The sequence below is a fragment of the Zingiber officinale genome, chromosome 1B (assembly GCF_018446385.1).
Source record: "Zingiber officinale cultivar Zhangliang chromosome 1B, Zo_v1.1, whole genome shotgun sequence".
Taxonomy (NCBI): Eukaryota; Viridiplantae; Streptophyta; class Magnoliopsida; order Zingiberales; family Zingiberaceae; genus Zingiber; species Zingiber officinale.
The window spans coordinates 122,046,012-122,117,289 of record NC_055986.1 but is presented as its reverse complement, the minus strand read 5'-3'; the positions used below and the strand labels follow the sequence as shown (position 1 = coordinate 122,117,289).

Here is a 71,278-nt window from a genome sequence, read left to right as displayed (position 1 = left end):
GCATATCATAGAGAAAGCATAACATGATGGCATAAGTGCACATAACATATAACATGGTGACATAAAATCCATATCACATCATAAAGAGTCATTATCATGCATGGTTGGAGTTTTGAACTTCCTACAATCCCTAAATCATAACTTGGCCGAAACATATAAGCATGAATCATAGATTTTCAAGCAACATAAAAACATGGGATCAATAACCTAAGTTCTCATAATACTTAACATAACATGTGAGACCTTTAGAAACCCTAGCACTACAAGATAATTGGGATTTTACAACACTTAAACGACAACGTTTTTTTAAAAAGCATTGTCTTTTTCTTTTTAACAACGCTTTTAGTGAAAAGCGTTGTCTATTTCTTTATTTCCTTACTAATAGACAACGCTTTTTTAAAAACCGTTGTCTATTAGTGATTTTTATGGGTCAAACACAACACTTTTTGAAAAGCGTTGTCTATTAGCATTTTTTTAGTGTCTACGACAACGATTTTTAAAAAGCATTGTGTATTGTTAAATCCTCATCTAAATCTGGGATAATACAAATCGTTGGATCAAGTACCCTTAGGTTTCAGTCTCACAACTCCTCATCTCATGCTTATCTTCCCGAACCCCTCTCACAACTCCTCATCTCATGCCTATCTTCTCGAACCCCTCTCACGCCCTCTCCTTCCAACTCCTCCTCTCACGTCCTCTCCATCCAACTCCTCTCCAGCAAACACTTCTCCGGCGAACTCCTCTCTGCAAACCTCCTCTCCTCTGAATTCCTTCACCTCTTCGTCAAATAGCAAATGCCCTAATCACTCCGCTCTTGGATTGCCTCCCTCCGCACTTGGCCTCCTCTTTGGAAGATCGATATTTGTAGCTCAGTCTTTATCTTGCTCTAGTTTGTCGAAGCAAATTGTTATTGACGGCCTAGGGGGATTTGTTTAAGCCGATTCATCCTCGTTTCATCTTTTTTTTTGTTAGGGTTTGCGAAGGCAGAAAGTGGTACGGAGGATGGAGAATCGCAGAGCGTATGAAAGGAACAGGGAAACGGGTCGTCTCTTTGCTTCCTCGTCGCTCGCTCTGCCACCACGCGAGGCGAGCAAGGCCGATCTATTCGTGCTTTCTTCCCCGAGTTAGATCTCATCCTTGATCGAGCTGAGAGCCCTTTGGGTGCGATTCGAGGCAACACAATTATGGATGATATCACATCCATTACCATTTTTGACTGAAGCAGCTTGTTGTTTGATGATCTGCCAGAACTTGAGATTTTGAGTGCTCAGTTAAAATAATTTTTGAAACTCGGTACTAATGTCCTGTGAAATTTGTAGGAGCGATATGTGGCAATGGCAGCAAGAAGAAGAATGTTGCCTGCCAACATATTCCCAATTTGGTTTGTTTTCTACAACTAATTCTTCTTCTTCTTTTTTCCAAGGGAATTTACGTTTTAGTACCTATTTCTCAAATTCACAGCTTTACCTCTATGGGATGATACGATGGGATATCAAACTCCACTTCGAGGATTTGGTGATTTCAACTTAAACGAATTGGATTTTGGAGGTGTGTTTGTCAACTTTGCCTTCTCTTCTGACTGTTTCAAGTCCTTCTAAATCTCAAGTGAGATAAATGGTAGCAGATGAGGTCGAGAAGGGCATGGAGGAAGCAAACGAGGCATCAAGAGTGAAAAGGCGTTTTACGTCATAACTAGAAGAAGAGGCTACTTCTTCCATCACCACACTTTAGATCCACAAGCGAAAAGGATGTAAGCTTCCCCTCACCTGTGGTACAAGGCGTTTTACGTACTTTTCGGATGTTATGAGGATTAGAAAACCTAGAATAGAATTTAAGAAAAATTCGGCCAAAGAAGAGTTTTCAAATCTAGGAAGGTTTAAACAAGTCCTCATTTCATGATATTTTTATATGCTATGTAGGAAGGTTTTCCTTCATGTTTTTATACCTATATGATGCTTGGTCAGAGGAGTATCTAACCCTAGAATTTTGGCCAAAAATATTTTAAAGAGGTTAGGGAAATCATTGTTTAACCAAACTAGTACAAGATTCCCTCCATGATTTACTAAGGATCTTTTATTGGTTTTTCTTGCTTGAAAGTTACTTGGAACCAAAAGAAATCCACTCATATGTTTTGGCCAAGAAAAGAGCTTAGGGTTAGGAAGACCTTTAAATTTAGGTAACCATGTTTATATGATAGAATATAGAGTTCTCTTAAAGAATTGCATGTCGAATATTGCTAGAAATTCATGAACTCTTCATTAAGATTTTCGGTTATGATAAGATGAATAGCTTAGAAAAGCTTAAACAAAATTTTAACATGCTCAAGACCTCTGTGATATTAAGATATGAAAGTTGTTTAATGCTCTCATGCTTAATTAGGGTATAGAGAATTTAGTTACATGATATATGACATGTAAGATCACAAGGGTCCTAGCTTGTTTATGAACCAAATTTGTATATGATGTTCTTAGTAATTTTTTCCATGAAACTTACTTAGGTTTTCCATGCTTTAGGCCACTTAAAACCTAGTTTAGAGATTGGTAGGTTTCGGCCATGAGGAAAAATAAAAGAAAAATGAAAGAAACCTAGGAAGCCTAAGACACAATTCACATGTATGTTTATTATGCTTGTCTTTATACATGCTATGAAACTTGTATGACTTACTATGCTTTTAGGCTATTTGAAGCAAATTTAAACACTGATGAGTCTCGGCCAAGTAGGGTTTAAATGACCTAGAGGCCTTAGAATTGAAACCAAATGTGTTAAAAATGCTTCTTATGGAAATATGATAATATGTTGATTGTGTCACATGCTTGTATAATTTTTCCATGACCTAAATGAACCATTGTATGTTTCGGCCATGAAGGGATAGATGCCCTAGAAACCCTAGAATAAAAATTAAATATGCTCATGTCACTCTACATGAAATATGATAAGTAGAAAGTCAAAGTTCTCATGCTATATGTTGTTTAATGACCTAAAATGAGGCTAGGGTAAGTTTCGGCCATACCCATTGTATGATGCCTTATTATGAATTTATACATGATGTTAGTTCAAGTTCACATGCTTGTATGCTTGCTTTTAGCCCTAATGAATACTTGTTAAATTTCGGCCATGGCATATGTTAAGGGCTTGAAGAACTTAGGAACTAGCTCAAATATGCTTACTATGTTACTTGGAAAAAATGCTATAAATATGGTTTAAGGTTTCCATGCTTTCATGACATTTGGGACCTTGTTTCACACCTGATAGGGTTCGGCCACATGAAGTTTAGGGACTTGGAGAACTTAGAAACCAAGTTAATCATGCTTATAATGCTTCCTATGAAATTGATGTGATGATAATTTAGGTTCCACATGCTTGGAGGTTGTTTTTACCTAAATTGAGATCTAAAGGGGGTTCGGCCATGATAAGAACCCAAGGGATTAGGAAGCTTAGAACCCAAGCTAACTATGTTACCATGTTTCTTATGATAGTATAATCACATGATACACCCTTATGCTTAAACATGTATGCTTGTGATTTATACTTTCCATGATATGATATGTGCTTTAAAAAAATGCATGCTTTCATGATATGCTATGTGGATAGAAATATGCATGCTTTGATGATATGCTATGTGCTTAAAAAAAATGCATGCTTTCATGATATGCTATGTGGATAGAAATATGCATGCTTTGATGATATGCTATGTGCTTAAAAAAAATGCATGCTTTCATGATATGCTATGTGGATAGAAATATGCATGCTTTGATGATATGCTATGTGCTTAAAATATGCATGCTTTCATGATATGCTATGTGGATAGAAATATGCATGCTTTGATGATATGCTATGTGCTTAAAATATGCATGCTTTTATGATATGCTATGTGGATAGAAATATGCATGCTTTGATGATATGCTATGTGCCTAAAATATGCATGCTCTCATGATATGCTATGTGGTGAAAATATGCATGCTTTTATGACATGATGTATGCCTAAGTGATGCATACTTTTTATGACATGATGTATGCCTAAGTGATGCATACTATTTATGATATGATGTATGCCTAAGTGATGCATACTTTTATGACATAATGTATGCCTAAGTGATGCATACTTCTATGATATGCTATGTGACTAAATGATGCATTTTTATACATGCTACTTTACTTTGTAAGGCTTGTACCAAGGGTGGGCTCCTAATCAGCCCCTAGGCCTTTGGCTGTGTGATCCAGGCTAGTAAAAACAAAGGGATGGGCGCCTTAGTACGCCCCTAGGTCTATGGCTGTGTGATCCGGACCTAGTTCCTAGTATGATTCAAGACTTGCTACCTTGGATATACTTAGGAAGCGCGCATATCTACGTGATTTATCTATGTGTGGTACAAGCCGGGGCCCTGATTATGTTGATATTATGTTCAAGTATATATGTAAGAAGAAATGGTTTTAAAGATCATGAGCCATACACATATTTTTCGGATACATGTTTTCAAAATCATATTGCATATATCTTATGATCATGTTGTGATGATGCTATGATTTATGATATGCCATGATTAGATATGATTATGTTATGTTTCATTCTATGCTTTAAGAGCTTGATATGCCATGCCACCTTATGATGATACTATGATATGCCATGATTAGATATGATTATGTTATGTTTCATGCTATGCTTTAAGAGATGATATGCCATGTTATCATTGGTCCATGCACCAGTCGACTGATGCCAGCCCAACAGCTATCTCAACGGCTCTCTGCTACAGTGCATCAGTCGACTGGTCCATACACCAGTCGACTGCTACAGTGCGCTACAGTAACTGCTACAGTGCCGCTACAGTAAAACCCTAAAATTAGGATTTTACTCCGAGTACAATCTCTCATGCACTCGTACCCTCACGACTCATTTGACTCTTCTTTGCAACCTTGACCTCTTGCCTTCAAGCCTACTTCCTTTGGCTCTCGTCCCTCGGATGCATCCAAGCCCGCGGCTTGTCTCCAATGCCATCCTTCGCGTATGCCTCGAAGTCGCTTCCCTCGGCCATTGTCCTTGCTGCCTTGTCCACGGTCCCTCGGATGCTCCATCCTTCACCGGACCCGAAGCCGTCAACCTGAGTCACATGTGTCACCTGCAGTCCTGCACAACTCAAGTACACATATCAAATAACAAGGGTAAACCTAACTTAAACCCTTTGCCCGAACACCAAAACACATGGTCCCACGAACCATTGGGATTGCTCCAACAGGGACCCCCTTTCCGGGGAGTCAACGCCACGTGGAAGTCTAAGGACCAGGTGGTCGATCGGATAAGAATGGACCGACCTAACAACTGAGAAAAGGTGGGATGGATCGGCCGACCGGAGAAGAGGCCTGACCACCCGGTCGGCCGACCGGTGTCTAACTGATGGCAAAAGGTGCCCCGGCGGGAGTCGGGGTTCCGACGCTCATTGAACAGGATCGAAGGGCCGAGCGGATGGCACGCTCGACCGAAGACATAAGGTAGCATACTGCTAACAGTCTCCACAGAGCACCTTACCGAGAATCTCTCAAGTAGACCACTATATATGACCGGCCGGACGTAAGGCGCGTGCTGGCCGACCGGACACCCGGCCGGAAATAAGGAGAAAAGGACAAGGGACATCTTCTGACAGTAGGCATGCTCTATAATCCGGCCATACTCCAAATCTTACGACAAGGGGTTCCGCTGTCCCATCAAAGGCGTGCTTGGACTGTAGCAGTATGGTGTCAGGTAAGCTTGCTGACAAGCCCTTACTAAGGTATGGGCTGGGGACACGTATTCACCTCGGTATATGTGCATGGGCTCCTTCCCAGCTCTATATAAGGAGCCTCGCACTTCACCGGAGGTACGCATTCTTGGATACTTGGGGCCACTTCTTCGTTGTTCGCTTACCTGACTTGAGCGTCGAAGGGTCGTCGCCGGGAACCCCTTCCCAGCCCGACTTCTGTGCAGGTTCGCCGGAGGTCCGTACGGACAGTCAGGAGATCTGCATCAGCCTCTTGGAGAGCGCCACGTGCCCAGTGTCCGTTGATTCAGCTTTCGGACAGGATCAATTTGGCGCCGTCTGTGGAAAACTTCAACTCCTTCCAAGTCCCTGGGCCCGAAACTGATTTCGGGTCCGCTTGCCCGTTCCTGGCTGCAGCCGACCGCATGGATCTGGAGCTGCCGGACGCTCACCTTCCTTGCTCGGTTAGAGTCGCCTCCGGTCGGACCTCCAACAATAATGTTGATCTCGTCTCGGGAAGTGTAATGATTGATAAGATTCGGCCATGATAAGATTTATAAGCTTAGGAAACCTAGAACCTAACCTAAAGCATGCTCATGATGTTTCCTTATGGTATATGATATGATATTGGTTTAGGGTTCACATGCTTGTATGTTGATTTCTAACCTAAGTCACATCTATATGTTTCGGCCATTACATGACATTAGGGTTAGAAATCTAAATATGATTTCCCATGTATCTCACATGAAATGTTTATAATGTGGTAAGAGCTTGTTATGCTTTTATGTTTAATTATGTACACTTATGATCTATGTATGATGGTAACCCTTATGCTATGCTGTGTGTTATGAGGATGAGCTGTGTGCCCAGATTATGCATGTTATTTATGATGAGCTGTGTGCCCAAATTATTCATGTAATTATGATGTGCTGTGTGCCCAAATTTTACATACCATTATGATGAGCTGTGTGCCCAAATTCTGTATGGTATGATATGATAAGAAATATGATGTGCATGAAATATTAAGAACCATGATATGTATGACATGATACTTTACTTTATATGGCTTGTACCAAGGGTGGGCTCCATAAGCGCCCCGGGGTCGATGGACTAAGAAACGGGCCTCGTTAGGGATGGGCTCCTAAGTGCCCCTAGGTCGATGGACTAAGAAACGGGCCTAGTATGTATGCCTTGTAGGGTTCAAGACTTGCTATCTTGGACCTACATAGGACGCGCGCATTTATGTATGCGGTACAAGCCGGGGCCCTAATGTATGTATGTAATAAGTTTTCAAAGGACATGTTGCATATATTATGGCATGAATCATGTTTTTTTTTTGAAAGTCATCTCGCATAACACTTTATGATTATGTTACGATATACCATGATGCTTATGATTATGACATGTTATGTTAAGATGAACTTTATGATTATGTTATGATATGCTATGATCTTGATTATGATATGCTAGAATGCCCTTATGATTTTATCATGATATGCTATAATGCTTATGATTATGTTATGTTATGTTAGGATGAACTTTATGATTTGGTTATGATATGCTATGATCATGATTATGATATGCTAGGATGCCCTTTATGATTTTATCATGATATGCTATAATGCTTATGATTATGTTCTGTTATGTTAGGATGAACTTTATGATTATGTTATGATATGCTATGATCATGATTATGATATGCTAGAATGCCCTTTATGATTTTATCATGATATGCTATAATGCTTATGATTATGTTATGTTATGATAGGATGAACTTTATGACTAGTTATGATTTTGTTATGTTGCATGATATGCTTAAAGAGTATGATATGTTATGTCATGACTAGTTGAGATCATGTTATGTTGAGACATTCTTTGATCATGTGATGATTTTCGGTTTTAGTGAGTAGGAAAGGAACTTACTGAGCCATGAGTGCTCATAGCTTACTTTCCTTGTACCACAGATAAAGGAAAAAGATGGATGAGCTAAAGGAGCAGCAGGAGAGGCCAGGAGATGTGTGTGGCAGTGGCTAGGCAACCAAATAAGAACCTGCTTTAAAAACTTTTAAAGAACTATGCTTTGGTATCATGAATTGTAGTACCGTATGTGTGACTTGATGTTATGTTTCTACTAATTTTGATATCATGTTATTGATGCCGTGATAGTGTAGTTCGGATTTGATGAAAAGAAAAACAAAAGAAAAGTTTTTATTAAACTAAGAAAATTATTTTAAGTCTTCCGCTGTTTTAAAAAGAAAAATCTGTACATGGAGTATCGTAGCCCCGTCCCTTAGGGTTAGCAGGGAGGGCGGGCGTTACAGCTACTCTAGTAACGTAAGTGAGATCATCTACCCTTACTAAGTTATTATAGAACTCAGCACATAAATCTATGTTTACTAAATTGGTACAGTAAACAAGGTTCCGTAAGTTATAGTGGCTAATCACTTCTATAACTGGAACACAAGAACCTAGGAAGAAAGCGTTATCTAGACACTTAGTCCTAATGGCTACATAACTGGTTGACTTAAACTTAATCCTAAGTTCGTCGATGGGAAACCTAGGATCTATGCTAGCAGCCGAGGGCCCAGCACCAGATCTAGAATGTTTTCTACATTATATAAAAAAATATTTTTAAGTAACCAGTAAACTAGCATGCAACAAATTAAATATTTAAACAAGGGGAAAGAATTTTACCGAGGAGCCATCGCAAAATATTATTTAGAAATGACGACCTCGGTTGATTCGCAACAGCATGTTAATCGAATGAAAATTTTGAATTTAATCGCTCTCGCAGTGAAGTTTGGTTAGAACTTGGCGAGAGTGAAGGAGATGAGGTGCAAAGGTAGGGGCGCCCGCTGCCCCTCTTATATAGAGTGGTCCGGGCGCCTGGGTACCTCCCGGGCGCCCGGAGTCAAGTGGAGCGGGGCGCCCGGAGTCCCTTCCGGGCGCCCCGGGTCAGTATACCAGGGGCGCCCGCCCTTGGTTTTTGACTAGGCCTTTTTTTTTTAAGGAATTTTTGAAAAAGAATTTTAAGTAAACAAAAAAGGATTTTTGAAAGAGTTTTTTTTTTTGAGTAACCAATAAATTTTTTAAAATGATTAAGTTTAATTATAAAATGAATTTTTAAGTTAAAAAAAATTAGTTTAATTTTAAAATGAATTTTTAAGTTTAAAAAAAATTAACTTTAATTTTAAAATAAACTTTTAAGAGAAAACTAAGTTTAGAAATAAATTTTTAAGTTTAAAAATAATTTTAGTTAAAATAAATTTTTAAGTTAAAAATTTAAGTTAATTTTTTAAAATAACTTTTTTTTTGTTAAAACAAAATTTAAGTTTAATTTAAAATGAATTTTTGAAAAAAAAAAATTAAGTTTAAAATGAATTTTTTTTAAAAAAAGTTAAGTTTAATTTTAAAATGAAATTTAAAAAGTTAAGTTTAATTTTAAAATGAATTTTAAAAAAAAATAAGTTTAATTTTAAAATGAAAAAAAATAAGTTTAATTTTAAAATTAATTTTTAAGTTAAAAAAAAATTAAGTTTAGTTTTAAAATAAATTTTTAAGTTAAAGAAAATTAAGTTTAATTTTAAAATAAATTTTTAAGTTAAAAAAATTTGAAATAAATTTAAATATATTTTTTTAATTATTAGTTTAATTTTAAATTGTTAATTTTAATTTAATTAATTTCATTTCATTTCATTTAATTTTAATTTTAATTTTAATTTTAATTTTAATTCAATTTTAATTTAATTTCAATTTTAATTTAATTTCAATTTAATTTTAATTTAATTTTAATTTAATTTCATTTAAGTCCTTAGTCATCTCACCTGATCTATGTTTTCAATCAGGGAATCCTATAATTTTGTGAGATGAATTAGGTTCAATTTTAGGGTTTATTTTTAACTTGTGTTAGATTCAGGTTTAGCTTTAGGTTCAACAAATGAGTGTTCTCTGGATAAACTTCTGGGCTATGGTGAGTCACTTGGACATCATTAGAGTATAATCATGCCTTCGAGGTTTTCCAAATAGTCCTATCCACTGGACTTAGTACAAAAGCTTGGTCTAACTGGTTAGGATCTGTAGAGGGTAGCTTCGGTCAGTTCCATTTAGCCAAATGCACCAGGTCGAAGTCATATCTTTCTAGATGTAACGCCCGCCCTCCCTGCTAACCCTAAGGGACGGGGTTACGATACTCTACGTACATATTACAGCGGAAGACTTAAAATTATTTTTCTTAACTTAATTAAAACCGAACTACACTAACATGGTTTCATAACATGATAACAAAATAAATAAAAACTTAACATCAAGTCACCCATATTGTATTACATTTCACAAAACCAAAGCATAGTTCTTAAAGGTTTTAAAGCAGGTTCTTAATTAGTTGCCTAGCCACCGCCACACACATCTTCGTTGCCCCTCCTGCTGCTCCTTTAACTCATCCAGCTTTTTCCTTTATCTGTGGTACAAGGAAAGTAAGCTATGAGCACTCATGGCTCAGTAAGTTCCTTTCCTACTCACTAAAACCAACAATCAGCACATAATCAAATAATGTCTCAACTTAACATGATTTCAACTAGTCATGGCATAACATATCATACTCTTTAAGCATATCATGCAACATAACAAACATTATAACTAGTCATGGCATATCATCTCTTAAAGCATAGCATGAAACATAACATAATCATATCATGGCATATCATCTCTTAAAACATAGCATGAAACATAACATAATCATATCATGGCATATCTTAAATCATAGCCTCAACACAACATAATCATAGATTATATGCATCATGATTTTAAAAACATGTATCCGAAAAACATGTGTATGTCTCATGATCTTTTAAAACCATTTTCTTCTTACATATATATACTTGAACATAATATCAACATATTTAGAGCCCCGGCTTGTACCATACATACATAACATAGATGCGCGTGTCCTAAGTATATCCAAGGTAGCAAGTCTTGAATCATACTAGGAACTAGGTCAAGATCACAAAGCATGGCCTAGGGGCGTTCTTGAAGAGTCCATCCCTTATTAGCCTAGATCACAAAGCAAGGCTTAGCCTAGATCACAAAGCAAGGCCTAGGGGTGTACTAAGGAGCCCATCCCTTATTAGCCTAGATCACAAAGCAAGGCTTAGCCCAGATCACAAAGCAAGGCTTAGCCCAGATCACAAAGCAAGGCCTAGGGACTGATTAGGAGTCCACCCTTGGTACAAGCCTTACAAAGTAAAATAGCATGTATAAAAATGCATCATTTAGTCACATAGCATAGCATAAAAGTATGCATCACTTAGGCATACATTATGTCATAAAAGTATGCATCACTTAGGCATACATCATATCATAAAAAAGTATGCATCACTTAGGCATACATCATATCATAAAAAGTATGCATCACTTAGGCATACATCATGTCATAAAAGCAGGCATATTTTAAACACATAGCATATCATAAAAACATGCATATTCTAAGCACATAGCATATCATTAAAGCATGCATATTTCTACTCACATAGCATATCATAAGAGCATGCATATTCTAAGCACATAGCATATCATTAAAGCTTGCATATTTCTAGCACATAACATATCATTAAAACATGCATATCTCTATCCACATATCATATCATAAAAAGGTTTAAATCACAAGCATACATGGTTAAGCATAAGGGTATATCATGTGATTATACTATCATAAGAAACATGGTAACATAGTTAACTTGGGTTCTAAGCTTCCTAAACCCTTGGGTTCCTATCATGGCCGAACCCCCTTAGGTCTCAATTTAGGTAAAAACAACCTCCAAGCATGTGAAACCTAAATCATCATCACATAAATTTCATAGGAAGCATTATAAGCATGATTAACTTGGTTTCTAAGTTCTCCAAGTCCTTAAAATCATGTGGTCGAACCCTATCAGTATATAAACAAGGTCCCAAATGTCATGAAAGCATGGAAACCTTAAACCATATTTATAGCATTTTTTTCAAGTAACATAGTAAGCATATTGAGCTAGTTCCTAAGTCCTTCAAGCCCTTAACATATGTCATGGTCAAACTTTTAACAAGTGTTCATTAGGGCTAAAAACAAACATACAAGCATGTGAACTTGAACTAACATCATGTATAAATTCATAACAAGACATTATATAATATGTATGGCCGAAACTTACCCTAGCCTCAATTAGGTCATTAAACAACATATAGCATGGGAACTTTGTCTTTCTACTTATCATATTCCATGTAAAGTGACATAAGCATATTTAATTCTTGTTCTAGGGTTTCTAGGGCATCTATTCCTTCATGGCCGAAACATACAATAGTTCATTTAGGTCATGGAAAAATTATACAAGCATGTGACACAATCAACACATTATCCTATTTTCATAAGAAGCACTTTTAACACATTTGGTTTCATTTCTAAGGCCTCTAGGTCTTTTAAACCCTACTTGGCCGAAACTCACAGAATATAAACTTGCTTCAAATAGCCTAAAAGCATGAGAAATTATACAAGTTTCATAGCATGTATAAAGACAAGCATAATAAACATACATGTGAATTGTGTCTTAGGCTTCCTAGGTTTCTTTCCCTTTTTCTTTTATTTTTCCTCATGGCCGAAACCTACCAATCTCTAAACTAGGTTTTAAGTGGCCTAAAGCATGGAAAACCTAAGTAATTTTCATGGAAAAAATTACTAAGAACATTATATACAAAGTTGGTTCATAAACAAGCTAGGACCCTTGTGATCTTACATGTCATATATCATGTAACTAATTTTCTATACTCAATTTAAACATAAGAGCATTAAACAACTTTCATATCATAATATCACAGAGGTCTTGAGCATATTAGAATTTTGTTCAAGCTTTTCTAAACTATCCATCTTATCATAGCCGAAAATCTAAAATAAGAGTTCATGAATTTCTAGCAATGTACAACATGCAATTCTTTAAGAGAACTCTATATTCTATCATACAAACATGGTTATTTAAATTTAAAGGTCTTCCTAACCCTAAGCCCTTTTCTTGGCCGAAACATATAAATGGATTTCTTTGGTTCCAAGTAACTTTCAAGCAAGAAAACCAATAAAAAAAAAACCCTTAGTAGTTCATGGGAGAAATTTTGTACTAGTTTAGTTAAACAATATTTTTCCCTAACCTCCTTAACATATTTTTGGCCAAAATTCTAGGGTTAGGTATTCCTCTGACCAAGCATCATTTAAGTATAAAAACATGAAGAAAATCCTTCCTACATAGCATAGAAAGAATATCATGAAATAAGGACTTGTTTAAACCATCCTAGATTTGAAAACCCTTTCTTTAGCCGAATTTTCTTAAATTCTTTTCTAGGTTTTCTAATCCTTATAGAATCCGAAAATCACATAAAAGCCTTGTACCACAGGTGAGGGGAAGCTTACATCCTTTTCGCTTGTGGATCTAAGGTATGGTGATGGAAGAGGTAGCCTCTTTTTCTAGTTCCTTTCCCTTGATCCCCTTACTTTGTCCTCCTTGTATCTTAGGCTTTCTTAGGAGAAAACCTTGGATTTGGGGCCGAAGATGGAGGAGAGGGGACTGATGGTTTCGGTGAGGGAGAGGGAGAATGAGAGAAAATGAGAGAAAAATAAACTTCTCTTTTCTTGCTCCCTTTTATGTTAAGGGGGAAGAGGTAGCAAACTTAGTTTTTGCTTTCCTTCTCCCTTAGCCTTTTTTTTCTATTTTATTTTTATTTATTTATTTATCCTCATCATTCATGGTGAAATAAGGGGGAATGAATCCCCTTAATTCCTCTTTAAATTTTCGGCAAAACCAAAGAGGAAGAAGGAGAGAAAGGGAGGAAGGCAAGTTGCCTTTCTCTTGCTCCTTTCTTGTTTTCTTTTGGCTAGCTTTTACTCTTACCTTTATCATGAGTTTCCCTCCTTTGCTATCAATATCTTCTCTCTATCCCAATTGGTTTCTACTAATTAATTCTATGAATTATAATATAAGAGGTTCAAGGTTCAATCCTTGACCTTCACTTCTTTTTATTTCATTTTATTTCTTTTTGCTTCAACTCACTTCCTATTATTTTTCTAAGGCAAAATCCCACATTTATATATTTATCTTACAAGCTTAGTGGGTATTACACTAGACATGCATAGACTAAGCTTCCCTAACGTACTATCATCCAAAACTTCACCAGTACCATTTTTCAAGTTAAACTTGAACCCTTTTTAACTAATCCTAATTACCCTGTCGGGTAGGTTGGTTAGGGTTACCCTGTCGGGTATGTTAGTTTTGGAGGTGTCAACTATTCTGAAGCCTCCCCCTGAATTATTAGCAGCTAATTTAATTTTTAGTTCTAGGTTTATGTCTATTTCTTTTATAGTTAAAATTTACTTAGTGATAGTCTAAGTTTTGGTGAGTTTTAATATATTTAGATTTTAAATTTTTTGGTTTAGGTTTGTATTGATTTAGTTTATTTGATTTTATATAATATATTTTTTTCTTTAGGTATATAGTATTGGTTAAGTCCTACTTGCGTGATCAAACACGCTTTCGGAACCTAGGCTTTACTCGTTGGTTTGTGTTGTGTTATTAATGATTTAAAAGTTTTGTTTGAGTTTGACTTATATCCAAGTCCGATTTTGTTATAACATGTCTTTTGATTATTTAAAATTAGATCTAAGTTTTTTAATCTTGTTGTAAATTTTTCTAACATTTCTTTTAAATTATTAATTTCTGATTTTAGTGATAAATTTTTCTCCTCAAGTGTTAGATCTTGAGTTGGATTATTATTTACAATTTGTTCCTTGAGGTTTTGATTCTCCTCAAGGAGTGATTTGTTTTCACTTTCTAATTTATCTAATTTACTATTTAAGCAAGAAATAATTTTAAAAAACTTTCGATTTAAGGTTAGGAATACCTCTTCGGAACCTTCGGAAACGAGTACAGACTCGTGGCTCGATTCAGGTTCGGACCTGTCTTCCGATTCGTCTTCCGACTCTGCTTCGCGGGCCATCAGTGCGAGGTGGCTCTGGTGCTTCTGATCTTCGACCTCCGATTCATCCGAGGAGGAGTCGTCCCACGTCGCTTTGAGGGTCTTCTTTTTTGTCGGCTTCGTTTTGTCGATCTTCAGTCTTAGGCACTCGTTCTTGTAGTGCCTCTTTTTGTTACATCCGAAGCATGTTACGTTCTTCGAATCGGCTGGAGAACTGATCTTTTGTAGATCCTTCTTGCTGAAGCTTCTCTTCCTCCAAGTGAACATCTTCCTTACCAGGTTCACCAGGTGCTCTTCATCTTCAGAGTTCTGGTCAGAGTCTTCTTCAGGTTCAGGCTTGTTCTTCTTTTCTTTGGAGGAACCTGCAAATAAAGCAACACCTTTCTCGACTCCAGCGTTAGTCTGCTCATGTAACTCCAATTCACAAAAAAATTCATCTAATTTAAGTTTAGATAAATTCATAGAAATTTTGTAGGCATCCACGATGGATGCCCACAAACTATTGCGTGGGAATGTGTTTAACGCGTACCTGATTAGGTCTCTGTTGTCCATCTGGTGGCCTATCGCATGGAGCCCATTGAGGATGTCTTTGATCCTCGCGTGCAGCTGACTCGCCGTTTCTCCTTCCTGCATTTTTATATTAAAGATTTTATTTAACAACAAATCCCTTTTTGTTACCTTAGCGTCGCTAGTTCCTTCGTGCAGCTCGATCAATTTATCTCATAGCTCTTTAGCGTTCTGATGTGGTCCTACCCGGTTCAGCTCTTCCCTTGTTAGTCCACATTGCAATGTGTTGATCGCCTTGTTCTCCGTTGACGTCTTCTTCTTTATGTCTGCCGTCCATTGTTCTGGATTAAGCAGATTTCCGGAGTTGTCAACTGGCGGTTTGTAGGCTTTTGTGACGTTAAGCCACTGGTCGAAATCCATCTTGAGATACACCTCCATCCGCTTCTTCCAGTATGGAAAATCATCCCCGTTGAATAGGGGAGGTCGCACTGTGTTGAAGCCCTCAAGCTGCGACATTTTAATCTGTACACAGGAGAACAAACAAGAGTGGTTCCAAGACTTGGTCTTGGATTAGTAGTGCGGGAAGAAATAAAAAAAATAACTAAATTGGTGTTGCACCAATTTAGATTTAATTACAACGGAAAGAAATTTCCAAAAAGGTAATAAAATCAGTTTGGAATTATACGAAAAATTGAAATCCGAAAAGAAAAAAAACATATCACCCCCTTATCTGATTGGTGGTTGCACCAAATCAGAGCGGTACCTGCTCTGATACCACTTGTTGGATAGTGAAAGTCGATAGAGGGGGGGTGAATATTGAAAAACGTTCGAAAAGAATAAATGCAGCAGAAAAGTAAAGTAGAGAAGAGCAAGGCTAACACAGGTTCTTTTTACTTGGTTCGGAACCTGTGTCGACTCCTACTCCAAGGCCCGCACTCGTCGAGTGCACTCGTCGAGTGCTTTCGTTGGGAAATCCACTAGCAATTCGAATAATTGATTACAAGAATTAAGTACAGAAAAGCTAGAAATAAAATATCGACAAATATAAAACAATAGAAAAGGAGCAGAGCTTTGTCGGAGTAGCGTCGCAATGTCGCAGGAGCGCAGGAGAGCATATCGTCAATTCTGAGTTTTTGTTGGAGCTCCGCCTTTGACCCTCCTTATATAGGAGGCTCGGGACGCCTGGAACCTTCAGGGTGCCTCAACCATGACGTAGACGACCCAACCAGGAGGCTCCATGTGTCGACGTTGCGTCAGGGGATAAAACTTGCCTCCGGGCGCCCGGACCTCCGAGTGCCCGGATCCCCTCCGGTTCCCCGGACCACCTTTCTCTAGAAAACATCTTCTCCTGCAAGACAAGGTTAGTCCGAGTCAAATAAATAATGTATATCCTGCAAAACAAAGTATTAGCACAGTTTATAATTAGACAGAAGGAGTATGACTTAGATTCCGTCTCTCCAAGATCGGAATCCAGTCAAGATCTCGACTTAGAGTTCCGAAATGGTTCTAAGTCGGATCGGCGCCTAAGTTCTCTTCCCGGGAACACGTCCTCACAGTCACTCCCTTCCAGTGACTTACCTTTACTCACCTGCCAGACATCCGGTCAGCCCTTCGACCCGTCTGGACTTCTCGCCAGCTATCCGGTCAGCCCGTCGAACTAGCTGGACTTCGTGCTAGATATCCGGTCAGCCCGTCGACCTGTCTGGACTTCGCCTGCACACTCGATCAGAGTGTTAGACAACGACAAACCTAACTTAACCTAATTTGTCATTCATCAAAACCTGAGCTAGGCCGTTAGTGCTAACCTCACCAACACAAGATTCACTCGGCCAACACCAGGAAGCTTCGGGCCATCGAAGACTTGGAGATCAAAAATAAAGAGTTTCAAGTGTTGGTTCAGAACCTGAAGGAGGAGGAGGTCACATTAAATGCCGAGCAAGAAGCAGGTCGACCAACCAGTCTATAGCGAAAGCCCACCTCGATGCCAAGGATGAGGAGTTGGTCAAGTTGAAGGCGGAGTTGGAGGCATCCCGAGCGGCCCTCGAGACTTATCAGGGTGGTGAGTCCGAGCGGTTTAAGATTATGAAGTGGGCCTACCTCCGCTTAGACACCTTTAATGACAAGGTCACCAATCGAGTGCTCCGTCTTTTCAACTTTACGATCAATGGGACGCTCAACCAACTAAAGGACGGCAGCTACATTCCAACCGCTCTGACAAACAAGGTCATCAACTAGAACAAGATGACCAAATCGCTGCCCGACGATGTTTTGGATTATCTTGAGTGAGTCTGCTCCTACGTATCTTGTCTCTTTCTTGTACTGCCCTTTTGGACTTATAAAAATTATGCTAGTGATAATGAATGGTCGCCCCGTTCGAGGAACCTTTTTATTGGATGACAATCCTTCTTGCTGCGCCGTTCGACTCTTCCTTTTTATATTTTTTTGATTTATTTATCCTTGCGTTGTCGCTCATGATCGAGTAGGACTATGAACATCTTACCATAATGTGAAAACCTTCCAAGTGTGGCTCCGTGACCCACCGGTCGCGCGTCATATTACTCGCTTGGATAAGCTATTTTTCATCGGCCTTGGGTTTATAGTCGTCGCTCGGCCGTTGAAGACGTAGACTTAGATTCACTGTCATTGCACGATCGTTAACATGCGTAGATGAGGATTTAAGGTCGTCATTCAACCGTTGACGAAGACCAGAGTTTAAGGTTGTTGCTCAACCGTTGACGAAGACTAGGGTTTAAGGTTGTCGCTCAACCGCTGATGAGGACCAGGGTTTAAGGTCGCCGCTCGACCGTTGATGAAGACAAGGATTTAAGGTCGCCACTAGACCGTTGATGACGACAAAGATTTAAGGTCGCCACTCGACCGTTGATAACGACAAGGCTTTAAGGTCGCCGCTCGATTATTGATGATGACAAGGGTTTAAGGTCGTCGCTCGACCACCGTTAATGGCGACAAGGGTTTAAGGTCGTCGCTCAACTACTGTTAATGATGACAAGGTTTTAAGGTTGTCGCTTGACCACCGTTAATGACGACAAGGGTTTAAGGTCATCGCTCGACTACTATTAATGACGACAAGGGTTTAAGGTCGCCACTCGACCGCTAATGACAACAAGGGTTTAAGGTTATAGCTCGACTGCTGATGATGACAAAAGTTTAAGGTCGTCGCTCGATTGCTGATGTCGACAAGAATTTAATGTCGCCGCTTGATCGCTGCAATGCGTAAACAAGGGTTTATAGTCGCCAATCAACTTTTAACTTGGTCAATCGACTCAAGAGTTTGGAAAACTTTGTGTTTTATTCATGTTTGTCCTGCATCCAAAAGGCACACATACACATACAGGTACATCAGATATTCACTTGCGCACCTCTCACCTAGCCCTGTAGGGTTAGAGATGGTTCGCGTTCCATGGTCGCTCAAGCTATCTTTCCTCTCCGTCCTCCAAGTAGTAGGCTCCCGAGCGAAGTTTCTGTACGACCTTGTAAGGTCCCACCCATGACACCTCGAGCTTGGTGATGTCGCCGATCGACTTTATTCTTTTCCACACCAGATCGCTAACTTAAAAGGACCTTGGGATCACCCTTTGGTTGTAGTTCTATTTCATCCATTGCCGATACGACATCAACTGCACGGTAGCCTTTTCCCGCGCCTCATCGACCAAATAGAGTTTCATGAGTCTCCGCTCGACGTTCCCCTCATCGTAGGGTTGCACTTGGTCGACTTCGACTCTAACCTCCACAGGGATCACCGCTTCACCGTCGTACACTAGATGAAATAGTATTATGTCGGTTGCCTCCTTTGGAGTTGTACGGAGGGTCCGTAGAGCACTGGGAGCTCATCAACCCAACTGCCTCCTGCGTGGTCAAGTCGGGCTTGTAGGCCTTTGAGGATCTCCCGGTTGGTGACCTCCGCTTGATCGTTGCTTTGGGGATAGGCCACAAAGGTGAAAGTCTGCTTGATGTCATAGCCTTCGCACCACTCCCTAAGCCTCCGCCTAGCGAATTGCCTCCCATTGTCCAAGACAAGCCGATAGGGGATGCCGAATCGACACAGGATGTCCTGCCAAATGAATTGGATAACCATCTGTTCACTTATTTTAGCCAGCGGTTCAACCTCCACCCACTTTGAGAAGTAGTCCACCGCGACGAGCAGGAATCTTCGCTGAGCGGTCACCATGGGGAATGCCCCAACGATGTTCATGCCTCATTGATTGAACGGGCAAGACACCGTGGATGCCTTTATCCTCGGTCAGCCGGTGTGGGATATTGTGATACTTTTGGTAAGACAGGCAAGTGACTACTGTCCGAGCGGCGTCCTCTTGGAGAGTGGGCCAAAAATATTCAGTCAGGAGAATCTTTCGAGCCAACAAACGACCGCTCGAATAACTTTTGCAAGAACTTTGGTGCACTTCTTGGAGGATGTACTCTACGTCTTCCGACCTAACGCACTTAAGCAATGGCCTCGAGAAAGCTTGCTTATAAAGTTGATCCCCTATCAACGTAAATCATCCATCTCTCTTTTTCAATAGACGAGTCGGTTCCTGATCGGACGATGTGCTTCTTGATCGGAGGAATTCGACCAACGACGTTCTCCAATCATTTGGGAAAGAAACTCCTCCATCCGGTCGATATGCGCCACTAATGAGACCTATTCGATCGGCTGGCTAATCACGACCTGGGATAATGAACTAGGTAATTTAGCCAGTTCGTCTGCAGCTTGGTTGTCTGATCGGGAATCTTATATATAATAACTTCTTAGAAATTTGCTCTCAGCTTCTCGAAAGCTTCTGCGTACAGCATGAGCCGAGTGTTGTTTATCTCGAACGTCCCTGATAGCTGCTGAGCGGCTAACTGGGAGTCCAAATGAATGAAGACTTTTGTGACTCTGACATACTACGCTGTCTATAAAGCTGATTATCATATTCAACTTCATTATTGGTGGCCTGATAATCCAGCCGAATAGAAATTTGCATCTGATCCTCCCGCGATGAAATTAATAATATGTCGATCCCGCTGTCTTGTCGAGTGGACGAGCCGTCAACGTATATTTTCTAAGTTAGATCTGGCTTGATATTCTGGACCTTCATGATGACGAAATTATCCAAGGCTTTAAGTGGCATGGACGCTGTGATAGAACTCGGCGATTCGTTCCATGGTGAGAACGGCTCATTTCCCCACCTGGAGAAGCTCACTCTTTCTCAAATGCCAAACTTGAGGAAATGGAGAGTGCAGAGGAAGAACAACGTGTTCCCCCAACTCACTGACGTGAAGTTTATCAACTGCCCGAAACTTAAGCCTCCGAGTAATCCACTCCCTACTGTTTCTTCGGTGACGATGTGGATGAACAACGAGATGCTCTACGGCGACCCAAAAGAAGACCGCCGTCTTCTAAAATGCATGACCCCGCGAGTGCTCTTTGTTTCGCTGTGTCAAGATCTGACGGCTGATTCCACCGCGTGCAGGGGAATATGGAGCCTGGTCTCGATCAAGGAGCTGCAGATCTCTGCGTGCCAAAATCTTACGAGTCTGCCGGAGGGCATTCCACAGCTCACTTCTCTTCAAAGCCTGAGCATCGTCCGGTGCAGAAACCTGAGAAGTATACCGGATTGGTTCAGCGACCTCGCCTCTCACTTCGTTGTCCATCTCTGCCTGCACTAAGCTGCGGTCGAGGCCCAAAGTTCGCCTCAGACGTCCCGGTCTCGCCATAAATGTCGAAGGCTGTCCAGATACTAGTGATAGGCAGCAAAGCTGCAAGCGTCCACCGAAGGCAATTTATTCCAAATTAGGGTTGGTCGCCTCTTTATCCTGGACCAAGAAAAGTGCAGATTTGTCTAGGCACAAAGGCATGGTCCGATCTGTGAGTTGTCGGGGGAGGGAGATTTTGAAAAATCATATGTTGTCGGTTGTTTATTTTTAACCTCTCTTTTGTTTTCCCCCTTTTTCTAGTTCTCGACCGGAGTTAAATAGCGACGTCCAAGTCATCCGAAAGATGTCGAAGGCTGTTACATCAACGGCCAACCATTCTTCATAATTTCAGGTACCATTTTACAAAAGGCACCGCTTGGCCTCCTCGACCCTGGCCTTGCTGATCAATAACCCTAGCAATTCGAACTTGCTTTCTTCTTTTCTTTTTTTCCTTCTGTTTTTTCGTCTGTCCCTTTCCTATCTTCCTCGATTTATTTTCGCCAATTTCAGTCTAATTTCCCTTGCTATATTAATCTCCGTCCCTGGATCAGCGATCGGGACCTTTGCTTGCCGCGAGCAATGCCGCCGTACGCGGATTTGGACCGCCAGATCGAGCACCTGAGAGAATGCAAGTTTCTACCTGAGGCGGAGGTGAAAGCCCTGTGCGAGCAGGCGCGGGCAGTCCTGGTCGAGGAGTGGAACGTCCAGCCGGTGAAGTGCCCGGTAACGGTGTGCGGGGACATTCATGGGCAATTCCACGATCTGATCGAGCTGTTTCGGATCGGCGGCGAGGCACCCGATACCAATTACCTCTTCATGGGGGATTACGTAGGTTAGTGTTTCTAGCACCCAAGAGGATATTTTTCTGAGATAAGTCATCTTTGCTTATTTGCAGTTGCCAATTTCCTTTGGTCCCTAGATTGGATGTTAGTTTTGTGTTCAAAGATCGTAACTTCTTACACCTACTGATATGTGAGCAAATATATCATGTAGTGATCATGAAATTGGTACTAATTCGTCTCGTGATTTTCCTTTTCACTCCCTGTTTACTTAATGAGAAGGTCGTTGAGAAAGAGAAATGTTTCTTGGCACAATTCAGTCAATAAGTCTGGTGATATACTAACCAAGTATGGAAATCGGTTGAGAACGTCTGAAGTAGATAGACAATTTTGTCATCATTTCAAATTTCAGGTGGCATTTACTATCTGGAATTGAGTACTAAGGAAGGCTATTAACTTGGTTGATATGTTTGTTCAAGGCAATGAATGATGACAAAAGCATTCCATTCCCAAATTCCTTGCATGACTACACTTAACTCCTACGGAGAAGGTCTCCACAAAGATATTTTTTTTTGGATTGATTTCAGTAAATAGTATATCAGTTCCTTGTTCTCAAATCTCATGACCGCAACTTCTTGAGGTTAGCTTTCCATTCAATAGGAACTATATTGAATTCAACAACACAGAGATCAGCGAATCTAAAATCTATTTGATACCCTGCCTCTGAGGATGAATTGTTATATAGGAGTAAGTAGAAAAGATATCTGAGCAATAAATATAACAATCAGCTAGATAAGGCTTCATGTTTGTTAGAAAATGAAATTAAGTGATTTATCTGAGCTGTGCATGTAACAAACAGATAAGGAAGGTCTTCATGTTTGTCGGTAAATGAAATTAAGTGATTTATATGGCACTTAAATTAAAATAATACACCTAATACAAAAATGAGAGATACACTACAAATTATATCCAATTAAAATTGTAAATTATTTAAATTCTATAAGATGGCATGTGTTTGGCATTTTCATCATGGATTAGCTTTTCCAATTGTTATGCTTAACCTTTATAAACAGTAGCAATTCCATTCATTCCAATTTTTAAGAACAATTACAAGATCTTATCTGTCATTTGCTTATAGTAACACTTGGCATTTACATCTTTAGTTATGTTAAAAGTAGAACTTTTCTTTCGCCTCACTTCACTATTTACATTGTCCTCTCCTGTTATCCCTAAACAACAGTCAATGGTCACATTTCTTTTACATTAACCCTTTTTATACATTATTTTGGAACAAAATCAAATGTGCACCCCTAATTTTCGAAATCAACAAAGTGGTGCTCCTTTTTATATCAGAAGTGCACCCTTAATCTGGGTTTTTCCCAAATTACCCTTATTTATATATTTTAATTCAATACTTTATAAATGAATTTAAATTGTGAATATATACTTTTATTAAAATAATTTTTTCCCACCACCAAGATTCTTTACTTAGTAGTGCATGTCCCTTTGACTCACCGAGTACACTCTTAGATATTATTTTCAATTTTGATACCATCTTATCCCATGTTGTATTAGAGTCACCGTATATTTCACCTAATGCTTGTACTTCTACCTTCTCCTTAAATATATTTTGCTTCCTATCCTTTAACTTCCACCACTTAATTTTAGGAATTATATATTTGTAAGAACGAGGAAAACTTAAAAAAAATACACAATAGCCAAGAAAGAAGCTAAGAAAGTAGTGAGTGAAGCAAAAAATGAAACTTTTGAACGATTATATCAAAAATTGAATACAAAAGAAGGGGAAAGTAACATTTATAGAATAGCTAAAGTGAGAGAAAGGAAAACAAGAGATCTTAGCCAAATAAAATGTATTAAAGATGAATGTAATAGGGTATTAGTAAACGATGGAGAAATAAAAGAGTGGTGGAAGAGGTATTTTCATCAACTTTTTAATAAAGGTTTAGGTGACCAACTTAACTTAGGTAATTTAAGTAGATCAAATAAGCATAGAAATTTTAATTTTTATTGTAGAATTCAAACTTCAGAAGTAAAACAAACTTTAAATGAGAGGCACAATGGAAAAGCCGTTGGACCAGATGATATTCCGATAGAGGTATGGAAGTGCTTAGGGAAACAAGGTATTGAATGACTTACAAAATTATTTAATATGATATTGAAAACGAAAAAAATGTCTGATTAATGGAGGATAAGTACTCTAGTTCCCTTATACAAGAACAAGGGAGATATACAAAATTGTGCAAACTATAGGGGTATTAAACTAATGAGTCATACTATGAAACTTTGGGAAAAATAATAGAAAAAAGATTAAGGAAGGAGACCACAGTGACAGAAAATCAATTTGGGTTCATGCTTGGAAGGTCGATAATAGAAGCTATACATCTTCTTAGATAATTAATTGAAAAATATCGGGAGCAAAAACAAGATCTACACATGGTATTCATTGACTTAGAAAAAGTTTATGATAGAGTCCTAAGAGAAATTATATGGAGAATTTTAGAAAAGAGAGGTGTTATCGTAACATATATTGAACTAATTAAGGATATGTATGAGGATGTAACGATCAGAGTAAAGACTTCAGGTGGAGTAACTGAAGCATTTCCAATAAAGATAGGGTTACATCAAGGATCAGCTCTAAGTCCTTATCTTTTTACAATAATTATGGACAAACTCGCACATTCAAGATACAGTACCGTGGTGCATGTTGTTTGCAGATGATATTATTTTAGTAGATGAAACACGTGAAAGAGTAAATGCTAAACTAGAATCTTAGAGGGAAACATTAGAAAGGAAAGGTTTTAAGCTTAGTAGATTAAAGACAGAATATATGAAATTTAAGTTTAGCAATATTAGAAGTAATGAAACAATTGTTAAAATAGGAGAGGACGAATTGCCCGGAACCGAGAGATTTAAATATTTAGGATCATTTTTGCAAAACGATGGAGGGATTGAGAGAGATGTCTTACATAGAATACAAGCAAGATGGGTGAAATGGAGGGGAGCGTCGAGTGTTTTATGTGACCGTAAAGTATCTCTTAAACTTAAAGGTAAGTTCTATAAAATCGCAGTTAGACCTGCTATGTTATATGGAACTGAATGTTGGGCTATGACTCGAGCACATGAGCAGAAGATGAGAGTTGCAGAGATGAGGATGCTAAGATGGATGTGTGGACATACGAGGATGGACAAAATAAGAAATAGGAGCATTAGAGAGAAAGTCGGAGTTGCGTCTATTGAGGAAAAACTCCGAGAGACACGTTTAAGATGGTACGGACATGTACTTAAACGACCAATAAATATGCTCCAGTTAGACGATGTGAAACTATGATAAACATGCATATCAAACGAGGAAGAGAAAGACCAAAAAAGACTTGGTTAGCAACAATAAAACAAGATAAAATTTATTTAAATATAGATGATGATATAATAGGAGATAGAACTTAATGGCGTAAAAGGATCCATACAGCCGACCCCACCTAGTGGGAAAAGGCTTGGTTGTTGTTGTTGTTGTTATTAAAATAAATTTTTTTATTGTGAAGCTATTTTTTGTCACCAGTTGGAAGATTAGTAGAGATTGTAAAATTGTTTTTTCTATGAGCTTACTTTTTTAAAACTTTTATAGTTGTAGTTATTGTTTTATTGTGTTAAATATTTTACATTATTTTTATAAAAAAATTAAATTTATATTTTTATCTATGTGATCATTTTTTTTCAATTGTTAAATACTAAAAAATGGTAAAATTATTCTCATATGAATTTATATTTGAACATATTTTTGTGGGCGTGATTATTTTATTTTATTTTTATAAGTTACGAATTTTCGTTCTAATCAGACAACATTGAGTTTTTTTTTGATGATTTGGATCCGTTAAACAATTGGTTGAACCAGTTCTGTAGTGATGATTTGGAAAGAACATTAAGATTCAGGCATCCTTTGATTTAAAAAAAAAAATCTAAAAAGGCTTCCCTTTGATAATTTTGAGAACTAGTGGCACTCTTTTAATTTTTTTCCTACATTATTTCTTTATTGTCCAACATTATCCTATTAAGCATGATTGGTTGTACCACACTTTTTAAAGTTCTAGTATAAATGGAACACAACAATCCTACAAGATTTTAGAAGCCGCTCTCTATTTTAACTGTAACTACACTCTTTAAAACCTTAATTTGTAAAGCTTGTCTCCACAATTCAAGATTTATTTTTTGTCTAGTTAATTGCTCATTCATTAACAGATTCACGCACTATTGTATGCACAGTTCAATGTGTTGATCTTCAAGTTTTTTTCTTCTTTTTGTATAAGGTAAAATAATATATGATTGTTTTTATTGAGGACAACAATTGGCGCCACTGCATGTTTGCTCCTTTGCAACCTTATTTACTGATTTCAAAGAAAATTATTTACTTTACTTGGAGGATTGCCTGTGATGAAATTACAGGACTTGGTAAGTATATATTGTGTTAGACACCTAATATTTTTCTTGTCATATTCCTACTTTTGTGATGTTGATGTGTTTGACATCTAGGTTCATAGCCATTTCTGACACTTGTATCCAGGTCAATGTCACATATTTCTCCCAACAAACTACATATTGACAATAATCTCATATCTTTTGTACTTGAGATAATTTATTTATTTTTTCCTTTGTTGGCTTCTTATGAGATTGCAATTCAATTGGATTTCTCACCTTAGTCTAATTGTCATGCTTTGGGGAAGCAGATCGTGGTTATTATTCTGTTGAAACAGTGACGCTCTTAGTTGCCTTGAAAGTTCGATACAGAGACAGGATTACAATTCTCAGAGGTAATCATGAGAGTCGGCAAATAACTCAAGTGTAAGTGCCTGTATTTGCAAATTTGCTCATCTTTATAGTTCTTGATATTGCAGCATATCAAGTTGTCATTTGGTCCTTGAACAGGAAATTAAGCATTTAGCTGATTTTAGTGAATGTGATTTAATGAACACTTGAATAACCTGGCAGCTTCTGTTTCTTTGTCTGCATCATATGTTATATGTCTCATTTTTTTGTAATAAGTTCCCAAGTAAACATTAAACTTTCAGAATATGGAATTTATGTTAATGAACACTGAACAGCATCTTTTTAGTTTTGGGGGTTAAATATTTGTTGCAATCTAGTTTAGTTGTGGATATTCTTTAATTTATTGACATCTATACAGATTAATTTTCTTCATTAGTCTTAGGTTTTGTTTTTCAGGTATGGCTTTTATGATGAATGCTTAAGGAAGTATGGAAATGCAAATGTGTGGAAGCACTTTACTGACTTATTTGATTATTTACCTCTTTCAGCCCTTATTGAGAACCAGGTCTGTTTTCTTGCCCTTTTACACCAAATTCTTCATAGTTGCAATTTTTATAAATCTATCTACTTTGTGTTTTCTAGATATTCTGTCTACATGGTGGTCTCTCCCCATCGTTGGACACATTAGATAATATCCGTGATCTTGAACGCATTCAAGAGGTATGCATAAGATTAACATTATTTCTACTATTTCTAGCTGTCTTGCTGAAAGACTGAAACTGCCAAGAGTATTGACTAACTAAAAGTAAAATTAATAATTAGAAGCTAACAATTATATAATTTTGTTACTTCTTCTGTGATCTTGATAACTTTGCTGTGGAAATGTTAGTATATGTTTCTTTTGTTGAGCATACAGTAGATATCCCACTGTAGTACAAAGTTGTGAAGCTTTGAAGTCTTTTGTTTATCCTTAATCTTTTAACTTAAGTTCTGTAGTTCTTTATCAAAAATGCACATACTGAACTATCTATGCTTGGAAGTTGGAATGAGATGTATAGAAATGTTTTTTATTTTATTTTTTAACAAATAAGGAAACTGGATGTATAATATACAAAGGTTGTGCAAGTAGTTGATTTATCAAATTTCATACTTGAATTCATATGCTTTATATGCACCGGTAGGCAAAGTCAACCACTGTTCTCTGTGCCAACAATGATTCTAGTATGAAACGTTGTTATATTTTTATCCAGCTCTTTGCAAAAGAGCTTTGTGCATCAGACCACTGATGGCATTTTCCCTTTTTTTTTGGGGGTTAGAGAAATGTATTTCTTTGTTGAGAAAATTTTGTTTATCATATTGATTGAGTGTGCATTGTCATCATAGGCTGAGACTCTGGTAAAATTGTTTAGAATCAGGTGACCATTGCTTAGCTGGTTCCATTTTATACCTTCCAGATTCAGGGCTGGCTAAGGACTTGTTCATTGTGTAGATAAATCTCATGTGGGTTTCATACTGCTTTGTAGTGAGCAAAGAAACAAGTTTGTCCTTGTGATTATTTTAGGAAGATTGATTCTTAAATTGAATAAAAATATAATAAATGGATTTTTATTTAATCTGCAATTAATTAGAACTTGATGTTCTGACTTCTGTGAACTGCTGTCTTTATCTTTGTTTTATTTAATCTGCAGAGCAGATGAGACTGAGAGCTTCAGGCCCTCACCTTGTTCTAATTTACTCTTTTAAGTGTGATAACCTGCCATTTGTACCTCTGGAGATTGGAAGTTTTAATAAAATACTCTCATATGTCACACGCAGACACATTATTTTCATTCATGATAATTTTGCGGAGCTTGGTTTTTAAACTTTCATCTCCCTTCTTTATACATATGTGAATGTAACAGTTCTATTTGCTATATTGAATGTAGTTTTCTCTATTATTTTTTTGATCTCTAGGTTCCACATGAAGGTCCGATGTGTGATCTTCTTTGGTCTGATCCTGATGATCGATGTGGATGGGGCATATCACCAAGAGGAGCAGGATACACATTTGGCCAGGACATTGCACAACAATTCAATCATAGAAATGGTCTCACCCTGGTGTCTCGGGCTCATCAACTTGTCATGGAGGGTTTCAATTGGTGTCAGGTGAGTTGCCAAATATTGATCGATAAGCCAACTCTTTATTACTTTTCCTGATTATATGGTTAACCACATGCAACTATTATTGTAAATGCGAAGATGTGAGCTTCTACGTAGGATTTGTAAATGATTCTGAAAGATGCTGCTAATTAACATTTAGTTCTATCTATCTATTAAATGTGTATAAAATTGCTGATGGTCTACTACCCATCCTCTTTCAGCCTTGTGATATTCATTTGCACTTTTCCCCCTTTTTTGTTTGCTTGTTGCAGGAAAGGAATGTAGTTACAGTATTTAGCGCACCAAACTATTGTTATCGATGTGGTAATATGGCGGCAATAATGGAGGTGGGAGAGAACATGGAGCAGAACTTCCTTCAGTTTGATCCTGCACCTAGACAATTTGAACCAGAAACCACCCGGAAAACTCCTGATTATTTCTTGTAGCGTTGATATGCCACTCTTTATCAGTCTTGCTCGTTCGATCTGTTCCAGAAAAGAGTTTTGGTTGCTGCAGATACGGTCATTCTTTTGTTTGGGGTTTTAGCAGCTGCCGCTGCTGCTGCTAAGCGCTAACCTTCAAAAGTCTCACATCGTGCAATTCAAATGCCGTGTTTTCCAAACGCCCTGCGATACTGCCAAAAGCATGATCCTCTTGTTTTATATATTTCCATTCCAAGAAATGCAAAACGCGATTGCTTACATATGCTTTGTATTAAAGTTTTGTTTGTATCTTACTACGTTTCATGTGATTCAAACAATGATTAGGCTCCAAAAATTCAAAAGAGCCTGTATCTGTCGGCTCCGTGCTGCACTACTAATTATGTTGGTTCTGTGATTGAGTTTTTTTTTTTAATGCTTTGTTTATCCGGAGTGGACGATGGATGAAATAACCTAGGGGCATGGAAAGAGAATGGAAAATAAAAGAAATCTCTGTACATGTTTGTTTACATTGATTGGTATAATTTTTGTAATTGAAAAGTGGTACATATATCATTTTTTTTTTAGTATGGTGTAATTTTGTTAGTTAAAAATAGTACTTGTATCAAATTTCTTTAATATATGGGATAATTTTGTGAATGAAAAGGGATGTATGGATCATTTTTTTTTTTCATATGTTGTTTTTCGTCTGATTTTAATTTAATCGATTTTGGATCTAAAATTATCCGTTGATGGATTATGTTTTCTTTTCTTAATTTTGCTTTCCGTTTTCTGAAGTAAATATGACATTAGTAACTATTTGTTTTTTGTTATGTATTCAGATCATCAACCTGACTAATTTTGAAAATGGTCTAGTCCAACAGACTGATCATCATGTACCTGACTAATCTTGGAGATGCCTAGCCTCGCAGACTGACCAACATATAAATCTAAGGTATGGAGATCCAAGAAATGGAGGCCCACACGGCCAAACTGCCCAGCGTGCTAGCGATTCGAGCACTAGAACCTTGGTCGCCCTTAGAGTATCCGTCTGCCGCTTTGCTGTCCATCGCACCGAACCCTGGGGAGGGTTTTTTTTTTTACTCCTGGTTATTTAAGTTGTGCAAAGGGGTTGTGACTTGTGAGTTGTAACGGTCCTCCTCTGGATCAATAATTTAATGGATAATTTATTCTTTCTCTTTCTCTTTTGTGGTGCATTTCTGTGCATGGTCCACTCTTTTACAATCCACTCTATATCATTAATGTTTGGATTTATTTTAAAAAGTGTTAGAATTTTATTTATCATGTTTGGAATTATAATAATGATTATTTATTCAGTTTTAATTCACTCAAGAGTTGGGCGGTCTCATGGTTTCGAGAATTTTTAAGCTCATATCCCACCATTTTGATTTTTTGATGAGGTTTGCAAATCTAAAATCTTTGGGATAAGAATAACTTGTACTTTTTTTCGATTTGGTTCACGTCGATTTGAACCTATTGGGCATCGGCTATTGAGTCTTCCAAACTTTAACCCGTGCATTGGCTACAAGCACAACTACATGGGATGCTCAACTCTTGACCCATTTCATCCTCCCGTCAACTTAGAAAAGTAGCTCCTATTTGGCTGACACGATCAACAAAAATGAGGACCAAAGAATTTTTAGATGTAATTATCCAAATCTTCAAAATTTTCTTTTAATTAATCCCAAGTTTGATATACAGATAAAGGGGAAGGGATCCTCTTGTATGTAAATATTAGATTATATCCTGATCCAATATTTACATTAATGAAAAGTAATGACCCTCGCCTATTTAATATATGGGATCATTATCTCTCATCAATCTACTTTTCCTAATCCAAGAGCAGATCAAGGAAGGTAGTCTAGAGGATTTTATTCCCAAAGTGCCAATTTAATCCATATCTAAGTTAAGGGTAGAGAATACGGGTCTTGGGGAATGATTCATTATAGATAATCTTATTCTATTTTTTATAAGAGGTTATTTTCATAATTCGAAATCATGATTTTTGATCATAAAATAATAATTTTATGATAATAAAACAAAACGCCAAAAAAACATATACTAAAACAAAACGCCAAGACTCCTCTTTAAAGGACAGAATGGAAATAAAACAAAACGCTGTATTTAAAAAAGTTTCTTTTCTAAGGAAAGGCAAGAACCCCTAATTTCCTATCCGATTCTATTTTATTCTTTTCTGACTTATATTAAATATTTCTCCATGTATTCTCGAATTCTTTTGATAATATAGGAATGTTCCTCTTAAGCACTCTGGGAGGATCAAAATGCATGATTGAAACCAAATATCCCATGAGTTAGGAAGGTCGCACTCCACTGTGATATGGAGGATTTGTTCTACACTGAAAGAAAAAAAAAATCTGTCATATGAGATCTCGGGGAAAAGGATCGGATCCTCTGATCCTCTTGTCCTGATCCACTCCTGGATCGGAACAAAAAGATTGATGAGAGATAATGACCTTCACCTATTAATAGATGGAGGGACATTGCCCCCCACTAATACAAAAGCTGGACCATGAATTGGTCCAGTCTTTGCGAACCAGAAGATCCGTCCCCTCGGGGAAAGATCCATTATATATAATTTTATCCTATTTTTTATAAGAAATTATTTCTAAAATTCAAACACATAATTTATTTTATCACATAATAATAATATTATCGTTGCACCTAGATCCCTCAGAAAGAAAATCTTACAAAATCAAAATGATGTCTTTCTTACGCGTTGCAATTTCTGGCATATTATGTATCCTTTTCTACATCAAAATTTTGTTACGAAAAGTCACCAGTAAATAACACAAAAAGTGTTACATAATTATTCTGTTCCATAATAACATAGCACTAACAAAGTTATAGAAATGTTCAATATGAACAAGAGATTATAATGATGAAATGGATTCGATTTTCTCCCTAAATCACAAATTATGACTTTATTGTTTCAAATTCCAATCGAGATAATGAGGTGCCACCTGATCTGTGCAAGAAGAATCATATACGCCATCATGGCATCCAAGCGAACGCTAATCTCGTGCCTCGCTTAGTCTCACTCGGCGGGAGTTCCGGCGGCGGTTGATGGCATCAAGTGGCGCAGCCACTCCACCTCGCGCAACCTCAGTACAAGGAAGAGGGCGATGCCGCACCCGAAGCCCAGTGCGGCGCTCGACCCGGTCAGCGACACGGCCGTGCAGACGAGCATCACGAACGAATCTTCCTTGTCGCCCATGTCCCTTGATGCCATGGCCAGCTCGATCCCCGAGAAGAGCAGCAGGACGCCGAGGATGCCGATGGGGAACCCGCTCAGCATCCGCACGAACGAGCTGCCAAAGAGAAGGCCTAACGACATCTTCGCCACCCCCAAGAACAGCACCGACGCCCCGCTCCGGCCCCCGAAACGGTACTGCCCTGCAAGCCCACCGGCGCCGTGGCACACCGGCATCGCCCCGAACCAACAACCCACCAGGTTCATGGCCCCCACGCTCACCGACACCGCCGTCGCCGAGACCTCATGCCCCCTCACCGGGAATAGATCCGTCGCCAGCTTGCACACCGCGATCACTGAGTTGAGCACCGAGAGTGGGATCTGCGGGATTGCCGCCCGCACGAAGCCCACTTTCCAGTCCTCCCAGGTGATGCGGACGATACGGATCGGGGAGGGGCCGATCTTGAGGTCGGCAAGGATGGAGGGGTCACGGGCGAAGCAGAGGGCCACGCCTAGCGCGAACACCAGCAGCGCCGCCGGGATCCAGGAAGAAGATATTCGACTCCGATGGGGAATCGATGGATTCGGGGTTTGGTTAGGCGGATCGTCGCCGGATCCGGAGGCAAGGACGACGAAGAGGAGGGCGGAGAGGGCGAGGATAAGACCGTCGAGGCCGAGCCAAGGGCGGGGACCAAGGGATTTACCAGCGGCGAAGTCCTGATCGTAACGAATGTATTTGATGGCGGAGAAGGCGAAAGAGAGGCCCTGGGAGAGCTGAACACCACGGACGACGGGGAGGGGGATGAAGCGGTAGAGGACAGACATGAGGCCGGTGGAGCCGAGGAAGAGGAGGACGGCCGCGGTAGAGATGCCGGCAGCCATGATCTGGGGAACAGATAGATGGGCCGAGGATTCGGAGATGGCGACGGCGGCTATTGACTTCATGGGCTGGACGGGCATGGGGAGGCCGAAGAGGAGGCCGGTGACCGCGTTATAGAGGCCGGTGAAGATGAGGGTGGTGCCTAGGTCGAGGTGGTTAACGAGGGAGAGAGCGAGGACGATGGGGATGTAAGTGCCGAGGTCACCGACGGATCCCCCCAGCTCCGCCCAAACCGAGGTCTTGAGTCTGAAGCTGGCGGCCGGTGAGGGGATCTTACAGGGAAGGCAGAAGCACCTGCTTCTGAGGGCGGCGCGGGGGAGGAGGGGATTGCCATCTGCACCGTCTTCCGCCATAGTCGTGGCGGAGAGGCAGAGGAGGAGACAAATGGTGCGGGGCGACGACGCTTGGCGTGCTTCAAGCGCCGGGACAATTCCTCGTCTAATTGTGGCTTCCAGAAATGAAACAAACTTTCTTTGTGCACTGAGCGGCTGGACAATGGGCCGTGCCTGGCCCGGTCCGCAGCACCAGCCCGCGTGCCGGCCTAGGCAACGGATCGGGCAGGACCCGACCATCGTCCCCAGTAGAACTGCCCTCCACGGCACCACCAGCTCGATGCAATGCTCGTCACGGCTTCGCGGGGGCCCCTCGATTACTCTATGAAAGTGAGAGACGGCCATGCCGTTGCGTGGCTCCCCAGCTTTCTCATCTCTCGGTCGCTTCTGCGACGGCTATGGCGGTGCCTTGTTCGCCTAGGCCTACTCTTTTGTCCTCCCCTCAAGCTTCAGTCCCCGCCACTCTCCTTGCCAGTTTCGGGGTACGTTGTTTTCGAGTTAGCGGAGCTAAGACGGTAAACAGATCGAACTGAGTCGAGATTTGAGATCTTCAAATTTATTTGATAAGATAATTAAGTCGAATCGAGTTTAAAATGAACTAAGATGAATATTCAAGTTTGACTTGATTTATTTTATTTTATTTATTATTTATTTAATGTATTGAAAAAATTTTTATTAATAAATATAATTTATAAACAGAACTATACATATATATTCAAATTTATTTGTTTAACTTAACAAACTGTTCAAATTTATTTGTTTAATTAATCTTACGTATATTAAATAAACATAAACAAATTCTTATCAAACCGAACACTAAATTTGTTCACGAATATTTGATTCATTTACCATCCTAAGCGAAGCCAACTCTCTAACCGGAGCCCTAAATTGATTAGAATGAAAGGGACGGGAAAAGATACGTTTGCTTTGTGGTTGCAACTTTCTTGGCATATCCTGCCTCCAGAATGAGAATAAATTTCTCGTTGACAGTGATGGCCGCCGGATATACTTAAGCTAAGTGATCAGACAAACTCCCTACAATTCTTCAGAAGAGGATTTACAGGAAAGGGAGCAAGGGAAGGCAGAATCCTGGTGGCTTCATGTACTAAAACATATCTTTTCATAAACAATAACTGGATTATCAGTGCTTCTTCCTATATAAGTTCACCTCCAAGAAATATAACAGAACTCCTGTGGATTTTTTTTGTTTTATTTTTGGGTAGGAGAAAGGGGGTTATGCCGTGCAGTATATTGGAAAAATATGTTTAAAAGTGAGGTGATAAAATGGTAAACATGGTAGGAATTAACATATCATAGGCCAAACAAAAAACTTGAATGACAATCCGACATCAGTTTGTATTTGACCAGAACCTCGCTAGCAGAAACCTGGCAACATTTTCTTCTCATTTGATACACACGATAGGTAGAAAACCAGCATCAAGAACACCACTACTTGCTCCAAATAAAAAAGAAAGATGCTTGAATCAACTAATTGAAGTATCCAACGTCAATTCTAATGCAACTCCAAGCAATGGTTCAAAACACAAGACAACTATGTAGAGCTCACTATTTTGTAGTATTGGACCAACAAATTTAATCAAGCAGGTCATCATCATCGTCGGGAAGAGGCTGAGCAGCAGCAGCTGCAAGCTCGGCTTCATGTCTAAGAAAGAATAACAAACAATCAGAACAGTCTGAAATGGCATAACTTGGTTGAGTAAAACTAGATTTCATTGGGCATAAATCAGACGATATGCTATTACAATTGATGTTTGCACAAAGAACATGCCAGTTCATGGATGCAACAGTTATCTACTCATTACACAAACAAGGATCATCAGCTACTTGCAAATCTAAGTCAATTTTTTTGTAATAGAAAACCAGATCTGCCAATAATAACAATGTAAATGTGGTCCTATAATGAGTTCATATGGATCATTCTCTATGCTGTATAACATAAGCAAACCTAAGTTGAGTATATGGCAATTGAATGTATACATTTATCATCATCCACCTACAAAAAAAAATCCAAGAAACCTCCAAAAATATAAAAACCAAACTCAATTATCGCAAGCAATAATCAAAAAGTTCTTGGAATCACAATGTAGATAGGGAAACAAAATTTTAGACAGAAACATATAATTGAACATACTGTTGCTGTGCAGCCAAGTCAATCTGAACTTCAGGAGGTGCCAGTGCAGGTGATTCGACAAAGTGAAGGTTAGGGTCCCTGGAACCACATTTATCATTACTTCTAATTCTTGATTAGATAATCTTTAATTGATATCAGAACCAAATCATACTAACCCTGCAAGTTTTCTGGCAAGATAAAGGAATGGCTTCTCAAAATTATAATTGCTCTTTGCTGAAATCTCATAGTACTGGAGATTCTTCTTCCTGTGAAATGTAACTTGTTTTGCTTTAACTTGCCTACTCTTCACATCAACCTTGTTGCCACACAAAACAATAGGGATATTCTCACAAACCCTGATTTCCAAACAAATCGGACAGTTAGACACTTTAAAATATCAGGATAAGCTTGCTACGCTTAATGCAGTGAGCAAACAACCTGCATAAATCCCGGTGCCATGTGGGAACATTCTTGTATGTCATCCTTGCAGTCACATCGAACATGATAATAGCACATTGGCCATGGATGCTATGAAAGAAACACGGTAATAGTCAAGTTAAAATCAACAATAACCATTCCACAAACAAAAATATATTCAGCCTCAGTTCACAGATGCAATCCATCAAATTACCAACTAAATTGAGAAAGCACCGTATGTTTGACATTTAAATTTTAAAAAAGAAGGATTATTGACTGCTTTGCCAAGGACTCCAACTTTTTTGACAGAAGAATGATATTTCCACTAAATTACATATCAACAGTATGTTTCTATTATATCATATCAATTTGACAAGACGACATTACCATACATTGAGGGACAAATATTTTCATTAAAAGAAAACTAACGTTATAAACAGAAAAGAAAATTCTAAATCAAGCAAAAGAACAAAATCTTATATGACAAAAATATTCTGAGTAACAAATGAATTTCAAATAAGTTATACGGTACCAGTATGGCATATGTTATCGATATCAATGTCAATGATGAAAAATTATTTAAAGAAATAGAATCTTATCAACTATTTCAGCATTCCATGCATATACGAGTAAATCATATAATACAGCTCAACCATTGGTTAAAACACTGAGGGTTTAAGACAGACACTAACTAGCAGATTCGTCCGCCAGAAAATACAAAGGCGAAGGTGAAGATGAGTGAGAACATACTAGTATCCGTCTCGCAGACCACCAAACTTCTCCTGACCAGCAGTATCCCAACAATAGAATCGAATCTTGCCACAGTTTGTAAAGAAATCCAGCGGATGGACCTCAACACCAATAGTAGCTAAAAAAAACCATAAACAATACCACAATGTAGGCATACTAAGTCAAAACCTAAAAGAAAATCTTGAACGAGCATGATACTCACGTTCATACTTCTTCTCGAATTCACCAGTAAGATGGCGCTTCACAAATGTAGTTTTCCCTGTGCCATACAAAAGGAAAACCAGGATTTTTTTTAAAAAAAAATCGAGGTCAAAAGATAGGATTTTTTTTTCCAAATAAAAATACAACAACGAACAAAGAATGGAAAGAAACAAAAAAAAAGAAAAGCACTTGTGTGTTTCACTGTTACAAGAATAAAGACGCCGGCGCCGCCAGCCTCTTAATGAACATAGACAAATATTGATTCCGTTACAGTGGCAGCAATAACAAGATGTTTTTTGAGCGAGAGAAATTACACGTGAAAGAGAGAGAGAGAAAACAAAATCATCAAAGAGTTTATTTGCTCCAGTAACTGATCAAATCGGAACGACGATTATTTGGACGAATCAGATCCTAATGCTGGAGAAGTTGAAGAAATACACAAAAAATTACAGAGGTAACAAGGGATTCACCTGTTCCACCGTCACCAACGAGGACGAGCTTAAAGCTAGGATAGTCCACAGTTTGCTGGTTCGGTAATGCCTGCACACAGCATACGCGATCTAAAGAATGAAAAAAAAAACACAAAACAAAAAAAATGCGACAAGAAATGGAAGTGGATCGGAGACGTTACCATCTGATCGGCTACCGATGATGCAAAGGGGAAGAGGAGGAGAAATGAGAGGGTGCGTGGATTTTAATGGCGGAGCCGAACCCTAAAAGGTTTAGGAAATGATGTGGTTTGCCACGCAGGGTCAGCTTGATTTGAACGCGACTCTCTCAGCCGTTGAATTCCTCGATCGACGCTTCGATAACGAATATCCAAACCGAAAAGGAATTGGGCCGGGCCTTATCGACAATTCTGATGGCCTGAGCGAATTATTATTTTAATGTTTGTTTTTCTAAGAATAATAATAATAAACATCTTGGAAACCCTCCCATTCTGTATCATGTCGGCCGAATGTTCAGAAGTCTCAATTAAGTGACCGGATACTCTTATGGTGCTTGGTTTACGGAAAAGAATGGAAATAGAAATGATTGATTTATGGAAGAGGATGAAATAGAAAGAGGATTCATTGAATAAAAAATGAGAATGAGATGTTTCAATTCGATTCCTATTCTTCTGATTTTATTTGGTAATGATTCAATCTCATATTTAAGGATTTGAATTCATGGGATCCATCATCAATATCCCAAATCAAATCAAACATCAACTTTCAATCTCATTCCTATTTCTCACTTTCATTCCATCAAACCAAGCAATCCCTTCCATTCCAAATCAAAGTTAGAATGATCAGGGATATTCATAGGTAGGGATGGTAATTTTCCCTATGAATTTGGGGCCCGTAGGAAAAATCCGAAATTGGGACGGGAATCCTCAATTTATTCAGGAATAAGGATGGGTTCGGGGATTTATTTCGGAGATGGGACAGGTTCGCGGATAGGAACCCGCCCCGAAAATAATAATAATAATAATATTATTATTATTATTATATTTTTAAAAACATTAATAATAATATTGATAATAATATTAATATTTAAAAAAATTAAAATATTAATAATAAAATTATTATTATTATTGATATTAATATTAATATTAATATTAATATTAATAGTAAAATAATATTATTATTAAATTAATTTAGGGATGAAAGCGGGGATGAGGATTTGATCCCTGATAGTTCGGGTTCGGAATTTCCTCGAATTTGAAAAGGTGGGGAATGAGGGCGGGGATGAGGATGGCAAACTCGTCCCCGCCCCGCCCCATTGTCATCCATATTCATAGGAAGATCTGAAGTATGTCAAAAGTGACTAAGTACTTATAAGAAAGGTTCAGAATATGTCCGGATAATTAGACATTCACGGGGAGTCCTGAAGTAGGTTAAAAGTGACCGAATACTTGCAAAAAGGTTGAGATCATAAAAGTAATGGTGGTCCTTCATTTAAGGGAAGAATTGTTGTAATACAATCAAAGTCCCACATTTGAAATATATGAAAAAAATCATGGGTTTAAAAGGATGTAAGAGTCTCTATTGAAATGAGACCTTTTGGGTAAAGCCCAAAAATAAAGTCATGAGAGCTTACGCCAAAGTGGATAATACTATGTCATTATGAAGATATGTGAATATCCGTTGGATACAACAAATTGTATCAGAGTTATGGTCTAGATCAAATGTCATGTGGGGTGATTTTGAACGAAGTTGTAGAGAGGCCCGGAATAGGTTAAGGTGGTCGGATACTCGCAGGGAGGTTAGGAGCAGTTCAGGGTGATTAGATGCTCACGGGGAGGACCGAATCATGTCAAGGTGGTCGGATACTCGCGGGGAGACCTGAAACAGGTTAGAGTGATTGAATGCTTGTGGGGAAGGCCCGAAGCATGTCAGGATGACCTGATTTTTACGGGGAGGACCGGAGCATGTCAACGTAGAGATCTGAAGTAGGTCAAGAGTAATTGGATGATCGCGAGGAAACCCGGCCCATGAGAGTAATTGTGGTCCTTCATTTGAGTGGAGAATTGTTGTGATACAATCAAAGTCCCACATTGGAAAGATATGAAAAATATCATGGGTTTAAAAGGATATAAAATATCTTCATTAGAATGAGACTTTTTGGGTAGAGTCTAAAAATAAAGTCATACGGGCTTAAGCCCAAAGTGGGCAATATCATGTTATTGTGAAGATATGTGAATATCGTTTGGAAATAACAAATGGTACCATAGCACCTGGAGCTTTCTCCCCTGTAACCAAATGCTCGCGGGGAGGCCCGAAGTAGGTCAGAATGATCAGATGCTAACGGGAAGGCTCGTAGCATGTCAGGGTAATCAGATGTTCGCACAAAGACCTAGAGTATGTCAGGGTGACCGGATGCTTGTGGAGAGACTCAGAGTAAGTTAGGATAATCGGATGCTTCTGGGGAGGCCCGGAGCAGATCAAGAGTGATCGGATGTGGATGTTGACGGGGAGTCTCCGAGCAAGTCAAGGTGATCGGATGTTTGGGGGAGATCCAAAGCAGGTCAGGGTGACCAGATGCTCGTAGAGAGGTCCAAAGCATGTCAAGAGTGACTAGATGCTCACGAGGAAGCTCAAACCATGAGAGTAATGGTGGTTCTTCATTTGAGGAGATGATTATTGAGATACAATCAAAGTTTCATATTAGAAAGATATGAAAAAGATCATGGATTTAAAAGAATGTAACATATTTCCACTATGACATGATATTATCCACTTTAGGCCTAAGTTCTCATTGTTTTGCTTTTAGGATCTACCCAAAAGGCGTCATGCTACTTAAGTTGTTGTAGTTAAAAAACTCGTAGTTAAACCTTGGGTTGAGTTGATCGATCTACCTTGTTGTGTGTATCGGTCATCTCGTCCCTTCTATTAATAATGCATGTCTGGCCTTAGTTAGTCGGGTCGTGCCTATGGCACTGTTATTTTGAAAAAAAATTAAAGTGCTTAAAGCAAGCTCAAGCTATAGATATATTAGCATGTGATAACATCACATAATTTCGTTCCTATTGTGTTGACATTGGGTATTGAAGTAATGATTAAAAGGGATAGTTGGGGATATTCATATTTCATAATCAGAGGTGAAATTCTTAGATATATAAAAAATGAACCACTGCGAATGCATTTGCCAAGGATGTTTTCATTAATCAAGAATGAAAGTTGGAGTATGCGACTTAATTTGACTCAACATGGGAAAATTTATCAGGTCCAGACATAACGAGGATTAACAGACTAAGAGCTCTTTCACAATAAAAAAGTTACATGTATAAATCTTCTTTGAGAGGTAAAACTCTCAAATAGCATATCAAAGCATGCAAACATAGGAGTTTTGTTTCTCTACAAATGAGGTAAACCTCACAATCAGCTCTCAATCCACACCTACAATCATGCATCACATGGACACAAGTCACCCATTATATGTTCATTCAATACAATCACATAAACTCACTCATTCAAAGCAAAAGAAACAACAACATCATCACGCTAACAACCTCCGAACATGAGTTATCACACAACCCAGCCCAAAACTGACAGTCACACATACAAGACATACAAGAGAAAGTACTACATTGAACTTTAGTCCACAAATCGGTGTATATGAATCTGAACTTTTCGAAACATCTACTTAACATCTGGAGTAAACCCTTGGAAATGGCATCTATTACAAGCTTCCTAAACAAAATAGATCAAGCTAGATATGTCAACATATCGGGCTTTCATCTTCCTGTTGCCACCATTGTAATGCTGCCCAAAAATTTGATATAACTCTCCAACTGAATGAAAATCATAGTTGATATCTAACCATATCGTCACCTTATTCCAAAGAGTACAAACAATTAGGCATTCAAAGAATAAGTGATGGTTTGATTCTTCTTGCTATCGACAAAGCATGTACGGTTCATATTCCATTCTATCCGCCATTCTTAAGTTCCCATGTGCTAACATCCATTAGATGAAGCGATGCTTTGGCATTATTTCTAGTCTCCATACCATCGACGTTGACATCACCTCCAAACCTCTAGGCATGAAAAATCGATAAGCATTTACAGTCCCTTTACTTTCCCACATAAACCATTCAATCATCCTCATGTTTGTTGCTCCAACTCCACTTGTGGCCCTTAGGATTTTATTCCGAATATCTATAAGCCTCTTGATCAGTTGTGAATTCGAAGCTTTGGCTTCCTATTGCCAAAATCCATCCCCTTTTACATAATGTTGATGCACCTATTTGACCCATAATGTGTCTATTTTGGATTGAATCTCTCATAATGTTTTACTTAATAGTGCTTCATTCTATGCTAGAAGATTTTGAATTTCATACCCTTCATCTTATTTTGAGAGACAAATTTTAGCCCATGATATAGGAAGATGCTTAAAGGATTATGCAAACATACGACAAATAACCTTGATCTTCTTAATTTCTCCACTATGTATAGGAAGCATAGAAAGTCAAAAACACTCCATACATTGGATGGCCATTCCTACCAACTTAAAATGTCTCGCATATGATAAAACATGCTTAGGCCAAACATTTATCCTTACTGTAATAGCATCAAGAAATGGTCTATAATTAGTAATTTGTAATTTTTCCGCGCTAGTGGGATTCCTAAATATCGAAAAGGGAAAGTGCCTTCTTGGAACCACATAAGACTAATCAACCAATCTTTTATCCTTCCATCAACTCCCTGTCATATAAACATGTGATTTTTGGGGATTAAGTTTCAGCCCCGATTCCCTTCCAAGCTGGTCCAAACAATCCACTAATTATTTGATTGAAGTTTCATCTGCCTAGCTAAACAACATTAAGTTATCGACATGTACAAAGTGTGTGATACCTACCTCTTTGCACCTTAAATGGAAATGAAAAGAGAGAGGCAAGGAGGTAACTCGCAGCCTTCTTGATAGCACTTCAATGCACAATCCAATGGCAAAGGGGATAAAGGATCACCTTGTCTTAAACATCTTCTTCCACTAAAAAAACTATATATACCACCATTTACAGAGATAGAATAGGATACTATCATAACACATTCCCCAATCCATCCATAATATCATTATGGGAAATTAAAACCAATGAAAGTTGTCATAAGGAAGTTCCAATCAACCATATCAAATGCCTTCTTGAAATCTACTTTAATCATGCATCTTGGAGAGATCCTTTTGTGAGTATATTTCCATAGCAATTCTTGAGTTAGATTTATATTGTCTCCTATAGATCACCCATGTATGAAAGCTGCTTATACTGGATCCAAGAAATAATTCATTATCTCAGTTAGTCGATTGACCAAAACTTTAGCAATTACTTTGTAGAAGACATTGCAACAAGAAATTGGACAATAGTCCGAGACACCCGTAGCATGGTCCGCCTTTGGCACAAGTGAGATAAAAAAATGATTTTATTGTTAGTAGTTTCCCACCTTGAAAAAATTCCTATACTGCTGTAATAAAATCATTACCAACAATATCCCAAGAAAAGATATAGAATTTTGAACTATAACCATTCGAGCCTAGCGCTTTCACACATCCAATGTCGTTAAGGGCAACCCTTATCTCTTCTATTGCAATCGGCTTGCATAGATCCATAGATTGGCTAATGGTTAGCTGCCTTCCAAGGATTACATTGTTGTCCATAGGGTTGCACGCATCATTTTGATCAAAAAACTCATGAAAGAAATCAACAAACTCCTTCGCTACTTCACCCAAGCTTGTTGTTTGTTCCTCATTCCTTTTTGTGAGTGTAACAATAACATTCCTTTTGTTATTCCTCTTCATCACATCATGAAAGAATTTGATGCACTTATCAACGCTCCGTAAGTAAACATTCTTCGCTTTTTGTTGGTAAAATTATTTTTCTGCTTCAACAAATAGATTGGCTTGCTTTTAGATATAGTTATACTCCGTGAGGATTGGCCCTCCTGCCAAGATGCTCATTTGTACCTTCTCCAAATTTTCTTTTCTTCTCCTTACTTTTTCAAAATGTTCCTAAATTACTTCTTGTCCAACTTCCTCAAACACTCTTTCAATCGGAATAACTTTGTCTTGAGAATAAATTGAGCATTATCGGTAGCCGAGGTTGCCCATAAATCTTTCACAATAGTAAATTCGTTACCTTAACAACCACCTTAGTGTCGGCCTCACGGATATGGAGAGAAGTAAATACAAGTACATAGGTGTTAGGCTATTAGCCCCACGAATATAGAGGGAGGTAAATACAAGTACACAGGTGTTAGGTGTATGGGGGGGGGGGGGGTAAAATTCAAGTTGTCAGTTTCTAAGAATCGACCTATGACCATTATACCAGAGATGTCATGCGCTCACCTGCCCATGAGTCTTTCACTTGTTTTTGATAAAAGGTAAATATATATTATTAAAAGTGTACAACCATATACAAAAGTGATCTTGGAGCTCCTTATGTCATATTTAACTAATTGTTAGATCTGGAAGGGGAACTGTGATCGCATCCATGTAATCACCTGTATACCATCTCTCATACTCTCTGCTACATATGTTGGCTACCTGCTTATCCTCAGTATGAGATACTAAAACTGAGATATCAATCAACATCGCCCATGATCTCCTCATCCCCATTGTCCATACTCTATCCTGTGTCCTCTATCAGTCGATGCCTCGCACCCTCCATGTCTTGTGTCACTGTCTTATGTCTAGAAATCATCAATGGCTCCAAGTAATCTCTGTCAACCTCTCCTTGTGTCATGGGTTATGGGCCACCTAGTGTCGCCTCAAGTCCCATCAAGTCACATTTAACAAGTGACAAGTTGTCAATGGATTTGATGTGCTTTTATCGTGATCTGTTTGCTACGGGCTAGATAGAACTTTGTGGTGGGTCTATGCACCCTTATGGGATTTTTGACAAAATCCCAGTCATAAACGAATTTGATATTGTCCTTACCGTGAGCCGTTTGTTGTGGACTTGATAGATCTTTATAGTGGATCTATTCACCCTCTTGGATTTTTTTGTAAAGTTCCAACCATAAATGAATTTGATATGTCTTTACCGTTAGCCGTTTCTTGCAGACTAGATAAATCATTTTAAGGTGGATCTATTCACTTGTACACCACATCACCGTACATCATCATCCTCTCATTGCTCTCACTCCGACATACATGCTCTACTGTATGACTCCCTACACTGTAGTCTCTCCTCCCATACATCATCCTCATCTCCTAAGGCCCTCCCACATACAATCCTCATGCTCTACTGCATGTCTCCATCCGCTGTGGTTGTCCCTCTCAGCTCTCTGCTCTCCTCACTCCTCACTACACTCTCTCAATGGTGTCATCTGAGAAGCTCCATTCATGATGCTAGTGTGCTCCTATCGATGTCTTGAATCCCATTAACATCCTGCTCTAGTAGTCGTCCGCATATCCCTCCAACCAACTGTTGGGATGAGTCTTTCACGAAAATAGGTATATGTGTATAAATATGTTTTAAGAGGTAAAAACTCCCAAAGCAGCTTATTAAAGCATACAAAATGTCTAGGAACTTAACCCTCTACAATTGAGGTGTACTCCATAATCAACACTCAATCTCTATACTCAATCATGCATCACATGGGAGCATTCTACCCATAATGATGTATCACAATATAGCGCACATAAGATATATCATGGGAAACTATGACACACAACAAAGTTACACACAATCAATCACAAAACTGAAACAATCAATACACCTCATGAAGTAACTATCACCAACTGGACCATGCTAAAGCCAAATGAGAAGCATTATGTTGGATTGAGATCCACAAACCAGTGCACGCAAATTTAGACTTTACGAAAAATCCAATCGGTATACGGAGCAATCCCTTGATACCAACTTATGTTGCCAGCTTTCTATATGAAATATATCAAACTTGAGATGCCTATGTATCGAGCCTTCATTTTCTAACTGCTATCTTTATAATTCTGCCCTAGGACATGTTGTAATTCATCAAAAGAGTGAAAAACTAGATTAATGTCCAGTCATTGTTTCACTTTACTCCACAATCCACAAGTCATAGAGCATTTAAAGAACAAGTGATGATTTGATTCTTCCTGATGATGACACAATACATATTCTTTGTTTTACTCATATTCCATTCTATCCTTGGTTCAAAAATTACCATCTGCTAGCATCCATAAAATGAACTGATGTTTTGGCATGATTTCTGGCCTCCACACTATCAAATTCCAAGTCACCTCCAAACCCCTTGGTATGAAGAATTAATAAGTTTTTGCAACTCCTTTTGCTTTCCTGACGGACCAATCCATCATTGTCATGTTTCCTCTACTAACTCCATTTGAGGCTCTTAAGATCTTGTTCAGGATTTCTATAAATCTCTTGATCAAGGGCAATTCCGAAGCCTTGGTTTCCCATGCCAAAAAATCAACCACTTTCTCATAGCGTTGATGCACCCACTTGACTTATTAGAAATATGTTTTGACTTTGATATCCCTGCTAGAGTGTATACTAAAAGCCTAGCTTTTTGTAAACATTTATTTTGAAATAAAGAATCACATTGGTCAAATGTCTGTATTTATATGCTAAGTATAGTTGTTCAATTAATTTATATTGTAGATAACATGGTGTGTGGTGTCACACATAGAAGATCATGTTATCAGTTTCTTATAAGTTATAAAAAGTAGCTCACGACTAAGATGGATAGGAACAAACCATTGGAATAGTTGTAGTGTAATTTGGTATTAGTTTATATTGACTATAAAATTACACTAGTGCACTTTGAGTATATTGAGCTAGACCATTTAAGGTAAGTTCTTTTTATACTGACTGCATAAAAGAACAAGGCCTTTATTATTATGGAAGTGTGTGCTCTTAATCCTAATATAATAACAAGCACATATATTTAGTATTTATTTCTTTAATTTATCAAAGGGTGCGATTTAGTTTGATAAATCAATAGGCCCGATAAGTTGAGAAATAATATTATTTATAGTGTGTGTTGTTGATTATAGAAGGAAACTGTGCCCTAGAAATCTGGGCTGATGATGTCCCTAAAATGAGCTCATAAAGATTGTCATGTAAACCCTGTAGGTAGACTTAATCCGACATGACGATGAAGTTGAGTAGTACTACTCTTGAAACTAGATATTAATTAAGTGAGTTGTCAGTAACTCATTTAATTAGTGGACATTCTATATCTTAAACACAGGGAGACTAACACACTTATGATAAGAAGGAGCCCATATAGTAATATGGGATTGGTGCGTTAATTCAATAATAGCTCTTTAGTGGAATGAGATATTATTGATGAACTCGAGTTGGGTGTTCGGGACGAACATGGGAAGCTCAAGTTCATCGGGAGACCAAAACCAATTCCTCCTCTCGGTCTCTGTCGTAGCCTCTTATTTATAAAGTCTTATATCCACTCATACCCACCTTCATACCCACCTTAAGGTGATCGGCCAAGCCTAGCTTAGAGCCCAAGCTAGGGCCGGTCAAACTAAGGTGAGTTGGTGGTCGGCCCTAGCTTGAACCCAAGCTTAGGTGGTCGGCCAAAACAAAATAAATTAAAAGGATTTTATTTTTAAAATTTTTTCTTATGTGGAAGCCATGGTTTTAAAAGATAGTTTAAAATTTAAATATTTCCTTTTATTGTTTTCTACAAAAGATTAAGAGAAATGTTTGATATCTTTCCTTATTTGTAGTTAAAAGGAAGATTTTAATTTTTGATAAAACTTTCCTTTTTTGTAACCATCCTCATGATTTTAAAAGAGAGTTTTAAAATTTAAATATTTCCTTTTATAGTTTCTACAAAATATTAAGAAAAGATTTGATATCTTTCCTTATTTATAAATTGAAAGGAAGATTTTAATTTTAGAAAAAACTTTCCTTTTTGTAAATTATCCATATGTTTTAATAGAGAGATTTTAATTTATAAAAGTTTCCTTTTATGACCAACCATGAAGGGAATTTTTAAAAGAAAAATTTTTATTTAAAAATTTCCGGAAACAAATTAGGAAGTTTTAATTTTGTGTTTAAAACTTTCCTTCCTTGGACGATTAGATATGACCGACCACATTAATAGAGAAAAGGATTTTTAATTAGTTAAATTTTCCTTTTCAATGGCAAGGAAAATAAGAAAGTTTTTATTAAAACTTTCCTTATTTACCAAGACCAAGGAATATAAAAGAGATGGTAGGGGTGTCTCACCTCACAACAATACTTCTATTATTCCTCTCCTCCTTGGTGGTGGCCGACCCTCATCCTTCTTCATCTCCTTTTCTGGTCGGCGGCATCAACTCTTGGGGAGTCCTTGGTGGTCGGATTTTTCTTGGAGAAGAAGTAGAGAAAGGAGGTTTTGTTTCTTTGCATCCCTTGGAGCTTAGTGGGTGACCGAAGACCTTCATCTCTAGGAGATTCTTGGTGGCCGAAATTTGCAAGGAGAAGAAGGAGACTTGGGTGGATTCTCGTCTCGGTAGATCGTCGCCCACACGATGTCCGAGATAAGAAGATGAATACGGCAGAAAATCATGAGGTCTATAAGCGATAAAAGATATAACTAGTTATTAGTTTCCGCATCATAACTAGTTTATCCTTTTATTTAGATCTTGAAATACCAAACACAAGAGGCTAATGAATCTAGGTTATCGAATTTATGTTTTCGATTTTGTGTTTCTTTTGTTTTTCGAATTTGTGATTCGATTGTTCTTTTTGGTTAAACCTAGGGTTACTATAAGGAAATTAAATATTAAATTTCGTTGAAAGACTTTGTCTAGGAAGTGGTGGATGCTTCCATACCCAAGAAGGCCTAGTGTCTCGCCATGTTTAACGTAGAAGTCGATCTCTGAAATTAATATATAATTGAATTTGTAACATGGGTGGATTTGGATCAATAATGTTAAGCATCGTTTGCGATTCAAGTCTAAACCACTAAGAACAGATAGATTGAATTTGGAATCAATAATGTTAAGTTCCATTTGCGATTCCAAATTTAATTTCTAAATAACACAATAGGTTGTTAGGAAAGGTTCAGGACTTGTACAAAATTTTTTGTACAGGGGAACCGGTACGATATTCTGAGTAGCAACCAACAATCCCATAATATCTTGCTTAACAAACCCTCATTCCATATAAGAAGATTCCTAAGTTTATATCCCCCATCTTGCTTTGATAGAAAAATCTTTGATCAAGATATAGGTGAGTGTTTTAAAGACCAAACAAATATACAACAAATAGTTTTTATCTTGTCAATTACTACACTAGGAATTGGAAGTATTGAAAACCAAAAACACTCCATACCTTGGAGAACCGTACCCACCAATTCCAAACGCTTGACATATAATAAGGTATGTTTGGGCTAAGCATTTATCCTTCTTGTAATAGCATCTAGGAGCGGCTCAAAGTTAGCAATTCTTAGGTTTTTCGTCTAGGGATGTAAATGAATCAAACGGTTCACGAGCTATTCGGAGCTCGATTCAGTAAAAAGCTCGTTCGAGTTTGTTCGTTTATCTTATCGAGCCGAGCTCGAGCTTGATTTCGAGCTCGACAGTTTTATCGAGTCGAGCTCGAGCTTAAGGATATTCGGCTCGTGAGCTCGTGAACATGTTCATTTATAGGATCGCGAGCAAAAAAAATGAGCCTTAAACCGAGCCAAAAAATGAGCTCTAAAATGAGCAAAAAAACGAGCTCTAAAATGAGCATTAAAATGAGTTTTTAAATGAGCTAAAAATGAGCTTTAAAACGAGCCAAAAATGAGCTCTAAACGAGCCCGAAAACGAGTCCGAGCTCGCTTAACGAGTTAGGCTCGTTAACTTTGATAATCGAGCTAATAACGAGCCGAGCTCGAACTGTTCGCGAGCTTGATAATTCTAAAACAAGCTGAGCTCGAGCCTTGTGATAAAAGCTCGATTCGAACTCAAGCCGAGCTCGAGCCCGAATATTACTTAAACGAGCCGAGCTCGAGCCTAATACTGTTCGGCTCGGTTCGGCTCGTTTACATCCCTATTTCCGTCGCTAATGGAATGCCCAAGTACCGAAAAGGAAAAGAATCTTCTTGGAATCCCATGAGACAAAGAAGCTGACCCTTTAAACTTGCATCCACACCAACCATGTAAACTTGCATTTTTTTTAAGAATTTGCTCGCAGCCTCAAAATCCCTCCAAAGTAGTCCAAACATTCCACTATGTGTTGTGTTGATGATATATCCGCTTGATAAAATAACATTAAGTCGTCTGCATAAACAAGATGTGTAATGCCCACCTCCTTGCACATTGGATGAAAATGAAAAGATGATAAATTGGTGGTGGTTGATAAAACTTCAATACATAGGCCGAACAACAAGGGAGAAAGGGGATCCCTTTGCCTAAGTCCTCTTTTACTATTAAAGAAACCATATATGCCACCATTTAAAAAAATTTAATAAGATATCGTAATGACACATTTCTTGATCCAACTATAATATCGTTGGGAAAAATCAAAACCAACAAGATCCGACATAAGGAAATCCTAATCAACTATATTAAAAGATTTTTTCAAGTCCACTTTAATCATGCATCTAGGAGAGATCGTTTTACGTGCATACTTCTAAAGTAATTCTTGAATTAAATATATGTTATCACCTATAGAACGTCTCTTGATAAATGCTACTTGAGCTAGATCAGATAAGAAATTCAAGACTTCAGATAATTGGCTAGTAAGGATCTTTACAATAACTTTGTAGAACACATTGCAATAAGAAATTAACCTATAGTCTGAAACACTCATAGCATGGTCTCCTTTCAGCACAAGTGAGATTAAAGAGTGATTCAATTACTTGAGTAGCTTGCCATTTTGAAAAAAATTCCTGCACAACTACAATAAACTCATTGCCAATAATATCCCAAGATGAGGTACAGAATTTCAAGCCATAACCATTCGGTCCCGGAGCTTTCCCGCATCTAATATCATGTAGAGCAGCCTTTATTTCTTCTAACTCAATTGGCTTACAGAAGTTTTCATATTGTCCCATGGTTAGCTTCCTTCCCGTGAGTTCATTACTACCCAAAATGTTGCATATATCCTTTTGGCCAAACAAATCATGAAAATAATCAACAAACTCTTTCACTACTTCACCTATGCTTGTTGTGGTTTGCTCTCCATTCTTTTTCTTGAGTGTGATGATTGCATTTCTTTTGTTGTTCTTTTTCACCACATCATGGAAACATTTTATACATTTGTCCGCACTTTTCAAATAGATATTCTTTATTTTTTGTTGATAAAGTTGTCTTTTCACTTTCGCTAGTAGGTTGACTTACTTTTTTATGTGACTATAATCCATAAAGGTTGGACCACCATTTAGAATGCCTCTTTACACCTCTTCTTACTCTACCTTTGCTCTTCTTGCTTTTTCCAAAACGTGCCCAAAGTGCTTCTTGTTTAACTCCCTCAAACGTCCTTTCAATTGAAACAACTTTGTTTTGAGAATTAATTGAGCATTTACCATTGTTGGGGCTGCCCATGAGTCTTCTACAACTTTCTTAAAATCTTCATACAATGACCATATGTTAAGGAATTTAAAAGCCCTATTTGGTGGCTGGTCCTTAGCTAATGTGTGCACAATGGTACATGAATGATCTGAAAGACATCCAGGCACTGTAAACTTTGCATAAGTTTCAAAATCTATCATCAACCAAAAGGAGTTTACTAAAGCTCTATCTAACTTACAAGAAATATTACTATTAGATCATGTAAAATAACATTCAATAGATTGGAAATTCACTAAATCACAAGTTTGTGTAAAAATCTGCAAGTCCCTAATTTCATAATTTGTAACTCGAGACCCCCTTACTTTTTATAAATAGATAAATAAGAGTTAAAATCTCCCATAATCATCCATGCATTAGAAATAGTGGCTCCTAGATCTATGAGCACCTCCCATGATAGTCTCCTTAGCAATTGAATGCAACATATATGTGAAAGTCACCAAGAAGCCCCTGTTGAAAATGTGACATTGAACATGACAATGTATATATTAATCGGTGGTCATGATAATTTCCATATCAATTTTCTGCAAGTCCCAAAGAAGTAGTATGTGACCATGGTCAGAGAAGCCATAATTATGTGCATGACTAATACTTGAAAACCTTCTTTGTAATATTGGACCTAAAGAGATCTCATTGAGCTTTGTTTCCATTAATGTCATATCTTGAATATCTTTTTGTTGGAGAAGGTGCTACACTGCTTCATGCTTTAGGGACTTGTGGAAGCTCCTAACGTTCCAAGAAGCTACCTTTATTTATCACCTCTTCGGGCTGCTCGCACCCATAGTCGTCTGCCACTAGTTGGGGCCGGCGTGCTATTTCCCATATCACCACTTGCATTTGTTGACGTAATTGAGGGCAAATAGGATGTTGATGCCTCAGATGTTGTATGGATTGTCTTACTTGCTGCCTCATTTTCTTGTGAGTCCGTGGAGGATGAAGAGGATGAAGAGGTCCCCAAGCTAGAATATGTCAGCTGTGTACTGCTAGTGGTGGTTGCACTTCATCACTTCCTTGAGATACTTCTGCACTTGCTTCCACCGCTTGAGGAATCTATTGTTGTGACATTTGATCTATTCGGTGGGAATCATTGTTCTCAACAATAGGGACACAATAGCCATTGGTATGGGACTATTTACTAGAATAATTGCAAGATCATTTTGCTCAATTGCCACCCCAATATTTGATCTTTGTTGTGTTGGCTGCCATTGTTGCCTTGTATAGTTTCTATACCATGTTCTTGTCCTCCCACGACCCCTGACTGATTACAATCTTGGTCTCCCTTGTCCTTTCATGTTTGTATCAGCTTAAGCGTTCTGTTCAGGCCGTGTAAGTTGCTACCCAACCGATGCAGCTCTTTTACGACAAGTCTCTGATTGATGACCCATCTTCTTATATGTTTGACAAAAATCTGGTACCATTTCATAGATAATTCTTAAATCAATTGTACACTAGTAGGAAGGGTGATGAAGACCTCATGAATCTGTTTTCCAAAAGTAGGAATCTCCACCATAAGATGCGCACACTCCAAATGTTCCCTTGTTCGTATCAAACTGTCAATGTACAATAGCTTCCCACACCTCCGATCCAATCATGATTAACACTTTTTGAGTCCAATAATCTGATGGAAGGCCATGAATTTGCATCTAAGCAGGCACAAAACATCCATCCTCATCAAATAGAAAATATTTAGACATTATCTTCAAAAACATTGAAATACTAAAGACAAAGTAAGACCCTCCTTGCAACACTCTTTCATGATCTTCTTCCTTATCAAAACGATAGACTACCCACCCACTTTTATGCAAGAAAAACTTGTGGAGAATCTTCCATTGAGAACCAATAATTCGGACTTCATCTTTGCTCAGATGTCGACCCATGAAATAGCCAACAAGATAAAAGCCCATTACATCCTCCACACTACTATGTCATCATAATCAAAAGCTAACCTTTCTCCCTTTGCTTCATACTGATCCAGATTCATAGCAAGTTTTATTTTCTGATTATCCTTGAAAAGGTTGGCATAATTCTTCTTCTTTGGTGGTTGCACATTCCTTTGATTGTTTATAGCTTCATTGACATGGTCCGGTTGTGTTTTAGCCACCGGAGGTTGCTGTTCTACTTCCTCCAACAAGATCTCCTCTTTCACCACCGGTGGTGTTGGAGTGCTTCCATAAGCATGAGCTTGTTGAGAAGAAACATCTATTCTCAGTGGCGTGCTTACCTCATCAACTTCATTAACCACATCATCATGTTGTTCCAAGTCATCATTGCCCAATTGGTCCATTTGTTCCATTGTCTCTACCACATAAGATACTTCATCTGCCACCTCATCTTGGTTTGTCACCTCCCTAGGTGCTTTTTAACCAAAATGTCTCTTGCTCGTCCACTTTCCCTTTGCCATATATGAGAAAAACAACCAGTTGTCCCTTGGAAATAACTCACCACCCAAGTTGGCCAATGAGAGACCTTTGCATTAGTTGTGCCGAACCAACTTTCTAGTGAGTGGGAAGCCACCCAAACCTTTCCCAACCACTTGGGAGCAAAGTAGGGATGGGGAGGGGTGACCCTTGCTTGAAGAAGATGATTGGAGTTGGTGCATTTCATTGGAAAACCACCAGAAATGCCAAAATTGCCACAAGACACTAAAACTAAAAGAAATCCGATTGTATAAACACTTGCCTGGTTTAATGATTAAACCTCCAAACACCCTTAGGAATGCCCTCCACAGCCCATGGAAGGCATCCACGGCATTACTAAGCCCCCTTTCTACTTAGTGAGGTGGAAGAAAAACACCTTCGACTATGATTGAGGGTTGTCCGCAATAAGAGGCTCACTAGTGCACCAAGAAATCCTAGAGAGAAGTTGGAGATTCTCTCACTAAACCTCCCAACCCTCACTACTAAGAGCTTTTTCACAAAAAAATAATAACCAGACTAGGTAACATCAAGCCTGGGGTGACCGGCCCGATCCCATGAAAATTTTTCCTTGGCAATCAGGGTAAATCGAGAAGCACTTGAAGCGGGTGGTCCAAAATCTCAGTTTCCCATAGTTGCAAGTCTTATTTGAAGAAAAAATCCTTGCAAATACTCCGTAGTTGAAAATTGAACCATGGATACTTGGGAAATGACTGAACACCCTTACTTCTACACCACAACCCCAGGGGCATGTGATTCTATGGGCGGTGGTGCATGGTCGTTCTTAGTTGGTGGAGCGATTTGTTTGGTTAATTTCATTAACGAACAAGACCTTAACCTGCAAACTAGCTACGTGGATGCATCCTTTTGCAGCCAATTTCTTAGAGGGACTATGCCTGTGTAGGTCATGGAAGTTTGAGGCAATAATAGGTTTGTGATGCCCTTAGATGTTTTGACCCCACACATGCTATATTGATGTATTCAACGAGTTTGCTGCCTTGGCCGATAGGCTCGGCTAATCTTAATAAATTTTATCATGATGGAAATAGATCATTACAATTATTGATTTTCAACCAGAAATTCTTAGTAAGCGCGAGTCAACAGCTCATGTTGACTATGTCCCTACCCTTTGTACACACTACTCGTCACTCTTACCGAGTGAATGGTCATGTGAAGTGTTTAAATCAGGGGGACGTGGGTGATTCGTCACTCGCAACATCTTGAAAAGTACAATGTGGTTGATATTCATATTAATGTTGAGTTTAGTTTTGATTTGAATCAAAAATTATTTTCGTTTAAGCCTAGAGGGGGCTCCTCTTTGTTTACGAATTATCTTCCTATGTCTTTCTCTGCAAACCTCTAATTCGAACGTCGTACTCGAATTTCCTTCCCCTACGTCAGTTGGTATTAGATAACCAAACGAAGAACCACCATTTTGGGAGAAGCTCCCCTGCAACTGAATGCTCATGGGAAGGCTCGGAGCAGGTCACCCCTGGTGGATCTGGTCACCCTGATTTACTTTGAGCCTCCCTGCAAGCATCCGATCACTCTTGACATGCTCCGGATCTCCTCATAATTTATCTCGTTTCACGTAATCTAGAGACAAACTGTGAGAGACGTGTGAGGTGAGTATAATCACCTTTTTACTACAATAATAATAATAAAACTCCTCGAGATAATGGTACAACAATTAATTACTTCAAATGATTAATCAGACATCTAAGAGTTGACTCTTAGTTGTGACACATTACAGAGATTTTTTTAGTGAGATGATAATTCTAAGAACGCTAGTAGCTTAGATAAATCTCCACCAACACTTTTTGATTTACCTTAGAGGCGGATGAAAAATTTATTTAGAACCGAATCGGTCACATATAGAATTAATCAATTCTAAGAGCAAGATATTTTCAAATAATAATAATAATAATAATAACAATAATAATTAATTCTCTTTAACAAATTCATAATATTCTAACTTTTTTTTTTAAAAAAAAAGTGAGCACTAAAATTAAAAGTTTAACATATTTTCACTATTCATCAGGATGATTTTATTTTATTTTTATTTTTTTTTTAAATGAGAATATTCCTACTGCAAACCTTCCTATTTTGTGTATTGCATATAACAAGTTGCAATTTGGTATTACACTGCACATAATTTATAGTTTAATTTTTGTTGACAGACAAAGCCCAGAGCAGGGTGGCTCTCACCAGAGCATCCATGGGGTCAATGCACATCCTCAGCAGGGGGTCATCCTCAGGCAACAGCCCCTGCATGGAGTCAGAGGCCAGCACGATGCTGCTCACGGCCCTCACCAGAAGAACATGGATGGAGATCCTGACCAAGTTCCTTGCTCCTTCCATGTCCTTTCTCTCAAATGCCTCCATGGCTGGAATCACCATGTGCTCCATCGTCTCCTTGTCTGGGAAAACTACCTCAAAACCCTGCAGCCACAGCATCACCGACCAATCTAGAAATTCAAGTCTTGTTTTTGAACAATTAACTGGAATTAAAGTCTGATGGAAAAGAGAAATTTTGGGAAGAAGGAATTAACCAAGAACAGAGCGAATTCTTCGTCAGCTATACGAATCGTGTCGCTGTAAATATGGGGAAAAAAAGGAAAGTTTTTTTTTTTTTGGAGAACGAAGAGATCTCAAGAGATTTCGTTGTTTGCTTACTCGTTTTTCTAATTTTTCCTGATAAAATCGAGCAACTAACGAGGTGGCATCCAGCGCAAGGACTCCCACGCGTACGTTGCTCCAGATCTCCGCCGGCCTCAGTTTCGCCGCCTTCAGCTCCTCCGCCACGCACTCTCCGGCGTCGAGGAACGGGACGGCGCATCCCTCTGCGATCTCGAGGTGCCAGGCGTGTGCGGCGTGGCACGGCATGGCGATGCACCGCGCCCCGGCTCGCTCCAGGAACGCCCGCCCCCGCCGTAGGCTCTCCAACGCCGCAGGGCTCCGGTCGCGGTCAGCGAGCGATCTGCCGATCGCCGGGTCGGCGCAAACGACGAAGGGGAGAGACTCGTCGCCGAAGGACTGGACGAGGTTGTTCACGAATCTAAGAGTGGCGGCGGCCGGAGCGCCGCCCAACACACCGATAGCGACGGGGGAGTCGAGGAAGGGAGTGGCGGCGGATGAGGCGAGCTCGGTCGGGCGGTGGGATCCAGTGGGGACCTTGTCGGAGTCCTCCCTCCAAAGGAGAAGAGGCGACGACGGCGGCAGCCTAGGTCGTTTAACATGGATCCGGTGCTTGGCCGGGACGACGTGATCGACGAGATGGATGGGGAAGCTTAACGTCAGCGCGTGGCTTCCCTCGAACATCTTGAGCGAATCTAGCGTCGGACGGCAGACGGAGTCCGATACTCAGATCTCGGGAACTGGACCGAGAGGCGGCTGAGACAACGGAGTTGCCAGCGCAGCGTTAGGCGAACGGAACGCAAAAGTTACTAGCCTACGAGCGAAATAGCAGCCAGCATTTAGCGGTCTTTTGTTGTAGTTTCTTGGATTCTGGTGGAATATCTGCCTTAGATGCTGACATACAGTCGTACAAACTTCACTAGAAAAAAAAAAATCGAGCATTTTAAATGTTCTTGTGTTTCATAGTTGTCAAGATAGGTAATGAGGTGCTCAGCTCAATCATGCAGACATGTCTTTTCCATGGCAAAGAAGAATCCAAAAAACAGAGTGAATGGCGATCCCACACGCATCTGATCTAATCGGTTCTATGGCTCCTCATCTTGTCTTTGTTTAAGTCTCATCTTATAATTAGGGATGTAAACTACTCAAGCCGTTCAGATCTCGATTTAAAAAAACAATCCGTTCGAATTCGTTCAATTAAATCAACAAGCCGAACTCAAGCTTGATTGCAAACTTAAAAAATATTATTGAGCTTTATGAGCTCACGAACATATTTGTTTAGAGACTTATAAACATGTTCATTGAAAAGCTCACAAACATGTGAGATCCGTTTATCTTTTATAATTAATTATTTTAAATGAGTTTGAAGTAAACTCGTTTAATTTTTAAATGATTTTAAAAAAAAAAATCAAACTCAAGTTATTTAATTTTATTATGAGTCAAGTTTGAACTTAAGAACTAAAGGTCGAATCAAAATCGAACCAAACTCGAGTTTAGGGATAATGAATTGAGTTCGAATCTTTTACTGTTCAGCTTGATTGGGTTGGATTACACCCTACTTATAATGCAATGCAAGGTCCACTGCTCGAAAACAATAATTCACCCCTCTAAGCATGATACATCAAAAGGAATCATCCACAAAATGGCAAAGTCTTATAAGATTTCTTTCTACGTAATGTTTTTCGAACATCCGATTCTACCTCTGAGATGCAATCCTAGCCGTTGATGGTTAGCTGGCCTCGCTTTAGGGTACTGAGGATAAGTTAATTAGATGTTTGAAATTTATTTCTTGATAATTCAAATTTAATTAAAAATATTATTATTGACATTTTAAAATACCAAAAAAAATATTGTTATTATGTTGGTAATTTGAAGATATTACAATCGTTCACCTGTCTTAGCTTGGATTGCTAATTGATCGGTAGTGAGATTAGTCAAATTTATAATAGAGTCTATTATTATTATTATTATTATTATTATTAATCATCAGTGTCACAACTAATGTGTTTTACAATATTAGTTTCTATTAAAATTATAATTTTGATTCCCTTACTTATTTCTTTAAAGTGTTTTACTACTATAGAGAACACTATTTCTTTTCAGTGTTTTACTACTACAGAGCACGTGATATATGATTAATCAATTAATTTTAATATCATTTCGACAAATCACATAAGAGACAAACTTTTGCTATCTATAGGTGTTTTTTTTTGTAAGGAGAAAAGCGGAGAGATAGGGTTGGTAGAACTTCCGTTTTCTTTGTAAGGGTGTTTAATTCTCAAAATTGATTGTGAAAGGATAATCTATCATATTTCTTTTATACTGTTTTAGAGCGTCCCGACATTAATTATTATAATATCATCATCTGAAACGAATTGACGGAGACACTAAAACAAATATATTCACTTTTTTTATCACAATTATAATATCATCATCGATCTTGTGAAAAACATAAAATCCATTATCATATAATCATTATAATAATATATATTTTTCATAATCTCAGTTAACCTCAATAATTATCTTTTTAACATTAACTCTCATTATTTATGGATCCTACAATTTATTTAATCATCCTAAAATTAATATATATTAAATAATTACAATTTAAATATATTTAAAATATAAAAATTATTATTATTATTTTTTAATAATAATCTTACTTTTTAAAAAATATTTTTTACCTCTTTTATTTATTTTTTAATTTTAAAATTTATAAAAAAAATTAATAAATAAAATAAATAAAAATAAAACATAAACTAGTGAGATGGGCTAGGGCTGGCCCACCCCATCCCACTTGAACACGTTCAATTGACATCCCTTTGTAACTGTTTTAACATCAAAGGAGATGTTATAACACCCCTTTAAACAGCATAAAGCATGATTTACATTATACTCTGATTATGATGTTGTACCATTTGACTAAGATGTCAGATTCGAGCACCCCCTACGTAGGCTCTTATCAATTAAGTGGTACCGTTCACCTAAAAATCCCTTCGGGGATTTCTGATAAGGGGTCGTTTCGGCGATGGTGTCGGTCACTATAAAAAGTTTATCCATACAGTTTTTTTTTTACAACCGAACCAGGGGTGCTATGGTTATGACATTGTACTCTTTGACTGAGGTGCCAGGTTCGAGCACCCCCTGCGCAGGCTCTTATCAATTAAGTGATACCGTTCACCCAAAAATCCCTTCGGGAGTTTCTGATAAGGGGTCGTTTCGGCGGTGGTGTCGGTCACTATAAAAAGTTTACCCATACAATTTTTGACAACCGAACCAGGGGTGCTCTGGTTATGACGCTGTACCCTTTGACTGAGGTGCCAGGTTCGAGCACCCCCTGCGCAGGCTCTTATCAATTAAGTGGTACCGTTCACCCAAAAATCCCTTCGGGGGTTTCTGATAAGGGGTCATTTCGACGGTGGTGTCGGTCACTATAAAAAGTTTACCCATACAATTTTTGACAACCGAACCAGGGGTGCTCTGGTTATGACGTTATACCCTTTGACTGAGGTGTCAGGTTCGAGCACCCCCTGCGCAGACTCTTATCAATTAAGTGGTACCATTCACCCAAAAATCCCTTCGGGGGTTTCTGATAAGAGGTCGTTTCGGCGATGGTGTCTGTCACTATAAAAAGTTTACCCATACAGTTTTAACAACCGAACCAGGGGTGCTCTGGTTATGACGTTGTACCCTTTGACTGAGGTGCCAGGTTCGAGCACCCCCTGCGCAGGCTCTTATCAATTAAGTGGTACCGTTCACCCAAAAATCCCTTCGGGGGTTTCTGATAAGAGGTCGTTTCGACGGTGATGTCGGTCACTATAAAAAGTTTACCCATACAATTTTTTTTTACAACCAAACTAGGGGTTAGACCCGACCCCGGGCCGGGTCTGGCCCGGACCCGGCCCGGGCCCGTAAACGGGTCAACGGGTCGGTTGCCCGTTGACCCGGTTCGCCGGGTCGAACCGGAACCGGCCCGACAAGTTGTTGGGCCGGTTCCGGTTCATTGATCGTAAAACCGGCGGGTTGAACCGGCGGTTCAGCCGTAAATTTTTTTTTTTTTTTTTTTAAACGCAGCCCGGCAGTTCATAGCCGTTGGAACCGCCGGTTAATCGGCGGTTCGTAGCCGTTGGGAGGATTTTTTGGGTATTTTTTTTCAACGGTTAGGATCATTTGACCGTTTTTTGATCAATGACTATGATTTAGTGTCCGTTACTATCAAAACTCTATAAATAGATAGCTCATTTCATCATTTTTCACACACATCTTCTCTACTTTTAATCTCATTTTCGTATTCTCTAATCTCTACACGCTTTCGTTTTCAATTTTCAATTACAATAGAAGAAGGCCGCGGAGGTGCATCATCTCGAGCTCGGAAGGGAAAGCAAATAATGAATCCGCGGGAGGAGGACCTCAACATTCAATCCACCGATGATGAGATCGAGCATCTTCCGAATCCGACACCCGAAACACAAGGAAGTACCGAAGCAATTACTTCTAAGGTTCGGAACTTCCTCCTCTAAAGTCTTCTATTTTTACTAAACATTTTGAGAAGGTCACCGGGAGAAATGCGTGAAAAATGTAACACTACAATGCTTCCTACAAATTCCAAGCCGGCAGCGGCTATGGGTCGTTGAAACGACATGTAGAAACGAAGCACCCGACGGAATATGGACTCGACCGTTCTCAAACACAATTATCAAGATTTTCTTCAACTAGCGGTAGTACCGATTCTAGTTTATTTTTATATTCAGATAATAAATTAAGAGAATCATTAGTTAAATTTGTTTCCGTAGAACATCTTTCTTTTAGTTTTGGATCTAAATGCACATTTGAAGATTTTTGTAAAGAATGTCTTAATCCATGTGCTAAACGTGTTCCTAGGACTACACTTACTCGTATAATTAAAAAATTAGTAAAACAAGGAAAAAAGAATTTAATTGATGAATTTAGTAAATTAGATAATAAAGTTTCTTTATGTTCCGATATTTAGAGTGATCATTGGCAAACACATTCGTATATGGGTGTGACTTGCCATTGGATCGATAACTCTTGGAACCTCCAAAAAAAGATTATTAGCTTATAAAGTTTTTGATGAATCACATAATGCTCATAATATCGCACAATTATTATGTTTAATTTTAGAAGAATATGGTTTAACTCATAAAATATTTTCAATATCATTAGATAATGCTAGTTCTAATACCGCTTGTATAGATGATCTAAAATTTGTTTGTCAACCTATTATTGGAGGTTTATTTTTTCATATTCGTTGTGTATGCCATGTTTTAAATTTATGTGTTCAAGATGGTTTAAAATTTTTAGAAAGTTATATTAAACCAATTAGAATTGCAATTTCTTATTTATGATCTCATCCATCTATAATGAAACAATGGGGTAGGTTTTGTAAAATTAATGGAATGAGACCTAAAAAATTTCCACGTGATGTACCAATACGTTGTAATTCAACATACCAATTATTACAAGATTCATTTCAATATAAAGAATTATTATGTTCATTTTTTGCACAAAACACTAATACTAATATATATTTATTTTCACAACAATGGAATATTTGTGGTAGTATTTGTGAAATTTTAAAAGTATTTAATGATGCAACCGAACAACTTTCCAGTGTTTATTATCCCACTGCTCAATTAGTTTTAGAAAAATTTTCTAATATAGTATTAGTTTTAAATGAACATATTAATAATGAATCTTTATCTCCTTGCATCTTAGCTATGAAACTAAATGGAAAAAAAATTTTTTATTTAATTCCTGAAATTTATTTAATTGCATTTGCTTTAGATCCTAGATTTAAATTAGAAGTTTTACAAGAAATGTTAACTTTATATTATGACGCTTTAATTCCAATTAAAGATTCTTCTTCCCCTAATCCAGTTAATATTATATATAATGTTAAAATTTATTTATATGATATTTATAATCAATATTATGTAAAATATGGAACACAAATTAATATTTCTGAAATTCAACAAACTACTAGTAGTAATTTAAAACTTACAAAAGCACAACTCTTATTAAAAGAACGGACAAAACGTCCACGAGGATCCTCAAGTTCCACACATGAACTTGAGAATTATTTTACGACTTCTTTTGATTTTAATGAAGCAGATAGCTAAAACTTCGATATCTTAAAGTGGTGGTCACAGAAAGCTCAATGCTTTCCCGTTCTCTCCGTGATCGCAAAAGAAATTTTAGCTTGTCCAGTGTCAACTGTTGCTGTGGAGCAGACGTTCAGTGCCGGCGGCAACATATTAGATGAATGACGATCAACTTTGTCTCCCGACTCATTGGAAGCCCAAGCATTACTGGACGATTGGACCAGAGCGGAGAAAAGAATCCAAGAAATGCAACTTTCAGATGACGAAGTTGAAGATTTTGATACTGAAGGAACAAATACGACAGGAACAGGAAATGGAAGTGAATGAAAATGTAAAATGATACAAATGTAAAAGAACTATGTGGACTTTGATTCCCCTAAAGGGATACGTATGCAACTTAAATAAGTGCAAGCCCTTTTTTCAATAAATTTTAATTTCTAATTTTTAATGTTTAATGTTTAATTTTTAATTTTTTTTAACGTATTAATCTTGAACCGTGGCGAATCGTAACGAACCGTGAACCGAACCGTGAACCGGCGGTTCTGAACTGTGAACCGTAACCGTCTTGGGCGGTTAAGGTTAAGGGTCGACCTGCCTGGAACCGTCGAACCGGCGGTTCCGAACCGTCGAACCGTCGGTTCCGAACCGTGGTCAGGTCTACCAGGGGTGCTCTGGTTATGATGTTGTATCCTTTAACTGAGGTGTCAGGTTCGAGCACCCCCTGCGCAGGCTCTTATCAATTAAGTGGTACCGTTCACCCAAAATCCCCTTCGGGGGTTTCTGATAAGGGGCTGTTTCGGCGATGGTGTCGGTCACTATAAAAAGTTTACCCATACAATTTTTGACAACCGAACCAGGGGTGCTCTGGTTATGACGCTGTACCCTTTGACTGAGGTGCCAGGTTCGAGCACCCCCTGCGCAGGCTCTTATCAATTAAGTGGTACCGTTCACCCAAAAATCCCTTTGGGGGTTTCTGATAAGGGGTCGTTTCGACGGTGGTGTCGGTCACTATAAAAAGTTTACCCATACAATTTTAACAACTGAATCAGGGGTGCTCTGGTTATGACGTTGTACCCTTTGACTGAGGTGCTAGGTTCGAGCACCCCCTACACAGACTCTTATCAATTAAGTGGTACCATTCACTCAAAAATCCCTTCGGGGGTTTCTGATAAAGGGTCGTTTCGACGGTGATGTCAGTCACTATAAAAAGTTTACCCATACAGTTTTTTTACAACCGAACTAGGGGTGCTTTGGTTATGATGTTGTACCCTTTAACTGAGGTGTCAGGTTCGAGCACTCCTCTGCGCAGGCTCTTATCAATTAAGTGATACCGTTCACCCAAAAATCCCTTCGAGAGTTTCTGATAAGAGGTCGTTTCGACGGTGATGTCGGTCACTATAAAAAGTTTACCCATACAGTTTTTAACAACCGAACTAGGGGTGTTCTGATTATAACGTTGTACCCTTTGACTGAGGTGTCAAGTTCGAACACCCCCCCTTCGTAGGCTCTTATCAATTAAGTGGTATCGTTCACCCAAAAATCCTTTCGGAGATTTCTGACAAGGGGTCGTTTCGACAGTGGTGTCGGTCACTATAAAAAGTTTACCGATATAATTTTGTTCTCTTGAATGGGTCTAGTGGCTAGCGCATGAGGTGTTGCCACAATGAGGTCTGGGGTTCGAATCTCGACAAAGCTGAGATAAATACCTCTGTTATGTGCTAATCACTATTCCAAAAGCTAGTAGCCACCTATGATTTACCTCCTCCATATTGACCTTAGGACGAATTGATAGGAGCGCTGGGAACGAGTGTATTCATCTTTTACCACAATAAAACATGATTTACATTACGAGTAAAATTAGGACTGACCATATAAAACTATTGGGAAGGCTCTAACATCATCTTCCAGAGTATGAGCTTCACATCTTGCTGCGATACGCAAACCGTGACAACTCCAGAGGCAATCTGTCAACCACAAACAAATTTAAAAACTTCCAAACACCAAGCACTGCTAAAAGGAAGAATAACATAAATTCATGATGGAAAATTTAGAAACTCCCAAACACTAAGCACCACTAAAAGGAAGAATAACAGAAACTCATGATTCCATTGTAAAACTTGTTCTGGCCATGACCAAATCCAACAAGAGCAAAGAAATTATGAGAAATTGTCTGCCAAAGGAGCAATTTCCTTCAACAGGAAAATAATACCTGCCTCCATCTTGATTCCTTGTTGAGGCTCAAATTTTGTCAGATTGATCAATGTTTCAAATATGCAACATTCAATACATCAAGGGTTTGATATAAAAGGCAACAGTGATATTCTTTTTTTAAAAAAAGTTTGTAGCTTGCGTTACAACATACACCCAATGTTTGATATCAAAGGCAACAAACCTCATGACAAAGCACAGTAACGAGAGATCTTTTGAGATGACAAATATACAACACAAAAGCATAGAAACACTGATATCCAATCTCAACAATCAAAATGAAAATATATGCAAGCAAAACCAAGTACTAATTTAGCTAAAGTACATTCATAAAGTTTCATTTAACAAAATACTGCCGTTCAAATAGCATAAGGTCCAGCAATCTGAAAAAGTAGCTGAAATTGGATGAACAAAAAAAACAACTACCCATCGACACATTTCTTGCTAAAAAAAGTCTTTCCACTGAATCAAGCAACAGTTATTGAACCATGACTTTCAAATCGTACTACTTTATGCCACAAGAGTGCTGGCAGTGGTGGCGTCGCTGCATGAAAGCAAAGAAACAGTTATTAGGTTAAAAAAGATCTCAAATAAGTATGTTCAAAACCTCAAGCTCAAACAATCAAATTAGAATTTTGAATCAGTTCATTGACATGGATATGATGATTAATCTTACCAAACGAGCAATGCAAAAATTCAAGAATTCTAGCCAAGCTAATATTATATTCCAAACAAATTAATAGATATCCTCTCAAGAATAAAAAATGTTTTTCTGAACAGAACAAACAAGAAATATAAACCCAATTTAAATAACAGGCAATTAAAATACGAATCAATTATATATATCTAATGCTGGGAAATTATTGCAAAGCATAGCTTACTGTATAACAAGCAGGTTAAATTCTCAAACGTTTTCAAATATTAAATTCTCAAACGTTTTCAAATATTAAAAGACAAGTAGAACAAACTTCATAATTTGATTGCCATTAAACTGCAAAATCCACTCTAAAAAGTTCTAGCCAGCGTTGAATTTGAGTTGAAAGGATTGCTGAGTCTTAAAAGACTGACTACTATAAGCTCCACCATTAATAGGATTGGTTACTAAATGAATCTAACCTACACTTTTCCAGTTGTAACACATCCATATGTGCAATTATTTTCAACAAATCTAGCTAAATAGCATTCATAATAGACAGCTATTAAGATTTTTCACAAAACTTCCAGTAAGTAGAAAACAGGATCTACCCCAGATTGTGTCAATCCCAACTATATACAGATGGCTACCAGAATTTGCTCAGATGAATTCTTTGGAGGGCTGCATTATTAACAATATTTATCTCTTAAAATAACATCAACTATAACTTTCTTTGATTTCCCTCCACCACTTGCACCTTCAACTCTTTAACCAATTCAATCTCTGTAATTGTTAAGGTTACTGCACCTACATGATTACATCACACTGTAACAACTTGTCCATTTTGATCATTTACTAACATGTGACATCCCAACTTATATTAATGAAAGACAACACTTCATCTAAGTTCATCATGATTAATAATAGTTGGGATGCCATGCCATATAAGTCGGATAAAATTTCTTTTAAGATGGTTAAATTATCAATTTAAGATAAATTTATCATTAAATGAAATGATTGGACAGAAAGGAAACAACTGAGAGTTAGATTTTACCAAGCCGTTGAAATATAAAAAAGTAAAAAAAAAACACATACATTCAATATCAAGCAAGCATATCTTTCATACTAACAATCTGGATTTACTACAAAAAATCATAATATTCAGATGAGTAATTATAATCTAAAAGCTCGGTGTTATTATTGAGAAAACTATATGAATCAATGCATATATTGAATGAATCTGAAATTTATTTGTACTATTCGTTATGTTACAAGTATTGAGACAACAGCTTCATACAAACATTTGGTTATTGAAGTCAACAGATAGAGCGGAGGGTAAGGAGCTAAACTAAATCCGATTTTGAGAATTAACTAAGGAAAACATGATTGTTAAAGTACTTACTATTTAAATGTTGGAGGGAGCTTCTTGGTCCTCTTATAGTATCGGGCAAGGCGGTGAATTCTGCTCTCCACCAGGATCAACCTGAACTTGGAGTCCTTGTCCTTTCTGTTCTTCTCCAAGTGTTTCCTGATTGCCATAGCCTTCTTAATCAGGTGGTACAGATCCTCTGGAATCGCTGGGGCAAGCCCTTCATCCACCCCAAAGGAATGAACAAACATCAATACAAAAACGGCACACAAAGATAATAGAAACAACGTAAGATGACACTATAATCCAAAAAGGGAAAGTTTTTTATCCTGATGATACCGTGAGCTTTCAGAATCCTGAGGATTTTATTCCCAGTAACACTCTTAACCTGGGCGATGCCATGAGAATCACGAAGAATGACACCAATCTGCGACGGTGTAAGCCCCTTTTTGGCGAACTTGCAGATACTTTCTTCCACCTGACAGCGTTCATCAAACGCATAACAATGGTTCTGGGAAAAAAAACCCCAAAGAAAAAACAAGGAGCAAATGGCTCACATCTGGTGCAGAGATCTTTAGCCAACTCGGCGGAGTCCTCTTGTAGGGAAGCGCCGATGAAGATATACCTTTTCTACAACCCCCGCCAAAAAACAGAAGAGATTACCAGATCGAAGAGGGACAAACGAATCGGAAACTAAAGAAAGAGGATAGACGAGGAGATTTAGTTTGCAGAATCAGATTACCCTCGACTGTGCATACGACCCATGGTGGCGACTGCTGGTGGCGACGAGCAGCGACGAAGCGAATGGCAAAAGTAACAGCCGGCGCAACAAGGGCTGGGCGAGTAGGGTTTGCGCTTGATTTATATAGATGCCTTCGATATGCCCTGAGTCGGCCCACGTCGCTTGATTGCGATCGGACGGATAATATTGGACTCCTCGATTGCTTTTGATGCGTGGTTGAGATCGAATTCGGGATAAGAATGGACGAATGAGATTGAGAGAGTAGCCGTAAAGAGTGAACGGGTAAATAAAATCTAAACCAAATCAGCAAAAAAAGTATTTGAAATATTCAGATTTAAAATTGAATGGAACCTAATAATCAATTGAAAAAAAAATGTTTTCTAAGCAATATTTCTGCATAAATAATAATAAAGTTTTATGTTAAATAATCAATACAATAAGTTAACAATAATAAAAAAAGAAAATTACAATCAATTATGTGTTTAGGCTTTGGCTCATTTGTATGTTATATTAATCAATTGTTATATTTATATTTCTATAACAGTTATTAAAACTCAATTTTGTTTAGTATATTCTATAATTGATAAAAAAAAAGAGACATGCATGACCAAACTACATATAGAATCTTATTCTTAGCAAAGATCTAACCAATCATCAAAATATGGGTGAGAATAACTAACCCATTTTTGGAAAATTTTCATCTTAAGCTTTTGAAACCAAGAACTAAGTCAATGCTGTTGAACATGTTCGTCCTATTCTAAGAAATCATCTGTAATTTGTATTACTCTTGAAATAACTCAGTTTCTGATGTTATTCCTTGGCTTAGAAGAGGCAGAGGATGGTTTCAAAGCAACCATCTTCTTATATCTTCCATAACAAACCATTGTCTTCCCTAACAAACCATTAGCATTGCCTTTTATTATCCTTAACTTTCAGTTTTAGTTTAATATCCTTCTTGTTTTCAACTATAAACATAGAAAGATTCGAAGGATATTCAAAAGAAATAGGTCGAGCTTAGAGGTATTTCGAAGACAAACAAACAAAGCAAAAGGTACGTCTTTTTGTTTATCTTTTACCTTTATTTTCTTATTAGTAGTGCTTTTTTGAATCATACTCTTCTGTTTATTTGCATTTATTTACCAAGGATACAATGTAAAAACACCTTAAAGGATGTAAATAGTTGATGTACCCAATTAAAAGATTCTTTATATATCAAATTGAAGCATATTTACTTGGATTGACATTATTACAAACTAAGTAGTGAATCAATTCGATTCTTTTTTGTATTTATTTAAATTAATTCTCTCATCCTTTTATTTCAACTAATAATATGTCTTTATTTTTATTGATTTTGTCTGTGTCTAGCATTTATAAGATTTATGAATCTACATTCAGGTTAACCTTTGGTTTGATTTGCTTTGAAGGAAATCCACCATCTAATTGTGCTTTGAGAAGAAGCAAAGAGTTTGTAGCCACTCTATCAGCTCAATATGTCAATATCGCTTTTATATCGAGAGGCTGATGATGACTCCATGGACAAAAGCTTGAAATCTAACATCACAAAAACCCTTAGTTTAACTGACAAAGTATGGTTGATCTTGCGATCCACAAGCTTTAAGGGCCAACATGTCGTCCAATCCACTCTTAGAACTTGTCAATCTGGTAAACTAATGATTCGTGGATTCCTAAGCTTCAACAGTAGAAGAAAAGTGTGTCCTTTCGACATTCAGACATCCAATTCGGTGTTAAGTCCTCGTAGTGTTGCAAAAGACAACAACAAGGGCTCAGATGAGTGCAAAACTCCAAGAGCCCATTTAACAAATGAAACTTTACAATCCCCAGAGCTGGAGGAGGAGGCTGCTATCAGGTTGCAGAAAGTCTATAGAAGCTTTAGAACAAGGAGACAACTTGCAGATTGTGCAATCATCGTAGAGCAACAATGGTATAATGACAATATAATTTGGTTTATAGCACATCTTATTTGATCTTCAAGAGGTTAACACTTTAGGAAAAAGAGAGAGTAAAATATGATGCAACTCATTCGAGCTTGTTTGCGCTTAGGTGGAAGGTGATAGATTTTGCATTGCTCGAGCAAAGTTCTGTGTTGTTTTTTGACCTGCAGAAGCAAGAGTCAGCAGTTTCTCGATGGTCAAGAGCGAGAACTAGAGCTGCAAAGGTAGGTTTCTTCATCAACTAGATCAATAATTTTCTTTTTTCCATCCTTTGGCTTTGTTCACATGAGTGGTTGGTTTCTCTTAGGTTGGCAAAGGCTTATCCAAAGATGAAAAGGCTCAAAAACTTGCATTGCAACATTGGCTAGAAGCGGTAATCATTAAGATTGATTGTCTAATATATTTAAGGAGTTTTAACTTGTGTAAAATTTTCTTTTTTGGTCACACATAGATTGACCCTCGACATCGATATGGACACAATCTTCATTTCTACTACGACCATTGGCTCCAGTGTTTTTGTGGACAACCCTTTTTCTACTGGTAAGTATAATGCCAAATATCCTCTTGCATCTTTAAATTCATTGGGTAACTGAGTTCGTCATTTAATTTTCTTCACTTTATTAGGCTTGATGTGGGTGAAGGAAAAGAAATTAACCTTCAAGAACAATGCCACAGACAAAAGCTTCAACAACAATGCATAATGTATCTTGGACCAGTAAGCACTAGGAACAAAATATTTTCTAAATAATTCACATCTAATAATTTTCCAAATTAATGTTGTACTCATATATGCAAAACTATTTGTCAGAGAGAAAGGGAAGCCTATCAAGTTATCATTACAGATGGAATATTCATGTACAAGCACAATGAACAGATTCTAAACACAATTGATAGCCCAAATGATGAAAAGTGGATCTTTGTTTTAAGCACCTCAAAAATATTATATGTTGGTCAAGTAAGTATCAAAACTTGATGAGACTATACAAACTATTAACAAGCAAAATTTTCACCTTGTCTACTAACCTTGCAATTTGATTGCTATGTTACAAGCAGAAGAAAAAAGGTAGATTTCAACATTCAAGTTTTCTGGCTGGCGGAGCGACATCAGCTGCAGGAAGATTGGTCATAGAACATGGAATCCTCAAAGTAAAACATATCACTCAGTTGCAAAATGCGATACTTTTTGACGCTACATAACAGTGCAAAAGGCTAATTTCAGTGAATTTTGCAGGCTGTTTGGCCTCATAGTGGGCATTACCGGCCTACAAATGCAAACTTTCAGGAGTTCATGAGCTTTCTACAACAACATGGTGTCGATATAGCTGATATAAGGGTGAACATTCCAATTTAAACTTTATCCTTGCATACACATGACAAGATGATATATATTATATTTGATCTTAACAACAATGTTATATCTTGTTCAGACAAGTCCAATTGAAGGGGAGGAAGATGTTTGTGTTGAACCCATAACCAAGTCTTCTAACCCAAGCTTGGTTGATTCAACAACAGAAGAAATCGGCTCGAATAGACCAACTGATTTGGCATCAGAATGCAACATTGACAACAAAATAGAAGTCACTGAGGAAGCTATCTTTCAAGTGGGAGAGAATGATGAAAAGGCTGGTGATTCAGCGGAGTTGATTCATAGGAGGATGACGAGGTCATGCCAATTGGGGAAGAAGCTATCTTTCAAGTGGGCAACAGGGACTGGACCGCGAATTCTGTGTGTTAGAGAATATCCTACTGAGATCCAGTTCCGAGCATTAGAGCAAGTGAGCTTATCACCCCGAGAAAATGGAAGTCCAAGAACTTCTCCTAGGATACCACCAATCCAAAGTCCTGCCAATGAGGGATGCAATAAACTAAGTAAGTTAAGCAGTTGAGGAAGTAAATATATGAAAAATACAGACGATGTTAATTATACTTTGACTGATTTCTAGGCATTGTATTTGAAAGTTGTTTCCTTGTTGAACTGTATCGAGTTTTATAAGGATGAACGGAAGTTTACTTGTATGGTAGAAGTTTGGCAAAGCCTTCAGAGTGAATAATTGATGCATTAATGTAGGGAAGTATTTCACTTGCAGTTGAAATTTGTATAATTTGATTTGTATAAGAGGAGGACATGATGTCCATGCACGAACAAGAAACAGCTGATATTAAGCGGACGTTTCACAGGGCCCCCTAGAAGTCCGTCCGATATTTGATAGGTGCGGTAGTCTGGGAGCATAAACCCCT

At 38.2% G+C, this 71,278-nt stretch overlaps 7 protein-coding genes across 8 annotated transcripts in view; 3 read left to right on the top strand and 4 right to left on the bottom strand.

Annotated features, from left to right (window-relative positions):
* Positions 1-20,944: 20,944 nt before the first annotated feature.
* Positions 20,945-29,452, top strand: LOC121976066 (serine/threonine-protein phosphatase PP2A-1 catalytic subunit). Of its 2 annotated transcripts, XM_042528069.1 has the most exons (8): positions 20,945-21,090; positions 21,180-21,270; positions 21,470-21,750; positions 26,437-26,551; positions 26,933-27,041; positions 27,119-27,196; positions 28,430-28,621; positions 28,888-29,452. In XM_042528069.1, exons 3-8 carry the CDS (start codon positions 21,498-21,500, stop codon positions 29,059-29,061), a joined length of 921 nt encoding a protein of 306 aa, XP_042384003.1. In that variant the 5' UTR covers positions 20,945-21,090; positions 21,180-21,270; positions 21,470-21,497; the 3' UTR covers positions 29,062-29,452. The 2 variants fall into 2 exon arrangements, with proteins under 2 accessions (XP_042384003.1, XP_042383996.1); XM_042528062.1 differs by lacking the exons at positions 20,945-21,090; positions 21,180-21,270 and having other exon boundaries at positions 21,294-21,750.
* Positions 29,453-31,834: 2,382 nt separating this feature from the next.
* Positions 31,835-33,838, bottom strand: LOC121976058 (molybdate transporter 2-like). The gene has a single exon (XM_042528049.1). The coding sequence runs from the start codon at positions 33,821-33,823 to the stop codon at positions 32,111-32,113; it is 1,713 nt and encodes a 570-aa protein (XP_042383983.1). The 5' UTR covers positions 33,824-33,838; the 3' UTR covers positions 31,835-32,110.
* Positions 33,839-34,809: 971 nt separating this feature from the next.
* LOC121976048 (GTP-binding nuclear protein Ran-3-like) lies at positions 34,810-37,743 on the bottom strand. Its single transcript, XM_042528039.1, has 8 exons — positions 37,609-37,743; positions 37,448-37,517; positions 36,979-37,035; positions 36,777-36,894; positions 36,048-36,137; positions 35,786-35,965; positions 35,631-35,708; positions 34,810-35,141 (listed from the first exon to the last, which is right to left on the bottom strand). The coding sequence occupies exons 1-8, from the start codon at positions 37,609-37,611 to the stop codon at positions 35,072-35,074; spliced, it is 666 nt and encodes a 221-aa protein (XP_042383973.1). The 5' UTR covers positions 37,612-37,743; the 3' UTR covers positions 34,810-35,071.
* A 17,726-nt stretch (positions 37,744-55,469) lies between these two features.
* LOC121976037 lies at positions 55,470-56,849 on the bottom strand. The gene is made up of 2 exons (XM_042528027.1): positions 56,053-56,849; positions 55,470-55,818 (listed from the first exon to the last, which is right to left on the bottom strand). Exons 1-2 carry the CDS (start codon positions 56,695-56,697, stop codon positions 55,540-55,542), a joined length of 924 nt encoding a protein of 307 aa, XP_042383961.1. The 5' UTR covers positions 56,698-56,849; the 3' UTR covers positions 55,470-55,539.
* A 7,805-nt stretch (positions 56,850-64,654) lies between these two features.
* On the bottom strand, positions 64,655-67,188 carry LOC121976030 (40S ribosomal protein S13). The gene is made up of 5 exons (XM_042528015.1): positions 67,089-67,188; positions 66,904-66,976; positions 66,686-66,824; positions 66,380-66,566; positions 64,655-64,887 (listed from the first exon to the last, which is right to left on the bottom strand). Exons 1-5 carry the CDS (start codon positions 67,109-67,111, stop codon positions 64,854-64,856), a joined length of 456 nt encoding a protein of 151 aa, XP_042383949.1. The 5' UTR covers positions 67,112-67,188; the 3' UTR covers positions 64,655-64,853.
* A 1,390-nt stretch (positions 67,189-68,578) lies between these two features.
* On the top strand, positions 68,579-70,391 carry LOC122041585 (IQ domain-containing protein IQM2-like). Its single transcript, XM_042601323.1, has 8 exons — positions 68,579-69,030; positions 69,150-69,264; positions 69,348-69,413; positions 69,492-69,580; positions 69,665-69,755; positions 69,849-69,995; positions 70,094-70,186; positions 70,272-70,391. The coding sequence occupies exons 1-8, from the start codon at positions 68,579-68,581 to the stop codon at positions 70,389-70,391; spliced, it is 1,173 nt and encodes a 390-aa protein (XP_042457257.1).
* An 852-nt stretch (positions 70,392-71,243) lies between these two features.
* The window catches only part of LOC121976023, a 2,151-nt gene continuing 2,116 nt past the window's right edge, over positions 71,244-71,278 (top strand). The window contains exon 1 of the mRNA XM_042528002.1: positions 71,244-71,278. This exon is cut by the window's right edge and continues 2,116 nt beyond it. The gene's annotated coding sequence lies outside the window, so the exon portion shown is untranslated.

Coding starts and splice junctions, on each gene's coding strand:
- LOC121976066 (XM_042528069.1), top strand. CDS start 21,498: ATGCCGCCGTACGCGGATTTGGACCGCCAGATCGAGCACCTGAGAGAA. Junction 21,751..26,436: donor CTTCATGGGGGATTACGTAG/GTTAGTGTTTCT, acceptor TTGGGGAAGCAG/ATCGTGGTTATTATTCTGTT. Junction 28,622..28,887: donor AGGGTTTCAATTGGTGTCAG/GTGAGTTGCCAA, acceptor TGCTTGTTGCAG/GAAAGGAATGTAGTTACAGT.
- LOC121976058 (XM_042528049.1), bottom strand. CDS start 33,823: ATGGCCGTCTCTCACTTTCATAGAGTAATCGAGGGGCCCCCGCGAAGC.
- LOC121976048 (XM_042528039.1), bottom strand. Junction 37,036..37,447: donor CGTTGGTGACGGTGGAACAG/GTGAATCCCTTG, acceptor TGTATGGCACAG/GGAAAACTACATTTGTGAAG. Junction 35,142..35,630: donor GACTTGGCTGCACAGCAACA/GTATGTTCAATT, acceptor ATTCTTTCTTAG/ACATGAAGCCGAGCTTGCAG.
- LOC121976037 (XM_042528027.1), bottom strand. CDS start 56,697: ATGTTCGAGGGAAGCCACGCGCTGACGTTAAGCTTCCCCATCCATCTC. Junction 55,819..56,052: donor AGGAAAAATTAGAAAAACGA/GTAAGCAAACAA, acceptor CTGTGGCTGCAG/GGTTTTGAGGTAGTTTTCCC.
- LOC121976030 (XM_042528015.1), bottom strand. CDS start 67,111: ATGGGTCGTATGCACAGTCGAGG. Junction 66,977..67,088: donor GGTCGTATGCACAGTCGAGG/GTAATCTGATTC, acceptor CGGGGGTTGTAG/AAAAGGTATATCTTCATCGG. Junction 66,567..66,685: donor CAGGATTCTGAAAGCTCACG/GTATCATCAGGA, acceptor GGGTGGATGAAG/GGCTTGCCCCAGCGATTCCA.
- LOC122041585 (XM_042601323.1), top strand. CDS start 68,579: ATGTCAATATCGCTTTTATATCGAGAGGCTGATGATGACTCCATGGAC. Junction 69,996..70,093: donor AAATATTATATGTTGGTCAA/GTAAGTATCAAA, acceptor TGTTACAAGCAG/AAGAAAAAAGGTAGATTTCA. Junction 70,187..70,271: donor TAGAACATGGAATCCTCAAA/GTAAAACATATC, acceptor TGAATTTTGCAG/GCTGTTTGGCCTCATAGTGG.